Below are 65,678 nucleotides of genomic sequence, written 5' to 3'. Positions count from 1 at the left end.
GATTCCTCAGCACCACATAAGCAAAAAGAAAAAAGCTGGAAGTGGCGCTGTGGCTCAAGTGGTAGAGTGCTAGCCTTGAGCTGAAGAGCTGAGGGGCAGCGCCCACGCCCAGAGTTCAGGCCCCATGACCAGACACCCCTGCCCCACCCCCCAAAAAAAGTCTCACAGACTTGCCTGCCTGAGATGGCTTCAAATTGTGATTTTCAGATCTCAGCCTCCTGAGTAGATAGGATTGCAGGTGTGAGCCATCAGCTCCTGGCTAAGTTTTAGTTCTATAAAAATCAAATACACACATGCACAGACTTTTAAAAGTGCAATACTTCTATAATGATGATGGCTGTAAAAGTTACTACATCGAGCCTGATCCTTCGGGGTAATCATTTGAAATGTTTTAATTAATTCTTGTGGTATTCACCTCCATATGTCTAAATTTAAACTTGAGTTTTGACATCGCTGGAAATGTGCCTCTCCCATCAAGTGTTGAAATTCTAACCCCCAATATGATGGTAAGTGAAAAAAAGCTGGAGATGGCACTGTGGCTCAAGTGGTAGAGCGCTAGCCTTGAGCACAGAGAGGCTCAGGGACAACACCCAGACGCAGAGCTCAAGCCCCAGGACTGGCAAAAGAAATGTGCTAAAAAGGATTCCTGAGAGCTTATATTGTCCTCTTCTAGTACGTAACTACATGGTGGGGATAGCCAACGGAGAGTCAGGAAGCAGGCTTTCCTTACCAGACACTGAATGTACCTGGTGTCTTGATCTTGAACTTGCAATTTCCACAACTGTATGTAATCAACTTCAGTTTGTTTATAAGACACCTACTCTCTGATATTTTGTTGTGGTGACCCAAATCAACCAAGATAGGCATCATCTATGGCTTCTCATTATGAGAGAAAAGAATTAAACTTTTTCATTCCAAACTCAATTCCACAATGACACTCACACACATTTCCCCTCTCCAGTCTTCCCGTGTGGCTATATGCTATTTTTGCCTCTATCGGTGCATGGGAATGTTATTTAATGCTCATATATATATATAATATGTTAGGATGACTTTTCCTTTCCTTTAAGATTGCTTGGGATTTCCTTAGGTTAATAAGTATCCTAGCTAGGCATTTTGTGGTTCATACCTGTAATCCTAGCTACTCAAAGAGGCTAAGATCTGAGGATTTCAGTTTGAAGCCCACCCAGTCAGGAAAGTCTGAGACTCATCTCAAATTAACCACCAAAAGGCCAGAAGTGGAGCTGTAGCTCAAGAGGTAGAGCACTAGCCTTGAGCACAAAAACTCAGGGAACAGCACCCAGGCCTTAAGTTCAAGCCCCAAGATGGGCACCCCCTCAAAAATTAAAGTGTCCTATTTTTCATGTTTGGTTTCTAAAGTACAAATCCTCTGACTTTTGGTTAAGGAGCTCTCCTTTCCTATTCAGACACATCAGGGTTGTTTTTTTTTGTTGGTCATGGGGCTTGAACTTTGGGCCTGGGCGCTGTCCCTCAGCTCTTCAGCTCAAGGCGAGCACTCTACCACTAGAGCCACAGCGCCACTTCCAGTTTTTTTTTGCTTATGTGGTGCTGAGGAATGGAACCCAGGGCCTCATGCATGCAAGGCAAGTGCTCTACCACTGAGCCACCTTCCCAGCCTACACATTAAGATTTTTATTTCATCTTCCTAAGAAGTCTATTGTGGAGCCCCCTTTCTTGCCCCAATCCAGATTTGTTTCTCCAGTCCTGCTCTGTAGTTGCTTGAGATTTCGTTCCCTTTTCTTGTGTTCAGATTCCATTTTTTGGCTCCTGTGTTCATCTTGATTTGTTCATATTCCCATGTTAGTGAAACAATACTCTCCAGTGTTTCCTGAGAAACGCTATGGGGGGGGGGACAATTTCTCTAATCTAGCATGATTGAAAAATGTCCTAGTCTACCTATTTGGCTTATTTGGGGATTCTAGGTAGGGAATTTATATTCCTCTGAATTTTTTTTTGTCAGTTGTGGGGCTTGAACTCAGGGCTGGGCGCTGTCCCTAAGCCTCTTTGTGCTCAAGGCTAGTGTTCTACCACTTGAGCCACAGTGCCACTTCTGGTTTTTGAATAGTTAATTAGAGACAAGAATCTCACAGAGACTTTCTTCCCGGGCTACCTCTGAACCCCAGTCTTTAGATCTCAGCTTCCTGAGTAGCTAGGATTACAGGCGTGAGCTGCCAACACTGGGCTTATTCCTCAGAATTTAGAAAGCATTGCTTTATTATCTTTTAGCTTCTATGTTGCAGTTGAGAAGACTGATCTTGGTCCTTCAGGGAAAAGTGGTTTCTCTTCTCTGAAAATTTATGGGACTATTATTCATTTCTTTGTCCCTAGTACTCTAAAATATTGCAGTGAAATCTTGTAGTTGTGATTTTCTTCTGGGAGACAGTCTAAAATTCAAATTCATCTCTTTGTATTGAAGCTTTAAAACCCAAATTTCTCTAATTATGTATGTACATATATACACATATATAATCATTCTATTATTTTGTAAATGTATTTCATGTGTGTGTGTGTGTGTGTGTGTGTGTGTGTGTGTGTGTATGGGCTTGAACTCAGGGCCTTGGCATTGTCCTTTAGATTTTTTGCTCAAGGCTAGTGCTCTACCATTTAAGTCACAGCTATTTTTAATGGCTTTTTGGAGTTAATTAGAGATAAGAATCTCACAGACTTGCCTGCTCAGTCTGACTTTGAACAATTCTCAGATCTCAGCCTCCTGAGTCACTAGCAGAATGGCATGGCTCTGAACTCTTATTAGTTGCATTTTTGAGGCCTCTACACTTGGTCTATTTTCTCCTGTTTTTTTTTCCTCTCTGCTTGTACCTGTGTCTTTCATGCTCACAACTTTCCTCAGATGTTCAGTGATGGCTTTCTTTTTTTTCCTCTTTTTTTTTTTTTGGTCAGTCATGGGGCTTGAACTCAGGGTCTGGATGCTGTCCCTGAGCTTTTTCCACCCAAGGCTTGTGCTCTACCACTCTGAGCCACAGCACCACTTCTGACTTTCTGGTGGTTTATTGGAGATAAGAGTCTTTGGACTTTCTTTCCCAGGCTGGCTTGGAATTGTGATCCTCAGATCTCAGCCTTCTGAATAGCTAGGATTATAGGTGTGAGCCACCAGCACCTGGTGGACTTTCTATCTTTAAGAATGAGGCCCCAGGGAAGTGGCGCTGTGGCTCAAGCAGTAGAGCGCTCTCCTTGAGCTGAAGAGCTGAGGGACAGCGCCCAAGCCCAGAGTTCAGGCCCTACAACTGACCAAAAAAAAAAAAAAAAAAAGAATGAGGACCCAGGAAACCTAATCAGAGGCTTCATGCAGAGTGAAGCTAATTGCCTGTAGGATGTTCTGTCTGAGCCATTAGTTGTTGAACTTCCTTGCCCTATACTAATTTTTTGAGGGTTTTTTTTTTTGGTCAGTCGTGGGGCTCGAACTCTGGGCCTGCGTGCTGTCCCTGTGCTCTTCAGCTCAAGGAGGCGAGTGCTCTACCACTTGAGCCATCGCACCACTTCTGGTTTTCTGAGTGGTTAATTGGAAAGAAGAGTCTCACGGACTTATGGACTTTCCTGCCTGGGCTGGCTTTGAACCGAGGCCCTCAGATCTCAGCTTCCTGAGTAGCTAGGATTACAAGCATGAGCCACCAGCGCCTGGCTTTTTTTGAAGTTTTTTTCTTTGTTAGACTTTCCCAAGAAGTCACTTCTAAACTTCCAGCACAATGTAACTCTAACTTCCAGCATGATGAGTACCTCAACAGGGCAGAAGGCAAGAGGGTTCAACATTGAGCATGTAAGCTTTTGCTTAATTCCCATTTGGTATTGTACCCTGGTGTATCCTTAGGTGTATCTTTTGTTTTCTAGTCCATGGAAGTATTATTTTGCCCTCTCCATGCAGGGATGTCTAGCCTTATACTTAAATGAAGGAAAGGCAGTTGATTGACTACAAGCAAGGTGTATTAGTTTCCCAGGGCTGCTGTAATTAAATATCCCAAACTAGAGGAGTGAAAACCACAGAAATGTGTATTAGCTCAACAGCTTGAGAGGCTAGAAATTCAAGGTCAAAGTCTGCAAGCTCATGCTCCCTCTGGTGGCTTGCTGGTAGTCTTTGACATCCTTGGTTTATTTAAAAGCCACTTCCATCAGAACCACATGGTGTCCTTTACATGGCTGTCTTCTTCTAAGGACAACAGTCAGACTGGATTGGAGTCCGTTACTCAAATAGGACTTCAGTTGAACTAACTACAGTTGTAATTAGGACCTCAAGCATATTCTTTGGAGGGGAAGATACAGTTCATCTTCCTAATGATGAGGAAAGGATTTGCTATTCTAATTTTTCCTTCTCCTTTGTTGCTGGGGATGGAAGCCAAGGCCTTGCACTTGCTAGGCAAGTGCTCTGCCACTGGGCTGCAGTCTGTGTCCTGTTTCCCTTTCCCTTTAGTTTTTTCTTAAATAGTAACCTTTGTTTTTGGTGGTACTGGGGTTTGGATTCAAGGCCCCAGGCTTGCTAAGCAGCTGCTGTCCGGCTGAGCCCTGCCTTCAGTTCTTCTTCAACAGATTTCCTCCCTGCACCTTTCGTCTTACCTTCTCAAGCAGCACCTTCTTTCTAAATTCTTCAAATTAAATCTCACCTCACAATAAAATCTTTAAGGAGAAGAATCTTTCTAATCTCGCTGTAAGTGAAAAGTGGTGAGAGATGGAGGGAGGGGGAGAGGCAAGGGGAGAAGCCGAGTTGCTGATAAAGCCCATACTGTATTACAGCTCTCTACCTCTGAAGTGGATGAATGATCATCAATTTAGTCCTCAGCGCTCACAGAGAGAATGGCTGAAAGCAATGTGACAATGCATACAGACAGCTATATAGAAAATGGTGGAGACATAAAATTGAACAGAATGAAGTGACAATGGATACTCTGGCTCATGAGAAAATAACAGACTGATCATTCTGAAAGATTATCTTACTTCAAGACTCACAGAACCAGAAAGCAATAAGCAAAAATACAGCAGATTTTATTTTTTAGAGGGGAGTGCCAATCCTAGGGTTTGAATTCAGGGCCTGGGCACTGTCCCTTGAGCTTTTATGCTCAAGGTTAGCACTCTACCACTTGAGCCATAGCTCCACTTTTGGATTTGTTTATCTTTTTTCTTTTTTTCCTGCTGGTTTTGGGACTTGAACTTAGAGCCAGGTACTATCCCTGAGTATTTGTGATCAAGGCTAGCACCCTATTACGTGTGCCATAGCTCCACTTCCAGCTTTTTGGTGGTTAATTGGTGCTAACAGTCAGATGGTGGACTTTCTTGCCCAAACTGGCTTACTGCAATCCTCTGATCTCAGCCTTCTGAGTGGCTAGGATTACAGGCGTGAGCCACCAGCACCCAGCTTATGTCTTTAAATTGTTATACCTATCTAAATTAACAATGCAAAAAAAGTCTTTTATTTTTTTGGGTCTGGTCGTGGGGCCTGAACTCTGGGCCTGGGCGCTGTCCCTCAGCTCTTCAGCTCAAGGCTAGCGCTCTACCACTTGAGCCACAGCGCCACTTCCAGCTTTTTTCTTTTTGCTTATGTGGTGCTGAGGAATCGAACCCAGGGCCTCATGCATGCAAGGCAAGCGCTCTACCACTGAGCCACCTTCCCAGCCCCCAAATCCAGTTATCTTTAATGAGCTGACAAAAATGTTTACAAGTCATGACAGAATTACAATTTTCCCCCCGCTGATTATGTGTGCTTTGATTGATTTCAGTTTGCATGGTCACTGTTATAGTTCCACAGTGCTGTACAAAGTGAGAATGCCAGCCCCGGGTAATGGTGGCACTCTCATACCTATAATCCTAGCTACTCAGGAGGCTGAGCTCTGAGGATCGAAGTTTAAAGCTAGCCTGGCCAGGAAAATCCATGAGACTCTTATCTCCTTAACCACCAAAAAGCTGGAAGTGGAGCTGTGGCTCAAGTAGTAAAGCACTAGCCTTGAGCAAAAGAGCACAGGGGCAGTGCCTAAGCCCTGAGTTCAAGCCCCAGACCAGCACCAAACCAAACCAAACCAAACTAAAACTGAGAATGCTTGTGTAGTTTATTTCTCAGCAGTGCTATAGTAAAATGAGTCAACATCTCAGACCATCAACAACCTGCTTTGCCATTTGTTCACTGTGGGATCATGGGCAAGATTTTGGACATCGTTAAACTTCATTTTTTTCTCATTTGTATAAAGGTTCACATGATTTACAACCTCAAAGATTAATGGAGATAAACTGTGTGTTAAGAGTTAAAAGCAATTTCATCCATGGGCTCCAAAAATACCCATAATCATCTTATCTCTCTTTTCCAAGATGTCTATTTGGAGACATCAGTTCTTGACATATTCACAATCTGCAAGTATGTGACCCTTGTCCTTAGCAAATTGGCCTCCTTAGCACTATTTGTTTTCAGGTCCAATTCCCTAATCCCATAGGTTAAGTGTCTCTAAAAAAGAAAGAAAAGAAAAAGAAAACACTCGAGTCTCTAAAGCACTGCATTAATTTTGTGGGGGTATAATGAAACAATTGAGTTAAAGCTAAGGGCACATATGCCATTATGATAGGCCAGAATTTGGGGATCCCTTGTTTCTTTAGAACTTTCCAAATGAGAGTAATGAGATCGCCTGCCTCTTATGAGAATAAAAGATGTTAGTGTTACAGAAACATTTGTGATTAATACTACCACCACCACCACCACCACCACCACCACTACTATTCCGTTTAAGTGTCCTGATTCAGCACTGTTATCCATCCAGTAATGCAAACCAACAACCTAGGAGCTACAAAAGTCATCTTCCTTTAGTTTCCTTCTTAGTCTGCCACTCAGGCTCATTGCTTTTACTTTATTTATCTTTTGTATCTTCAGACTCACAGCCATAGATCATGCAACCACCAATTCTCCTAAATTCCCAAGAGCCTCCAAACAGGGGGAAGACTTGTGGATTTCATCCATTCTCTATACTGAAGTGAAAGGGACTTCTTTATTCTTTAGATTTAACCTTCCAACCTTCCTTTCCTTCCTTCTTTTCTTCTTTTCTCTTTCTTTCTTTTTCTCTCTCTCTTTTCTTTCTCTTTTTCTCTTTCATTCTCTCTTTCTATTTCAATGCTGGTACTGGGTCTTGAACCAAGGATCTTGGGCTCTCATTTGTATTTTTCTCTCATAACTGGTACTTTACCACTTCAGCCACACCTTCAGGCCAGAATTTTTTGGCTGGGTAACTGGAGGTGGAGTCAAGGGAACAACTCTGTCTGGGCTGGCTTTGAACTACAATTCTCAGATCTCAGCCTCCTGTGTGGCTAGGATTCTAAGAGGGTGCCATCAGTGCCCAGCTTGATTATCTTATTTCTTCAAACACTTCACTACTCTTTGGCTCTCGTATATCTCTTCTAGTAAATGTTTCTATCATCTTTAAAAAAAATGTCACTCGTTTCTCATTGAATGCAGAAAGAAGAAAATGTATCCTTGATTACAGCCCCAAAGCCCTTCGTGATCGCCTATCAGCCTTGTGGCAATCCGGTGTACCCTCAAGCCACAATGACTTGCTGTCAGGCCCTGCTGCCATCTGCTCACCCTCAGACTGATATGCATAATCAATCATGCCCGGCAACCATTTCCCACTTTTCCCTTGCTCCTAGAGTCTTGACTCTTTTTTTTTGTCGGGTACTGAATAACAATACACTCAGGGAAGGAGAGCTCCAGCACATAAATCATGAATGTACTAAATCAATCATGGAAGAAATGCCATTTCTCTTTATCAGTGATTGGTGTGGAGGAGCCTATGATTCAGTTCTAAATAATGTGAACTGAATAGAAATCTGTTGGAGGCTTCTGGGAACTTTTATCTTTCTTGAGCTAGAGAGCAAGATGCAGCTGGGCACCACTGGCTCACACCAGTAGAATCCTAGCTACTCAGGAGACTGAGAACCTGAAGATGGTGGCTCAAAGCCAGCAGCCAATCAGGGCAGGAACGTTCATGAGATCCTCTTTCTTCCAATTAACCACCAAAAGCTAGAAGTGGAGTTATGGCTCAAGTGATGGTGTCAGCCTTGAGTGAAAAAAGCTAAGGGAGAGTGCCCAAGGCCCTGAGTTCAAGCCATAGTACCTCACAAAAACAGACCAGAAAAAAAGATGAAAAACAAAACGAACAAAAAATAAAGAGCAAGATGCTAGAAGTTCCTGTCTTCTTGTCTTTGAATGGAGTTGAGGATGTGATGGTCATCTTGTAGCCATGTGAGAAAAACCAACAAACCTACATAGAAGCTGACTCAGAACACTGTTATCTTAAGCTACCGAATTAGCTAGTCCAGAAACCACCTATTCAGGTAATTCTTTCCTATTTGTTCAAGCCTACTGCAGTTGGACATATTCTGTTACACCAGAAAGCTTTGAAACAATAAGAAAACTTCCTTACTGTGTCAAATCCTTATTATTTTAATCCCACGCAGATTTTTACTTTTATTTTTCCTAGGCTCTGTCACTGAGCTTCTTTACTCAAGGTTAGCACTCTACCACTTTGAGGACTGGCAAAAGAGAGACAGACAGACAGACAGAGACAGAAAGAAAGAGAGAGACAGAGAGAGAAATGTGTGATTTTTTTCTTGGAGGATCAAGTCAGGAAGATTTTTGTCCTTTGTTTCTAAGTATGCAACTTGAAATTACTTACTTGCACATAATCTTTCTGGGTGACAATATCCTTTTGATCAGTTACTTTAAACTTCTGGTAATAACGTTCATCTTCCATAATCTGCTGATAAAATTTCTTTTTCCCCATCATATTGTAAGCACTACACATTCCCTATAAGGAAAATAGGAACACATATTTTACAATGGTGGTATATTTCACTCTTTTGGAAGTATTGGGGTTTGAACTCAGGGCCTCATGTTTTCAAGGTAGGCATTCTATTACTTGAACCATGCTCTCAGCCTTATATTATTTTTTTTCAGGCACTGTCTTATCTTTTTTGCTCAGGCTGGTCTTGGACTGCAAGTCTTCTAGTTAAACTACCTGTGCAGCTTGTATGACAGAAGTGAATCACCACATCTGACTTTTTTTGCGGAGCCTTGCTACTTTTTACCCTAGCTGGCCTTAAACTATAATCCTCCTGATTCCTACCTCCCAAGTAGCTGAGATTACAAATATAAGCCAGTGCACCCAGTCAAAGATAGTAGTATAATACTTTTTCTGATCAGATGTAAAGCACACACTCGATATATCCTTTTTACAAATATACTACTTTTCCCTTTCTCCTGACAGCATGATAGTAGAAAGGCTACATTTATAAAGAAGAGATTATATAGGAAAAAACTGGTGGCATTCGGGTTTGAACTCAAGGCCTTGCACTTGCTAAACAGGCAGTTTGAGCCATTCGTCCAGCCTTTTGTCCTTAATTAAATCTATCTATCTTGTATGTATGTATGTATGTATGTATCTATCTATCTATCTATCTATCTATTTTCATTGTGACAATTCTGGGGATTGAACTCAAGGCCTGGACACTATCTCTGAGCTTTTGTGCTCAAGACTAGCACTCTATCACTTGAACCACAGCTCTACTTCTGGCTTTTTGGTAGTTAATTAGAGAGAAGAGTTTCATGGATTTTTCTTTTTCTTTCTTTTTTTTTGGGTCCAGTCGTGGGGCCTGAACTCTGGGCCTGGGCTCTGTCCGTCAGCTCTTCAGCTCAAGGCTAACGCTCTACCACTTGAGCCTCAGCGCCACTTCTGGCTTTTTTCTTTTTGCTTATGTGGTGCTGATGAATCGAACCCAGGGCCTCATGCATGCAAGGCAAGCGCTCTACCACTGAGCCACCTTCCTAGCCCCTTTCATGGATTTTTCTACTTGGGCTGGCTTTAAACCATGATCCTCAGATCTCAGCCTTCTCAGTATCTAGGATTAAAAGCATGAGCCACCAAAACTTGACTGCTTATTTTTTTTAGCCATACTGAGGTTTGAACTAGAGCTTAGTGTTTTGCTAAGCAGGCATTCTACCATTTGAACCAGCTCTCCAGCTCCTCCTTTGAAAATAACCCTTGTGTTGGTTACTTTCAAGCTAAAGTCTTGATTTATGCTTGGGGCAGCCTAAGCTTTGATCTTACCAGCTCATTCTCAAGTCTGAGGATGACAGCTATGCCAGGGCACCTAGCTATTGTGTTTCCCCTGTGCTGGTATAACAGGTATGTACCACCATACCTAGCCATTGAGTGAAATGGAGTGTCACAAACTTCTATGTCCTGGTTAGCCTCAACCTATGATCTTGCATCACCCCCTAAGTCTCTAAGATGGCAGGCTTGAGCCACTATGGCCAGCAAATTATTTTTCAAATAGGGTTTCACATATATGCCTGGCCTAGCCAGGCCCAGCCTTCTATTTATGATTCCCACATAGCTGAGATAACAGATGTGCGCCACCACATTCAGCTATTTATTGGTTGAGATGGGGTAGGGTGAGTCTCATAAACTTTGTGCCTGTCTTGTTTCAAACTGCAATACTCCTGATCTCAGGATCTTGAGCCAGGATATAGGAGTGAATCACCATATATGGCATAGGGATTTTTATTTATTTTTGTGCAGGTCCTGGGACTTGAACTCGGTACCTGGCCACTGTCCCAGAACTTTTGTGCTCAAGGCTAGCACTCTACCACTTGAGCCACAGCTCCACTTCTGGCTTTTTAGTGGTTAGCGTGTGTTGCAGGCTTTCCTGCCCTAACTGGCTTTGAACCATGATCCTCAGATCTCAGCCTCTTCAGAAGCTAGGATTACAGGTGTGAGCCACCAGCGTCCTGGCACAGGTGGTTTTAACCTACTTACCATTTGTTTCTATAGCTTTAGTTGCACAATTTTAAAATGCAGCTAGAGAATTAGAGTGCACAATCCTCAACAGATCAGTTTTGCTTTTAAAATCAATTTCTCTCCCTTTAAAACGTTCTTTCCCTTTAAAAGATGAAAAAAAAAACCCTATAACCTCATTTGTACTGTCGATGCAAGGAAAACTGATCTGGTGAGTATGCAGGTTGCCCTAGGAGCTGCAGTAATACATAATACTAAGACTGACTCTTTTCTGTGTTAGTACATTGTTCTCAAATGGAAACATGTACGTTTCAAGTTGCTTAGGCCTCCCTCCTCTTCAGACTTCATTCTCAACCAAAGAGAAGCAGATAAAAGATTTTTTTCTTTTCTTCTCAAATGTCAACAGTTTCTATTCAAGGAAAGCATCTGGGAGATCAGAGACCAAAGAATGACAGAAAATAAGGAGGCTCAAATGCTGTCTCGATCTATTAGCACCCAGTCTTAGTTTCCCTATCCTTGTGCTGAGAACTGAACATAGAGTGGGAGAGATTAAGTATTCCCCACATTTATAAGCACATGCTGACTCTTCTAACACATTTATGTTATCTGTTTGTGCTTCTGTCCACAAAGAGTCTGCTTATGTAGAAGGAGGCTGAAATTCAAGAAGAAAACACAAATATCTTTTGGTTCCAATTTCTCTTTCCCCTTGCATCTCAGAATGTGTTATTTGTGAAAGTATGGTGCTTCTGATAGGGAGGAAGTAAAAGAGTGCTTCAAAGATCAAACCCCAGAATTTATGTTCCTTTTACTTAGCACACATCACAATAGTTAGCCTGCACATATTTTCTACTCCAATGTTCACTTTTGTTATCTGGAATCTTCCTGATTATTTATTTTTTTGTGGGGTGTGGGAGAGAGTGGTAAGTGCTGGAGTTTGAACCCAGGACATCTCATTTGCTAAACTTGCTTGGCTTGTATTCTACCACTTGAGTTTCATCCCTAGTGTGACTTTTTGTTTTGTTTTGTTCTGGTCCTGGGGCTTAAACTCAAGGCCTTTGCACTGTTCCTGAGCTTCATTTTGCTCAAGGCTACTGCTTTACTACTTCAGCTATAGCTCTACTTCTGTTTTTTTTTATTACTTTGGTGGGTATAAGAATCTCATGGGCTTTTCTGCCGGGGTTGGCTTTGAACTGCAATCCTCAGATCTCAGGCTCTTGGGTAGCTAGGATTACAGGTGTGAGCCATTGACACTTTAGTTTGACTTTTTGATAGTTAATTGGAGATGGCCTCTCCTATTCTCAGACTTTTCTGCCTGAGGTGGCTTTAGACCATGATCCTCTAGGTCTCAGCTTTCTGAATAGCTATGATTGTAGACATGACCACCAGCAGCTCTTCCTGATTTCATTTTTTCTTTCCAAATTCCAAAGCTGAGAAAACATGTATGGAAAATAAAAAGAGATATGCCAGTGCAATAATCCTAATGTGCTAAATTGAAGGGATAGAAACAGTTTACTGAAAATATGAGAGGGAGCCTTCCTATACGTAGATCATTTTTGCCTTCCAATTCATTTATTTCTTTATATAATAAACATCATAAGGAAATATAATATTGGCAAATCTCTCCATTATGCTTTCTTATAATTGATTTCCTGTGGGTTGCAATTAACCAGCCCTATAGTGACAGCAGTGAAGGTAAAACACAGTTCAGTGTACCCTGGACAGATAAGAAGACGTACTTTAAGACTTTCTTTAGGTGTAACTACATTTTATTTAGCTGAGATTACTTAGAAAAGATCATTATAGTGTGTTACTCCTACTGTCTTCCTCAGCAAACCAACACCCCATACCAAGACCCAGTTTTCTTGTTTGTATATCACCTTAACTGTGATGGCCCGTTCCAGTCCCTTGGCTCAAGAAAACCATGCCCATTTTGAGAGGGTATTGGAAAAAAGTTTTCTGTCAATGCCAAGATGTCCTTTGTCAAAAATCTGCTGTGTATCCTGAGCTTCAGGAAAATAGAAACCAATGAGCAAGAAGAGCGTGGCCTTGGGAGAATAGAATGGGTGAAATCTAAGTGCGAATTCCAGGATACTAGTCAACATGAGAAGGATTCAAGAAGTGGGTTCTGTTCTTAAGGGGATTATTGTCCATGCTGGCCTAAGCCTAAAGCAAGGAAGACTCTGTTTGGGAAAAATAAAAGCAAGGCAAAAGGGGCCTGATGGTGTGGTTCAAGTGTACAGTGCCTGCTTAGCAAGTATAAGAGCTTGAGTTCAAACTCCAGTACCACAAAAATAAAAAAGAACAAAGAAAGTTTAAAAAAATCTATGTGTGGATATATATTTTTTTTTTGTCGGTCGTGGGGCTTGAACTCTGGGCTTGGGCGCTGTCCCTGCACTCTTCAGCTCAAGGCGAGCACTCTACCGCTTGAGCCACAGCGCCACTTCAAGTTTTCTAGTGGTTTATTAGAGATAAGAGTCTCACAGACTTTCCTGCCCGGGCTGGCTTTGAACCACAATCCTCAGATCTCAGCCTCCTGAGTAGCTAGGATTACAGGCGTGAGCCACTGGCGCCCAGTTTATGTGTGGATAATTTTATGGGAAAAATGAGGATATAGAGCAAACCATTACTAATGATTAATCCAAAAGAGTGATAAATCATGACGTATTTTCTTTGTAAATCTCTGGGCAAGTTCCATCATTTTCCAACCGTTCTTTCAGAATTTAAAGAAAAAAAGCCTGTTTCCTGGTCAGGGAACAAAAAAACCCCAACAAAATAAAAATTTTAATGAAGTTATAATACAATATTCTAATGAGTTCAAATGTCCACACAGTGATTTCCTGCCTCTAAGATTCTCAATTTCTCAAGCCTGGACACAGGAGAGGTTGGGCTGGAATTACCCAGGAGAATTTTAGTTCCTGGAAATGCTCCATTATACAACCTCAGGAAAGAAACAACTGATATTTTATAGGGACAACTGTTAGTTTATTCCATAAATGAATGTGGCATGAATTTATCCTTCAAATGTAAGCTAAATTTATACTATCCCATCAATCCACATAATGAAGAAATATTAATGTTTTTGAAGCAGTACATTGCATTATGAAAACATGCAGCTCATTTGATACATGTCCAAACCAGAATTGATTGCTTGAGAACATGGAGCAAAATAGTCCCTTTCCTTTTCTAATACTCTTCGGGGTCGAAATACTGCTATGTTGAATGGGACCAGCTACTGCCAAGCCGTACAATCTTCAGTACTGAACACAGGTCACAACTCATGATTTCACATTGGCCAAACATTTTGTGTAAAATATATCCAGAAGAGGACTTTTTATTTTTTTGCATTACAAGGATTCAACCTATGACCATAAACATGCTAGGCAAGTGCTCTACCACTGAGCTACAACTCCAGACACGGAAAAAACTAACCTTTGCTGTATGGTTTAGTAAATAGGAGAATTTCTACCTTTTAAACTCAAATACAGTTAGGTTAAAGATTAAAGGAATTAAACTTCTGCTAGAACTCCTTGCTACTAAAAGTATGGTTTGGCTGGGTGCCAGTGTCTCATGCCTATAATCCTAGCTACTCAGGAGGCTGAGATCTGAGGATTGTGGTTAGAAGCCAGCCCCATGAGAAAAAAGTATCCCTGTGAGACGCTCATCTCCAATGAACCACTCAAAAACCAGAAGTGGAGCTGTGGCTCAAGTGGTAGAGTGCTAGCCTTGAGCTGAAGAGCTGAGGGACAGCGCCCAGGCCCAGAGTTCAAGCCCCACAACCAACAAAAAAAAGAAGTTGAATTAATATAAAATGTACATCATGGAATATCACCTCATTCGATGCCATTAATACGTTTTTCCCGCTGAAATACTTGCATTTACAGCTATCAGTCTGAAGAAAAATTTTAAACACTATGTAGGGTGGAAAATTTTCACCATTAAATCTGAAATAAAGACAAAAAATAGTTATATGCCGTCAGTTTGGGGGTTTCATTATTTCTTCCCCTTGGACTTTAGGTAGTTCATACCATTTCTCAAATATAGAGCCAAGGCTATATGCCAAGAGCATGTAAAAATACAGTGATGAGCTGGTTTCTGGTGGCTCACACTTGTAATCCTAGCTACTCAGGAAGCTAAGAGCTGAGGATCCTGGTTCAAAGCCAGGCTGAGCAGACAAATCTGAGACACTTTTATCCCCAATTAACCAGCCAAAAGTCAAAAGTGGAGATATAACTCAAGTGGCGTAGTATCAGCATTCAGCAAAAAGGCTAAGAGAGAGTGAGAAGCCCTAAGTTCAAGTTCCAATACTAGCACAAAAATCATAAGTAAAAATGCAGAGTGAAGCCAGGCCTGTGGTGGCTCACACCTGTAATCCTAACTACTCAGTAGGATGAGATCTGATGATTACAATTGAAAGTCAGCCTTGGCAGGAAAGTTCATGAGCTTCTCATCTACAACTAACCACCCAAAAGCCAGAAGCAGAGCTGTGGCTCAAGTGGTAGAGCACTAGCCTTAAACAAAAAAAGCTCAGGGGCATTGCTCAAGACTGAGTTCAAGCCTGGGACCAGAAAAAAAAAACCCACAGGATGAAAAGGCCTACATGCTGGTGTGCTCACAACTATCCTCATACCTATGTCAGACCAGAAGCAGAGTGGGAGATGAGACTTACTCTCATGGCAACTTTAGCTCTTTGTTATTTTTGATGTGGTACTGGGTTTTAAACTCAGTACCTCATACTTACTAGGCAGGCACTCTACCACTTAAGCCATGTTGTCAGTCCCATTTTCCTTTATTGCTTTTGCTTGGATAGAGTATCATACTTTCTTTTGCCAGTCCTGGGTCTGAGGCTAGTCCTCAGGGCCTGGGCATTGTCCCTGAGCTTCTTTTGCTCAAAGCTAGCACTCTACCACTTGAGCCACACTGCCACTTCCAGTTTTTTCTGTGTATGTGGTGCTGAGGAATTGAACCCAGGGCTTCATGCATGCTAGGCAAGCATTCTAACACTAAGCCACCTTCCCAGCCAAGTCTCCTATTACTTTTTGCCTGGGGCAGGCCTCACTCTGTGTGTGTGTGTGTGTGTGTGTGTGTGTGTGTGTGTGTGTGTGTGTGTGTGTAGCTCTCCTTTATAGCTGGCATGGCCTCACTCTGTGTGTGTGTGTGTGTGTGTGTGTGTGTGTGTAGCTCTCCTTTATAGCTGGTATGACCAGTACATTGAGATTGTGTTTTGCTAACTTCCCACCTCCTCTGGGCTGGGGAGGCTGTCATGAAACTGCCAACCTCCCAACCTCCCCTTCTCAAGTAGCTGGCTTGCAAGTGTGCACCATGCCCATTCTCTCATGGCAACTTTTGGCCAGTGTCATGCCTTAGATTCTTCACATAACAGATGTAAATAAAGACAACCCATTTACTTTATAATTATATCCTGAGAAGTTGGGAGGACTTAAAAATAATTTCTAAGACTTCTTATTCACTATGTACTCCTTGGAATAAATAAATCAGCATAGATATATTACCTGAATCTGACTTTATACTTCATGCTAGGATCTTTGACAAGTTGGGCCTCTAAAGGACTCACTTTCTTCAGTATTTCATACGATGCAAAATATTCCTGAAATAGATGATAGAGCTATAAATAGAAAATACTGTCCTAACCAATTTGCTGACATAAGAGAGGATGAGTGTCAAAGTGTTCAGAATACTGTCCTGGGCTTGGAATTCTGAAGAGGTAGTTTCCTATCTTGGCTTTTCCATTTATCATCAGTGCAGGCTTGAATCAGTCAATTAATTTTTTGGGTCCTCAAATTTGAATATCTGTCCACAGGCATTTTTATCTCCCTAGGACAACACTTTACAATCTACCGTAATTACCTACAAACTTGCCCGTGTCTCTACTATAGACTTTAAGCATCATGAAAGTAGGGACAGTTTCTTTCTTCTTTCACTATAGTTCTAATGTCTAGTACAGTGCTTGAAATATACTAGATGCACAACAATCATGTGAGGTTGACTGAATCACTGTAACATGAGGATGGCTACTGTAAGCTACTTGATTTTTCTTTCTGTTTATGTGGTGCTGAGCAATCAAACCCAGGGCCTCATGCATGCAAGGCAAGTACTCTACCACTGAGCCACATTCCCAGCCCTACTAGACTTTTTTTTTGGGTGCTGGTCCAGGGGTTGAACTTGGGGCCTGGGTACTATGCCTGAGAGTTTGTGCTCAACTTTAGCACTCCACCACTTGAGCTATAGTTCCACTTCTGGCATTTTGGTGGTCAATTGGCGATAAAGAGTCTCATGGATTTTCCTACCTGTGATGGCTTTGAACCATGATCCTCAAATCTCAGTCTCCTAAGTAACTAGGATTACAGGTGTGAGCCACTGGTGCCCATCGAGTTACTAGATTTTTAGCACCCTTTAACATTCATAATCTTATTTAATTCTAACAACAGTAATAGTATTAGAATACTGTTACCCATTTTACAAAGGAGAAGGTTGAGGCAGGGTGTTTTTGTAATTTACACATCAGAATGAAGGTAGTAAAAGGGAAACTTAGATATTAGACTCTTGAATGCCCACTCAATGATAGTCAACCTTATGCTCATGATAATCACATAAGATATGTAATAAAAGGCTCTTTATGACTGTGAATGTAGCTTAGTGGTAGAGTGCTTGCCTACCATACATGAAGCCCTGGGTTTGATTCCTAAGAAAAAAGTCAGAAGTGGTGCTGTGGCTCTAATGATAAAGTGCTAGCCTTGAGCAAAAGAAGCTCAAGGACAATGCCTCAGGCCCTGAGTTCAAGGGCCAGGATGGGTAAGAAAAAGACTTTTTAGAAGAGCTACCAGTGCCCAATAAAATTATTTTAATGTGGCTATCATATTAATGTGGTTACTGGAATTCTGAATTATTTTACTAGGGGAATATATAGTACTATATAAGGAAGGTTTCATGTTACGCTGGGATTGCTGGAGTTGTTTTGGAGGGAAGGTATCATATACATTAAAAAAAACTGTGGACATGAAATCCAGAAAGCTCCTTTCTTTTTAAAAATATTTCTTTTTGTTAAGTACCTGTACAAAGGGATTTCAATTCTACAGGTCAGGTTGAATACAATGCATCTTGATTAATGTCACCTTTTTCATAATTCTCCCTATCTTTCTCTATCCCATACCTACCTTCAAGTTGTTTAGTTCAAGTTTTACATAATGTACATTGAATATAATGTCACATTTGCTCACCCTTCTTCCTTAAATTCATGTGGACACCCTTAATGATCCCTTTTGAAGAACATGTTCCAGCTTCCTGGTATTCATGTTGTTAAATGTTAGTTGTTCAAAGGAATTACACTGTTAGACTCCTCCCCTAAGTATAAATCCTTTACATGATTTGTTATTTACTCAACTGGGATCATATTCTTTATGCTGTTCTGACATCTTTATCTCTAACAACCTATCTTGGTTATCTTTCTATTGCAGAGTCACGTTAATTCTGTGAGGTTTAACACTGCCAAACTGCCTTGCCGTAACACTAAAGTTAAAATGAAATTGTATATATTATAGAATACATTCACAGAAATGGGCTTGTTGGCAGAAAGCAAGAGCATTTTTATTTTATTTTTTGTGATTTTTATTTAATTTTGCCAGTTCTGGGGCTTGAACTCAGGACCTGGGCACTATCCCTGAGCTTCTTTTGCTCAAGGCTAGCACTCTACACTTCCGACCTTTTCTATTTATGTGGTACTGAGGAATCAAACCCAGGGCTTCATGCATGCTAGACAAGCACTCTACCACTGAGCCACATTCCCAGCCCACTTATTTTTTTTATTTAATTTTATTTTATTTGTGAACATACTGTACAGAGGGGTTACAATTGCATGGGCAGGATAATGCGTACATTTCTTACCAAGCATTGCAGCCTCCTCTGTTTACCCTTCACATCCCTTCCCAGCCTCCCCCCACTGCCCCAATCCCAATCCTTCTCTTTCCCCCCTCCCCCCCCGCTCCCCCCCCCACCGATGTTGTAAAGCTCGTTTTGGACATGACAACTTGTACTTCTCATTGTTGCAACAGGTCCACCTGTATCCTTAAACAACTGGTTTTTCCCCATCTCCTCTACAAGTTATACTGACAGGGGTTATACTGTGGGGGAGGGACATACAAAGCAACAAAGAGATAATTTTGTAAATGCATTAGAAACACATGCATGAAAGAAAAAAAACATTAAAATACATATCTAAGGGTTCATTTTCCTGACATTACATTATCTGACCTTTTCTGCTTGACTCATACATATACTAGATATTGCAAATAAGGGAAACCATGGGACCTGTGTTTCTTTGGCCAGCCCACTTATTTTAATATACTGTCCTTTTTTCATATTAGCATCAATTAGTTGTACAAGGCAGTTTTGTTTTGACATACCCATATATGCATAAAAGTACTTTTAATTCAGAGGGTTTTTGTTTATGTTTCTAGTGCAGAGGACTGAACCCAGAGCCTCATACATACTTAGCTTACAATGCTACCACTTAGTTACTCCCCCAGCCCCTAATTTAGAGGTTTTTATTGTTGGAAGATCACCATGTCACATCTTCAAGTAAGTAACCAAATTAAAAAACTGAGAAACTAGTCAGTACTGATGGCTCAAGCCTGTAATCCTAGCTACTCAGGAGGCTGAGATCTGAGGATTACCAAAGCCAGTCCATGCAGAAAAGTCCCTGTGAGAGTCTTATTTCCAGTTCACTCCAAAAATAACAAACAAAGAAACAACACTGGAAGTGGAACTGTGCCTCAACATGGTATAGCATTAGCCTTGAGCAAAAGAACTCATGGACAGCAACCAGGCCCTGAGTTCAAGTCCTATGACCAACAAAAAAATATACACGCAGACACAGATACACAGACACAGACACACAGACACAGACACACACACACACACACACACACACACATATACACACACATGCACCAAAAGAAACTGTCAGGTGACAGTGGTTCACGTCTGTAACCCAAACTATTCAGGAGGCTGAGATCTGAGCCAGGCAGGAATGTTCATGACACTTACCTCCAATTAACCATCCAAAAGCTGGAAGCAGAGCTATGGCTCAAGTGGTAGAGTGCTAGCTTTGAGCAAAAAAAGCTCAGAGAGAGCGCTCAGGCCCTGAGTTCACACCCTAGAACCAGCACAATAAAAAATAATATATACATTTCAGAAAAAGAAGCAACAATCATTCATATTAAAAATAAATTCAAAAATATGCATTTAGGCTTAACAAAAGAAGCAATTCCAGAACCTTACACATCATTATGTCTAAATAGCAGAGACAAAGATAGCTTGCTATTCTATCTTTAATGAACAGACCCTTCAGCTTGATTAGCAATTAAATCTGCCAGAGATTAAAGATAATAAAAATATAATTAAAAATAAGTCTTCCAGAGAAAATAAAAAGAAAAATACATACCGCTGCACAGATTGTATGTTTTAGAAGTCGAAATAATGATTTGTCCAAATAAGTGAGCCAATTTCTCTGTATTATTTGAGCTGAAAGTTTTCTAATAATTATGAGAAGAAAAAGTTAGTTAATATTACATACTTATCATTTTTCTAAAATCTTGGAGAACTTTCAATTTCTGCATCCTTCTCTTGTACTTCCCCATCTCCCATGCTCAGACTGACTTAATGAGGAACATTTAGATATGCTAGTTGGAATAGGTCATTTGCAGAATCTAGTCAGAATGAGAATACAAAATACTTAGGACTATTTCCCTTGTATTAATATTTTCTGGCTGAAACTTTATCAAAAAGCATATATATAATGAATGTATCATCAATAGGCAAAATCATTTATGCCTTAAGATGATTTCACTGCAGTTAGTACTTAACACTATCCGGCCTGCTGTTGGTGCCTCATGCCTGTATTCCTAGCTACTCAGGGGTTTGAGTCCAGCCCAGGCAGGAAAGTCTGTGAGATTTTCATCTACAAAACTACAAAAAAAAGTCAGAAGTAGCGCTGTGGCTCAATGGTAGAGCACTAGCCTTGAGCAAAAGAAGCTCGGTGTCAGTGCCCAGTCTCCGAATCCTAGCTGAGGACAGGCACGAAACAAATAATAACAACAAACATCCCCCCAAAGTCAGTGTCTGTCTAGTTCAAATGTAATGAAATACTAGGTGCAATAACCAAAGTTATAAGAGGCCTAGTTTTCTATTGCAAACTGATAAGCATGATGTAGAAGGTAAAACTTCCTTCCTTGGCTGGGTGCCGGTGGCTCACACCTGTAATTCTAGCTACTCAGGAGGCTGAGATCTGAGGACTGTGGTTTGAAGCCAGCCATGTAGGAAAGTCCATAAGCCTTTTATTTCCAATTAACCAAAGTAAAGCTAGAAGTAGAGCTATGGCTCAAGTGCTAGTCTTGAGCACAAAAGCTCAAGAGACAGTGCCCAGGCCCAGAGTTCAAGCCCCAGGACTGGAAAAAGAAATATAAGGCTCATCTCGGTCAGGTCATAGAATTATTCCACTTTGGCTGGGTGCCAGTCTCTAATCCTAATATTCAGGAGGCTGAGAGCCACAGGCTCAAAGTGGCTCAAAGTGCTATCCTTGAGCAAAAAATGCCACTCAAGAGTGCAAAGCCCTGAGCTGAAGCCCCAGTATCAGCATGCAAGGAATAGATAATAATAAAACTGTTCCACACATTGTAGCAGGATCAAATATGTGTGTGTTAGCGTGCTTTGTAAATTATAAAATAGTAAAATTCAAAGTTATTCAACTTGAAGGTTTTTTTGTGACATTGTGAATTGAACTAGGCTTTTGTGCTTTTAAGTAGGCAATCTGCCACTTGACCACATGCCTCCAGCCCCATTTTATCTCATGTGTGTGTGTGTGTGTGTGTGTGTGTGTGTGTGTGTTGGCATTATGACTTGAATGCTGAGCTCTTGCATGACTTGCTTGCTCTACCATGTGAGCTGGCTTTTTTTTTTCTTTTTGGTTAGTTGGATATCGAGTCTCACTGACTTTCTGACCATGTTAACTTCAAACTGCAGGTACTCCTCCAAATCTCAGCTTCCTGAGTAGCTAGGATTACAGACGTGAGCTACTGATATCCAGCTTTGTCTTCTTGGTTACTTTGAGGTGGGGGAATTGCTTTCTGCCCAGGCTGGTCGAGGCTGTTATCCTCCTACTTGTGCTTTTCTGTGTTGTGTGCAGCTACACCCAACCACTGGTTGAAATGTGTGTGTGTGTGTGTGTGTGTGTGTGTGTGTGTGTGTGTGTGTGCGAGCATGCGCGTGTGTCCTAAGGCTTGAACTCAGGGCTTGGGTGCTGTCCTTGAGTGTTCTTTTGTTCAAGGCTAGTGCTCTACTACTTGAACTATAAGTCTACTTCCAACCTTTTTGGTAGTTACTTGTAGAGAAAAGTCCCAAAATAAAGGAGGAGGCTACAATGCTTGATAAGAAATGTACTCATTATCTTGCCCATGTAATTGTAACCCCTCTGTACAATATTTTCACAATAAAAAAAAGTCTCAAAGGCTTTCCTGCTCAGGCTGGCTTTGAACTGCAATCCTCTGATCTGTCTCCTGAGTAGCTAGGATTACAGGTGTGAACCACCAGTGCCTAGTTAAATCTCACTAACTTTTATGCCTGGGCTTGCATTAAATAGAAATCCTATTTTGTCTCTCAAGTAGCTAACAGGCTTAAACCATCACACTCAGCTGAAGGTCATTTTAAAGCACAAACATCTTTCTAAACTTACCCAACAACACATTTTTGAAATTATCTGGGTAGATTTGGGTAAGTTTGGAAATTGTCCAGTTGTAGAAATGACAAAAGGCTAAAATGGGTACTTACTCTTGTTTTGCCTTTGCCTTTTCTAGTTTTGCTGTTTGTTGTTCCTGGCTTTCAGCTTCTGACTTCTGAACAGGAGAACGTGATTCTCTTGAGATTTTCACTTTCGGAGCAGGAGTATGTGATGCTCTTGAACTTTTCATTTTCCCTACAATACAGCAATTTGAAAATATTTAAAGTAATCCATTAAGGTCAGAATCTATATTCTTGCATCATTTGCACTAGGCTCAAATGCTATATGATTACACTGTTAATTTTAGAACCTTTTCAAAAGAAAGGCAGTGTACGTCTAGTTTTCATTTTTGTGCACTAAAAATATTCTGTGGTATGTGGGAAAATCTGTGAGCCTTCCTAAGTTGCCCTCTCTCCAATCACATCCTCTTTTTACCCCTCCTCCATCCTACAGCTAGAATTAACTTTCAAGCAATAATTCAATCTTATTGCTCTCCTCTTATTACTTCAACCAACTTGCTGGAGACATAGAGCCTAGTGGAGGATTTTTAGATTCTTTTTTTTGGTGGGGGGGTCCGGTCGTGGGGCCTGAACTCTGGCCCTGGGCGCTGTCCCTCAGCTCTTCAGCTCAAGGCTAGCATTCTACCACTTGAGCCACAGCCCCACTTCCGGCTTTTTTCTTTTTGTTTATGTGGTGCTGAGGAATCCAACCCAGGGCCTTGAGCATGCAAGGCAAGCGCTCTACCACTGAGCCACCTTCCCAGACCCGGATTTTTATATTCTTATTTGTAAACTTTTCATCCTAGTTTTGTCAAATAGCTCTGAGACTTGGGGCAAATCAATGAACCTCTTGGTGGTTTAATTCCCTTCTTGGAAAAGTAAGAGGCTGTGTGCTAAATTATGTGATTCTACCTCTAATTTTTTTAAGTTATGCTTTAAAGTATTCCTCTAATTTGGATACAGCCTCCCAAATTCTTAGTCATGATATCAAAATATTTTCAAAACAAAATTCTAGTAATATGTCTCCTTTATGCATTTAATAAGAAAGCTAATACATCCTGTATTTTTGAAGTAGTCATGACCACAAATGGTATTTTGAACCACCTCTTATGACTAACACGGCATGAAAAACACCTCTGCTTTCAATTGGTGACAAAGTCACAGGTACTGCTAATGTTACTGTGGTTTGTTGCCTACACTATAATCAAAAGAAATGCTAATATTCAGTTAGAGGTTAGTGAAAATGAAATTGTCATTTTCTTCCCATCTGAGTTTACCCCTGTAAGTATAAAGTACTCCTGCTCAAATTTAGCACTGAGCTTCCCACATTTATATATCTGATGTGAGGCCTTCTAAGACTGCTGTTTCTCCTTGGGAATGGGGATGGATATAGGGATTGGGATGGGGAAGGGGATGGCTTGGAAAACACAATTCTCCTAGGAACTAGAAAAACAGCCCTTAATTGACACCTGGGATTTGGCTTGGCACTTAGCTAGGTCTTAGTGTTTCCACTTCCTACTACCGCTCATACTTCTAACATCACAGCAAAGTTGCTTCCTTGAATTCACTCCCATATACTATGACAAATACAATACTCTTGCTAAAATGCCCTAGTTTCCTTGAAATGTGCATCGTATTTTCCCAGTAAGAAACTCAACCTCTTCTTTTCACACACACACACACACACAAAGAACACAGGAAGAAGAAAAAAGAAGAAACTCAACCTCTTCAGGGACAAATGTGTTCCTACTGGACGTTTTTTGTTTTTGTTTTTTTGCCAGTCCTGGGGCTTGAACTTAGGGCCTGGGCACTGTCCCTAAACTTCTTTTGCTCAAGGTTAGCACTCTACCCCTTGAGCCACAGCACCACTTCCAGCTTTTTCTGTGTATATTGTACTGAGGAATCGAACCCAGGGCTTCATGCATGCTAGGCAAGCACTCTATCACTAAGTTGCATTCCAAGCCCCCTACTGGTCTGGTCTGGGTACCTGTCTAGATTGGGCTTCCATTTTCTATAAGATTATTATTATTATTATTTTTGCCAGTCATGGGGCCTGAACTCTGGGCCTGGGCACTGTCCCTCAGCTCAAGGCTAGCGCTCTACCACTGGAGCCACAGCACCACTTCCAGCTTTTTCTGTTTATGTGGTGCTGAGGAATCGAACCCAGGGCCTCATGCTTGCAAGGCAAGCACTCTACGGCTGAGCTACCTTCCCAGCCCTTCTATAAGATTATTATAGAAATAGACTGGAATATGAAATACACTGTTCTTATGAGACAGCCCAGGAATATTTTAGGCTACAGCACAGATTGCAAAGGGTTTGAATCCTGGCTTCTGACTTCATATAAGTGATTTTTGTGTGTGTGTGCCTGTCTTGGGGCTTGAACTCAAGGCATGGGTGCTGTCCCTGAGCTTTTTGCTCAAGGCTAGTGTTCTATCTCTTGAGCCACAGCTCCACTACTGTAACTTTTGGTTAATAAGTGTCTCTCGGAATTTTATTCATGGGCTGAGATCCTTCGATCTCAGCCTCCTGAGTAGCTAGGATTTCAGGCGTGAACTAGCAGCTCCCAGTCATATTAGTGATTTTTATTCTAGTTAATATCTATTAATTGCCATTCTGATACCATATTAACCAATAAGTGGTTCCTAGTGAAGGACTTACAAGTGAAGAAAAAAAATCTTGTCAAGAGCCTTTCGCGGCTAAAGGACGTGGCAAATTGAAATTCAAGAAATACTCAGTCTGCAGCCAAAGTGAAACGACCTTTTGTGAGGTTAATCCTAACGCTCAGAGCGTGGACTCTGAGAGGCCTTCCAAAGCCTTCCGGGGTCACCCAAGCGCCCTTGCCTGGTCGATTTAGGCGCCCCGGAGTCCCAGCCCGCGCCACTGGGCGTCCAGTAGTACTGGCATCGAAGGCCAAGCCCCAGAGCCGCTGCGCACCTCCCTCCCCTTGTCTCTGCGCGCCGCCGGCGTAGAACGGACGCTTTGTGTTGCCTAGCAACAGCCAGCGAGCGAGGAGGCGAAGCTTCCTGGAGGGCGGGTCTTCCGAACGCCTGGCCACCTGGACGCGACAAATTGCTGCTGCGCGACGCCGCTTTCAGCCTCCTTGGTTTGAAGAAATTCTTCCTTGAATTGAACTGGCAGTACTGCCGTCACAAACACCTCAGCCCGCTTGCGGTCGAGGGAATCACGGCCCTACCGGGCCTCCGTAGTCGCTTTTCTATAGTAGGCGGGGCCGAGGCCGGGGTGACCCTGCCGGAGCCGCCGCTGCCAGCGACATGTTCAAGGTGAGAACGTGGAACGGGGTTACTGCCGTCATCGCCCCCTCCCGGCTGTCTGAAGTCCGTCCTACGCCCTCGTGGGGCTTCTCTGGGGACCAGGTCCGGCTCGCCGCGAGGCTGTTCCCGCCTCCGGGTCGGCGGCGTCCTGGCCCCGTGGTTCAGTCATGAGTCGGTTCGGGGCGAGTGGCTGCCTGGTGGAGGCGTGACCGCCCAGGGGGAGATGGGATAGGTGTTTTGGGGGGCCGTGCTTTTGTGAATAAAACTCTTGGAAAAGTTCAAGTACTTCCCTCCACAGAACCCCCCCCCGCCCCTGGCTGGCCCTTAGGGATCATGGGTAGGGTTAGGGCAGCTTTGGTTGCTTGGCAGGGTCTGGTTTCTAACCTGGATTGGGGGGGGGGGGGAGAAGGGTCATCTTTGGAGGAGCTGCTGCCGGCTTTGAGGGGCGCTGGTCTGGAAATGGCTGAGAAAGGAAGCTGGAGTCTTACTTTGCTTGCCAGTGAACTTTACTAATATGAACAAGTCGACTCCCTTAGGCCTTGAACTCAGGGCCTGGGTGCTGTCCCTGAGCTTTTTTTTTTTTTTTCCCATTCCAGGCTAGCACTCTACGACTTTGAGTCACATCTCCACTTCCTCGTTTAGGTTTTTGTCTTTTTTTTTTTTTTAATTCGTCTCCTTCGAAAGAGATCAACTTTTACAGTGAGGATTATTTCAGTCTTTCAAAAAACTATGGTACCCTAGTGCTAATAAAGTCCCCAAATTGTACCTTTCTCATTTAAAATTCCATCGTCCTTCAATATGGTTTTGGGCGCATTAGGAAATGCTACAGAATCGGATTGTGCCTGTCCATTTCTGGTATTGCCACTTTTTAGTCATGTGGTCTTGTTTAAGTCATTTGCCCTCTACCTGTTTTACTATTGGTGAAATTAGGGTAATAACCTCCACGCCACAGTGTTTTTACAAGTAAGTTTATGTAAAGCCATCAGAAAAGGCCCTGGTATGTTGTCAGTTTTTACTTTAAGTCAGCTAACTCTTTAGTCATCAGTACAGATACCATAAGCAACTTGCCATTCATTTGATATTTGTGTTAAACACCAATTCATGCTAACAGTGCAGCTCGGTTTTAGGGTTACCCTCGGGAAGGCATATATTGTAGCCTGTTTCAGTTACATGGATACCAAGAATGGAGTTTTATAGTAAAAAGGAGATCGTCGATCCTTCAAAGGCTCTAATTAGAGCCCGGGAGGTTTCTAGGGGATTAAAAACTATTTTAGCCAATTACCAGCTGAAATTCAGCATTTTCTTCATTTAACAATGTGGGCAATGGTTTTCAGTTATCTACCAATAACTAAAATGAACCACTGAAAACCTTCAAACAGTAATGTCTTGTACAGTCTGTTAGTTGGCTGGGCAGTTATACTGGGAGTTATATTAGTGTTACCCCAGTGGCTCAATTAAACTGGCTGCTTGGCTGAACAGTGCCCTTACTCCTAGGGAGCATTGTGTTCCATTGTGTCTAGTTTGGTTTCACATGGTTACTGGATTCTAGGAAGGCAGAACTCCATGCCCATTTATCTGCATCCTATTTGTTGATGAAAAGCCACATCCAGAGTTGCTATGGTAGGGGACTATAAAAGGGCATAAATACAAGGAAGAGTGGTTGATTGGGGGCCATTGATTGAACCCCAGTCATATTAGCAGTACTTGCCACTGATAAAAATCACAGCACCAATTCAAAGCAGACATTTTCCCATCACATTACAGTTGTTGCAGATCTCAAAATACCGTTTATGCTCATCGCTGCTTCGAAATTATAGAGGTTCTTAGGGTTTACTATTTTTGCTAGTACTAGAGCTTGAACTCAGGGCCTGCACTTGCTTGGATTTTTTAGTTCAAGGCTGGCACTCTACCATATGAGCCACATCTCTGCTTCTAGCTTTTTGCTGGTTATTGGGAGATAGGAGTCTCTTGGACTTGTCTTCCCTGCCTGGCTTCAAACTACAATCCTCAGATCTTAGCCTCTTGAGTCGCTAGGATTATAGGTGATGTGAGCCTTCAGTGCCTGGCAGATTTTTAAAAATGTGATAGACTAATAAAGAAGCATATATCCTGTATCAGAAGCTTGGGTTAAAAAATCATACATAATTTAATACAATTGTTTTATGTAATTAGAATTATTCTGATTGACCAAAAAGGCACGAAATCCCTGAGGACTTTAGAGGAGGCTTCACAGAAGGAACATTTCAATTTAATTTTGAAAGATAGGTATGAATAAGTCAGCTGAGTAAGCCTAGGGGTGTATGCATCAACAGCGGTCCTTGATTTCAGGAAGTGTTTGTATCTTAGTTTGATCCATTAAGGGAAACCTAAAGTTATGCCTGCTGAATATGTATTTTGAATAGGAAAAGATCACAACAAACCTTAGAGGACACTAAAGTGTAAGGATAAGTGAAGGATGAGGGGAGACCAGGAATGGGGGAACTCTTGAGAGGCAGATGCTTAGAAAAGTTTTTTAAAAAGAAAAATTTAGCCGGGCACTGGTGGCTCATGCCTGCAAGTAATCCTAGCTACTCAGGAGGCTGAGATCTGAGGATCTCAATTTGAAGCCAACCCAGACAGAAAAGTCCCTGTGAGACTCTTATTTCCAATTAACCATTCAAACACTGGAATTGGCACTGTGGCTCAAGTGGTAGACTACTAGCCTTGAGCACAAAAAGGCTCAGGGACAGCGCCCAGGCCCTAAGTTCAAGCCCCACAACCAACCAAAAAAAGAAAGAATTTTTTTAAAGCTCCTGTAATGAGATCAGTATTAGAACACATTGCAAGTGGACTTGGGTTTAGTCCTCATGCACTTTTTTCATTCACTAGAGCAAGAGGAGAGAGGAAAAAATTCCAATCCTTGGACTATGTTCTTCCTTCAGGTCTGATTGGACCACCTTGGCTTAGGTGTCTGCCCCTGATCCAATAGCAAGTGACTGGAGAAAGCCGTTCTCTGATTGGCTTAAGCCAAACACCAGTATTTTACCTTAATCACTTGAAATTCATGAACACCATGTGGTTCTTTTAGGAAGGAAGAGGTGTAGTCTACGGAGTAGATCTGAAACTAATTGTCCTTGTCTGTGAGATAAATTAGATGAGTGTGGACAAGTGTTCATTGATTTGTGCACTTCAGAAAGCACTCATAACTCATATAGGTTTACTGTTTGGAATGAAAGATAAGCATAGATTGAGGAGTAACATAAGTAAATGGACCCACAGTTTACTGGCAAGGGAAGGAAAGAGAAGATTCTAGAGTTGTTTTGTGTTCGTTGGAATATACAGTATTTGGCTATGTTGAGGTCTAGGGAGGAATGTAGTTTTGTTGTTGTTGTTTTTTTTTGTTGTTGTTGTGGGGCTTGCATTCAGGGCCTGGGTGCTGTCTCGGAGCCTCTTTGTGCTCAAGGCTAGCACTCTACCACTTGAGCCACAGCACCACTTCCGGTTTTTGAGTAGTTTATTGGAGGTCAGAGTCTCATAGGTAGTTTTCTGCCTGGGCTGGTTTCAAACTGAGATCCTCAGATCTCAACCTCCTAAGTAGCTAGGGTTACAGGGGTGAGCCACTGGTGCTGGGCTAGAGAAAGGAACTTCCTAAGGTGAGAGAAACTCCTTTTTGTGAGATGGAAAGAAGTATGGGAATGGTTAGAGTTTAGTGGTTCTCAGTTGAATGAAATCACCCCCTTTAGAGTATATTTTGGAAACTCCTCGACTGGTTTTTTTGTCTTTAATTTAGTTGTGTTGAGCATGTATTACATGAGCCATGTATTATACTGAAGAATAATTCTTTTTTTTTCTGGTCCTGGGGCTTGAGCTCTGGGCCACGTCGCTATCCTACAGCTCCACTTCTGGCTTTTTGTGGTTAATTGGAAATAAGAATCTCACAGAATCTCTTTCCTGCCCAGGCTGGCTTAGAACTGTGATCCTTGTAACTCAGCCTCCTGAATAGCTAGGAGTACAGGTATGAACGAGTGCAAAGCTGAAATAGAGTTCTTATAAATCTTTCCTTTTATTACCATCAAATCAGTCTGCTGGTATCTTTTTTCAGGACTTAAGTGTGTATTTATTAGTGAATGAATGATACATTTTATTTCAAAATAGCAAAAGTAGCATTAGATGTTTGTTATATAATGGTGATCTTCAGCCTGTCAAATATTAATGTTTATATGACTCTTGTTAAAATCCAAATACAACTGAGCAGGTCTGGAAATGGTGCCTCAGATTTTTTCTTTTTCAGTGAGTTTCCATATGGTAAGATGTTGCCGGTTCCCTATCACAATTTGACTAGTCAAGACTTGAGTCAAAGAAGTAATGAATGTTTGTTGTGGTTGTTTTTAATTTTTTTTTTTTGGTTGGTCGTGGGGCCTGAACTCTGGGCCTGGGCGCTGTCCCTCAGCTCTTTGGCTGAAGGCTAGCACTCTACTACTTGAGCCACAGTGCACTTCCGGCTTTTTCTGCTTATGTGGTGCTGAGGAATGGAACCCCAGGGCCTGATGCATGCAAGGCAAGCACTCTACCACTGAGCCACCTTCCCAGCCCTATTTTAATTTTTTATATAGGTTATATACAGAGGGGTTACAGTTATATAAGTCAGGTAAAGAATAGATTTCTTGGGGCTGGGAAGGTGGCTCAGTGGTAGAGTGCTTGTCTTGCATGCATGAGGCCCTTGTTTTGACTCCTCAGCACCACATAAGCAGAAAAAGCTAGAAATGGCACTGTGGCTCAAGTGGTAGAGTGCTAGCCTTGAGCTGAAAAGCTGAGGGACAGTGCCCAGGCCCAGAGTTCAGGCCCCACGACTGGCAAAAAAAAAAAAAGATTTATTTTTGGACAGTGTCACCCCCTTCTCTCGTTCTCTTCTAGTTTTTCCCTCCAAGTACATGTTGTATACTTTATTTTCAACATATTGTCTAGTGGGTATCACTGCTGTATTTGTTTACCCTTTGCCACTCCATTTCTGTGCCATCCTCTTACCCTCCTAGAAGTTCTTGTGTTTTTGATGTGGATGATTTTATGATTGTGGTAGGATTCATGACAGAAAAATAGAAGAATAAAAAGGCCCGAGAGCACTGCTACCACACGACTCTTCTGAGTAGACAGAGTAAATGGTAGAATTGATCTAGCTTTGGAATTAACAGCTTGGTGCAACTAGGCCCAGAGGGCAAAGGAATCGATAGTGTAAATGTTGGTGGGAAAGTACAATGTATGTAGCTAATTATATGCATATCTAATTAGAATATTTTAATTAGAAGTTTTGATTTAGCTATTCATCCTGAGGCCAGTAGGGGGCATTTGTGGATTAAAAAAACATTTGAAAAGTTTCCCAGTATTTGCTTTCTGTTGTAGGAGGCAACTTCTGTGCTGCTACTAGAAGTTTGACTATTGAATACATATACCAAGTCCTACTCCACCCCAGATGCAAGTGATTAGATTTTATTCATTTTTCTTATTACTCTTCAACTGTGTGCTAGGCATTATGCTGGGCCTTACTGAGTACAAGTGAAATGTCTAGGTTTTTGTTTAGAAGGTACTTCACCAATCTGCCTATGCATCAGAGTTCTTATTTTGTTTTATTTTACTTTATTTTATTTTGGGTCCGGTCGTGGGGCCTGAACTCTGGGCCTGGGCGCTGTCCCTCAGCTCTTCAGCTCAAGGCTAGCACTCTACCACTTGAGCCACAGTGCCACTTCCGGCTTTTTTTCTTTTTGCTTATGTGGTGCTGAGGAATCGAACCCAGGGCCTCAGGCATGCAAGGCAAGCGCTCTACCACTGAGCCACCTTCCCAGCCCCTGCATCAGAATTCTTTAAGGCCACAAATAGTCCACAAGGCCTTGTGCACATCTTTGATTACCCTTTCTTAGATGAGGTCTAGGAACCTATAGGGTTTTTTTTCTTTTTAACCTAGGAGAATGTGAAACTTGTTTCAGAAGTTCATATGAGGTTATTGGCACAGATGTAATAAAAGCATTTCAGTGCAGTGAATCTCAACCTTGACTTCATGTTAGAGTTACCTGGGAAGCTTTAGAATATCTCCATGTCCTGCCAGGATCCCAGATAAATAACATACGAATCTCTAACGGTGGAATTTAGGCATGAAGTTTTTGGAGCAGTCATCCAAGCTTGAGAAATACCGATTTATAGGGAAGTGTACCAGCAGGGGGCGTCAGAAGTCCTTAAAGAGAACATCATTGCACTGACTTTGAAGCTAGGAGCCAAGGTTAAAAGGATCTTTCAAGCAGAGAAGAAAAACTCAAGCAAAGACACAGAAGAGGATTTAGTACAAGGTCAAGGCCTTGTTAATGAAAGAAAAATACTAATAAAATTTTCTTTATCTGCTGCCACAAGAGTCATACTAACTTCAAATTGTTGTGTAGATTAAATTCATTCAGATCCCAAATTTAGAACAGTGTTTGGCACAAAGTAAGTGTTCAGGACATGTTAGCTGTTTTTAGTTGCCACCTTATAGGAGGCTGATAAAGTTGTGTTATGGTAGTGACTTAAAAACTTGTGCTGGGTGCTGGCGGCTCATGCCTGTAATCCTAGCAATTTAGGAGACTCAGATCTGAGGATTGTGGTTCAAAACCAGCCCACGCAGTAAAGTCTGTGAGACTCAGAAGTGGAGCTATGGCTCAAGTGGTAGAGCGCTGGACTAAAGAAAGAAAAAAATAAACCTGAGGGATACCACCCAGTCCCTGAGTTCAAGCCCCAGGACGCCACAAGACAAAACCCAAACATAATAGTTGATTGGAGGTGGTGGAGGAGGATTCAAGGTTTTTGTCTTAAAACAATTGGATGATTGTTAAGTCTATCCATCCAGATTAAAAAAAGAAGTGTAAAGAAACTGTGGTTGTGGAAGGTAATAATTTGCTTATTGGGGTCATCAACAGTTGGTTATCAGTTGATAGATCCCAAAACTCCAGATGGTCATTGTGGGCTTGTGATTTGGGAATCAGCCCAAGTTCTGTTAACTGAGAGGCATCTGGGTTGAGAAGATAGTTTAGTGAAAGCTTGTGTGAGTCACTTCCTTCCTAAAGGGCAACCATGTGACCTGTGCTCTAAGCTCACCACACCATGTTGCTGGAGTGAACGTCGTTAGGTGTAAGTCATTATTACCTCACAAATTCTTTGTGGCGTGATTGGATGCCTGTATTTCTTGTCTTCCTGAAACTCATTTTCTTACCATGTTATTGGTATGTTACTAGTACAAAATAAGGGGAGAATTACAATGTTAAGTGGAAAGAGAAGTTATTTTCCAATTTAAGAAAGAACATGCTAATGTCTGTAGTTGAATATTATTTTAAGGGCTACATATTTTTTTTTGTCAGTTGTGACGCTTGAACTCAGGGCCTGGGCTCTGTCCCTAAGCTTTTTTGCTCAAGTCTAGCGCTCTACCACTTTGAGCCAAAGCCACTTCTGGTTTTCTGGTAGTTAATTGGAGATAAGAGTCTCAGAGACTTTTCCTGCCCAGGCTGGCTTTGAACCACAATCCGCAGATGTTAGTCTTGTGAGTAGCTGGTGTGAGAAAATGGTGCCTGGTTAGGACTACATACCTTGAAAGATGATTTTAGAGACTTTTATTTTCCTTACAATATCAGCCTCTTGGGGGAGGTCTTGGAAAAATAGTGAATACAATTTTACTTGCATAAATCCCTTTTTATGGGCAGAATTGATTTTTTTCTATTGTACTCTATGAGGAAGTTGAATATAGATCATAAAGAAAAAAAATCTAACTTTAAGTGCTGGCCACAGTCTGAAAGCACAGGTTCAGATTTTGGTTGTGTTTTTGCTGACTTCTGACTGAACAACTTTGATGAAGTTTTTTTTTTTTCCTCTTCGAGTACTGGGATTGAACCCAGGACCATGAGTATAAGTAAGCACTTTACCACCCAGCCCTTTTATTTTTACTTTTCGAGATGGAGTCTCTCTAACTTTACCCTGCTTCTGCCTTCTTAATTGCTGGGATTATAAGAGTGAGCTAGCCTATCAAGCTTTTAATTTTTAGTGCTGGTACTGAGGCTTGATCTCTGGGCCTCACTATTGTTTATGGCTGAAGTTCTGCCTTTTTGCTAGTTAACTATAGATAAGAGTCTTGGAGCCAGGCACTGGTGGATCACTCCTGTAATCCTAGTTTCTCAGGAGACTGAGATCTAAAGAACGGGATTGAAGCCAGCCCGGGCAGAAAAGTCCATGAGACTTTTATCTTCAATAATCTACTCAGACAAAGCTAGAAATAGTGCTGTGGCTCAAGTGGTAGAGCACTAGCCTTGAGCAAAAGAAGCTCAGGGACAGCACCCAGGACCGCAAAAAAAAAAAAAAGTCTCAGATTTGTCTGCCTGAGCTGGCTCTGAACTTGGATCCTAAGATGTTGGCTTTTAAGTAGCTAGGATTAAAGGAGTCAGCCATCAGTCTCCAGTTCATACTTGTAATAAGGTTTCGTAAAGTCACCGCTGTACTGTGAGTATAATAATTTGCCCCTCTATATCTCCCAGGGTTGTTGGGAGATTCAAATGGGATGGCATGTGTGGAAAGAATGGTGAACTACAAAGTATTTGTGATGTAAAGTATCTCCCCTTTCTCTTGCATCATATCCATCCATGAAGTGATTTATGGTTGCAAGTTAGTGCTTTGGACATAGGATGGCAAAATGTGGCTTAAACATGGATAAATCCACACATTACTTGGAGGTAAATTCTTCTTGGGACACTATTATTCTTCCATCTACCTCTAAAATTCAACTAGCCTTCCTGTTGCAACTTACATTGGAGAAGAAGGAAGTTGATGAAAGATGCCTCAACAGAATTGGGGTGATCAGCAGATTTTAAGAAGAATTTTTTTTAAAAAAGAAGAGACAAAATGAACAAAAGGAATGGGGAAAGTAGAAATAAAATGGAAAAGTAAATCATTTGCTAGCTATTTACAAGAGACTTGTTGATGTTTGTGGACTTGAGACAATCTGTGTATATATATATATATATATATATATAATATATGTTCTATATCCATGTCCTTTCCAGGCTAAATTGGTACTTCTTAGAGTCTAAGAAATGAACTTTGATATTTGTGTGGTATATTTAAATTTACTGTAAGTAGTTGTATTCACAATAGCCAATTTAAGAATCAGGCTAGGTGCCCATCAGGGAAATATGGTACAAATGTACAATGGAGGAGAATTCAGCCAGAAAGAAAAATTAAATTATTATTTGAAGGAAAATAGAGGGAAGTTGAAACTATCAGGTAAAGCCAAATAAGCTAGACTAAAAGATAAATGTTGAGTGGTTTTTTTAAAAAAATACATGCATGGAAATATGATAATGAAACCTAGTATATTGTATAATTGATATATGCTAATACAATTAAAAACAATAAAAGTATTATAAGCATTTAGATGTATAAGACATCTCTAAAGCTGGGTGTTGGTGGCTTACCCCTATAATCCTAGGAACTCAGGAGCCTGAGATCCAAGGATTGTGGTTCGAAGCTAGCCTAAGCAGGAAAGTCCATGGGACTCTTATCTTCTATAAACTAAGAAAAAAAGCCAGAAATGGAAACTGTTGCTCAAGTGGTAGAGCACTAGACTTGAGCAAAAGAAAGAACATGGACAGTGCCTAGGACTTGAGTTCAAGACCTAGAACTGGAACCAAAAGTCAAAAAAAAATAAAGCAAATCTCTATAGCAAAATACCTGTTTCAGGAAGTTAAGGTTGACTTCATAATATGACAGAAAATTCATGCATATTTGTATATACATGTGTGTGTGTGTTTGTGTGTGTATGTGTGTGTATTGCCAGTCCAGGGGGTCTGGACACTGCCCCTGTGTCTTTGCCCAAGGCTAGCACTCAACCACTTGAGTCACAGCTTCATTTCCAGCCTTTTAGTGGTTAATTGGGGAGATAAGAGTCTCATGGATTCTCCTGCCTGGGCTGACTTTGAAGCATGATCCTAAGTTCTCTGAGTAGCTAGAATTACAGATATGAGCCACACTGGCTTCTGGCTGAAAAAAGTATTTTTAAATAGGAATTGATGTTTGTCTCAGTTGATTTTCCTCAGTAGTACTTGAATGGAATTTTACAGTTAGTTAATACAATACGAAACTTTATGTAGTTTTTTTTTTTTTATGGTACCTGTCCTGGGGCTTGAACTCAGGGCCTGGGCACTGTCCCTGAGCTTTTTGCTACCATACTACCACTTGAGCCATAGCTCTACTTTAGGCTTTTTCAGGTGGTTACTTGGAGATAAAAGAAGTCTCATAGATTTTCCTGCCTGGGATGGCTCTGAACCTCATTCCTCAATCTCAGCTTCCTGAGTAACTAGGATTATAGGTATGAACCACTGGCACCTGGTTTATTCCTTGTTTTTAGAGAGATTTCCACTATAAGTATACATTATCTTCAGCTGGATTGTCTTGTGCATAAAGGTTCTTTTGTCCAGAATTTGCAGCTTGCTTGCTTTCCTTCTTCCTTCCTTCCTTCCTTCCTTCCTTCCTTCCTTCCTTCCTTCCTTCCTTCCTTCCTTCCTTCTTTCTTTCTCTCCCTCTCTCCCTCCCTCCCTCCCTCCCTCCCCCTCTTCCTCTCCCTCTCTCTCTCTCTTTCTCTCTCTCTTTCTTTCTCTTTCTCTCTCTCTCTCTTTCGTTCTTTCTTGTTGATTGTGGGCTTTGAATTCTGGGCCTGGGTGCTGTCTCAGCTCAAGGCTAGTGCTCTACCACTTAAACCACAGCGCCACTTCTGGTTTTCTGGTGGTTGATTGGAGATGAGAGTCTCACAGAGTTTCCTACCTGGGCTGGCTTTGAACCTCTATCCTCAGGTCTCAGCCTCCTGAGTAGCTAGGATTACAGGTGAGAGCCACCATCTCCAGCTTTGCAGTTTTCTTCAAAGAACAAAAAGCATAGGAATAACCAAAATGAGTTTTAAGGCATTTTCTTCAGAGTTCAGAGTTCTCTGTGTAGGTTGTCTTTTTAAAATGAAACCTGGGTTGAAATAAATAATACATTGATAAGGTAGTTCTTATTAAATGATGTACCTTTTCTAGTTGCTTGAAAATACAAAGCTTGAAAATTTGCAAAGCAAGGCTTGAAGTAAATGTTCCCCTACATTTTTTTTCTTTCTGTATTCCTTTAACTCAGAAAGATTTAGTGGGTCTTAGGATTCCATTTGAAGAGACAGAATATATATATATATATATATATATATATATATATATATATATAGTATAATACTATATACTATAATAAATGTTATTTATATTATGTTATAGTATATATAATATATAAATAGAATTTAGGCACCCAGCAATCTATTTTTTTGTGAATGAGGAAGTTAACAAATTTAGGGCCTGGTAAATTATGAATCCTCTGTGTTCCAAGTCTGGGAAACCAGTTCAGTCACACTGGATGACTCAAAACCTGCCTAAATGAGCAATTGTCTCATTCTTTGGCCCTAAGGTTTCTTTCCTGTTTTTAACAGGAGTTTGTTATTTTTCCACATAAATTTTACAAAACTTGATAGAAAGTAAAAGCTTGAAGTGAGATATATTTTCTTTGCTTCATTGGCCTCAATGTTCTCCAAAGATTAAATAGAACTTAGTTTTCTGAGAGGGAAAAAAAGATGATTGTTATTCTTTAAAAAATAGCCTTTTTTTTCTTTGCTTATCTTTTTAGATCATAGTTTGTTACTGTATAAGGAAGAACTTGGAAATATCAAGTACTCTATAACAAAAGTACAGAACTGAATGTTTTCACAGAATAGTTCTATGTTTATTATATTGGGAAGACAGATTTTTCCCCTTGTCTAAAGTATTAATTATTGTACAATACTGGATTTGTATGTATGGCATCTGAGACAGGAAAATTGCAAATTTGATTCCATCTTGTGGTTTCTGTTATTGTTGATAAATGAGCACTCCCAAATTTACACATGCAAATCAGTGCCATCAAAAGTCATTCAGATATTTAATTTTAAATTTTGCTTCAGAATTGAATTATTAGTATAAATTTGTGTTATAAAGGGATTTTATTGTGGCATTTCTTTACATATGCACATTGTACATTTTGAGAATACTCATAGATTCGGTTATAAACTTGTCACTGATGAATCTGTCAGAATATCACTGATCAAAAATTTGTACTCTCTTTATTTGGAATAATCTTCATACTTCGTGGCAAATTCTTTTTTGTTGTAATGATGATGGAGTTTGAACTCAGGCTTGCTAGGCAAGTCTTCTACTACTCGAGTCACATGCTCCACTGGCCCCTTTTTCGATTGTTTTTTGCCGGGACTGGTCTTGAATCACAGTCCTCCTATGTATGCATTTCAGGTAGCTCTGATACCAGTGCTTGCCATCCTGCTTAGCTTGTTTATAGAGATGGGGTCTCACTAACATTTTTCCTGGGCTGGTCTTGCATTATGGTCTTCCTAATCTGTACTATTTGACCTGAGATCTTTGTGGCAATTTTTAAAAAATATTTTCAGGAGCCAGCTATTTTTACTCTTTGCATATTAAAACACAAATCTTTATTGTAAAAGCTTAAGAAATTATGTATAATAATAATCACCTCTAATACTATCACTCATATACAACACTAATAACATGTTTTTGGTTTCTGAGCATACTTAAATATATCTTTCACGTGTATGACATTTAAAAACTCAGTGGAATTGCACCATAAATCTTCGTCTTCCCTTTTTAAAATAAATGATTTGTGTGTGTGCTGGTGCTGGTGCTTGAACTTGGGGCCTGGCGCTCTCTTGAGTTTTTTTTTTTTTATCATTTGTCTTTTTTTTTTTTTTGTGAAAATACCATACAGAGGAGTTACAATTACATGGGCAAGATAATGAATACATTTCTTATCAAGCATTGTTGCCTCCTCCTTTGTTTCCCCTTCCTATCCCTTCCCATCCCTGCCCCCGCCCCCCCACATCCCCCCTCCCCCTGCCAAAGTTGTAAAGTTAGTTTTTTCTACATAATGACTTATATATCTCATTGTTGCAATGGGTCTACCTGTATTTTGTGCTGAAAGCTAGTGCTCTACCACTTTGAGCTTTACTTCCAGCTTTTTGCTGGTTAATTGGAGATTAGTCTTATGGACATTCCTGCCTGTCCTGGCTTCAAACTATGATCCTCAGATCTCAGCCTTCTGAGTAGCTAGGATTACAGGCATTAGCAACCAGTGCCCAGCTACAAATGCCACTTTCTAATATGCTTTCTCTTCCTTATGTTAAGTATACTGAGACTGATACTTTGAATTTAATATTTGATGTGAAGTCATTTAGAAATGGAAGCCATAATTATATCTTAAAAGTCAGAGGAGGGGCTGGGAAGGTGGCTTGGTGGTAGAGCGCTTGCCTTGCATGCATGAGGCCCTGGGTTCGATTCTTCAGCACCACATAAGCAGAAAAAAAGCTGGAAGTGGTGCTGTGGCTCAAGTGGTAGAGTGCTAGCCTTGAGCTGAAGAGCTGAGGGACAGCACCCAGGCCTAGAGTTCAGGCCTCACGACCGGACCCCCCCCCTCAAAAAAAAGTCAGAGGAAATAACCAGGCAACTACTACGTTTTTGTGAAAAATATGGATGGCTATCACTGAAATAAGTGGGGGAAAAATCCATTACCTTTGTCATCTTTAGAGGATGTCTTGCTGTCTTTAGATTCCTTTGAAGCACTAGAGACAAATCATTAGAAGAAAATTGAAGGGAACCCCCCCAAAAAAATCAAACAGTTTGATGTTGACTATATTGCAAACTAGAAGGCAGGGGCCACATTCGCTTAGTGTGCCTGACATGAAGTGAGGTATGCAACAAATATTTGTTTTTGAAATGAAATTCTAGTTGACCTCTTCTAAGTGCTATGTCATATGTAATCCTGCTTAGCTGGCCAGATTTGTTTTTGTAGTCATCAGCCTTTGGCAAGCTTCAGTGAGAAAGAGAGAGCAAGTTGATTTTTTTTTTTTTTTTTTGCCTGTACTGGGGCTTGGAACTATGGGCTGGGGTACTGTCCCTGAGCTTTTGCTCAAGGCTAGCACTCTGCCACTTGAGCCACTTTTGTCTTTCTCTGTGTTTAATTGGAGATAAGAATCTCACAGGCTTCCTGTCCAGGCTGGCTTTGAACTGAGATCCTCAGATCTCAGCTTCCTAAGTAGCTAGGATTACAGATGTGAGCCACCAGTCCCACTAAATTAATGCCTTTAATATATGGCAGCTTATATCTTTACATCACTTGCTAGTGCCCCATCTGACCAAGTATAGCCCAGTTTCTCAGCTTCCATTCTCTCTGTGGGCTGTGTGAAAAAAAGTTGATAATGTCCCATGGTATGATGATGTCTTACTGGGGAGTTGAATCACACCACAAAGCAAAATTTAGCCACCATAGGCCAGAGAACTCAGTGACACTGCTCTTGAAGTTTGCAAAGGCTGAGGGTCTCCAGTTCACCTTTTTTTGAGCCAAATTTTAGTTTTCCCTGCCACATGAGCTTTCAGCTGTACTCAAACTGCAGACAAATCAACACATTAGGGTCATCTAGTAACTGAAGAGCATAGTCCCAGAAGGGCGGACTTTGAAAAAAAAAACAAAAAACAGCCCTTAGATTTGGTCTGTAATTTAGCAGTCATTGATGATGCAGCTCTTAACAGAGGAAGAATTGACTTTGAACTAGCAAACCAGACTCACATAATCCCACATACAGCATATATAATCAATTCTTGGAAAGGTGCATGTGCAATTACTTTTCTATGCCAAATTTGTCCTGCGTGGTAGAGTGAGCCCTAGCAACTAAGGATTCTCAAGGACTGTCACTTGAGACAGGGAGCACTCAACCTAGAGATTCGAGTCTTCCACAAAGGTCCAGAAGAGATTTCACTTTTCACGACATATATTCAGAGGAGGCAGATCTGTGTTCATGTGTTTCAAGGCAGCCCCACAGGAGTACTGAGGAAAGGAAAGCTGGTCAAAAGCAAGACTTTGTAATTATGCCCCATGTCTTAGGAGTTAGTGAAGCCCCTCCATCCTCCTTTCCCCTCTCCCCCTTCCATTACTTCCTCCCTCCTTTGATAAATGGAACTGAGCCCAGAGCTCCGTGTATGCAAAGCAAATGCTCTACTACTTGATCCACCCATACTCCACTCCTCCCATCTGCTCCCCTTTCCTCCCCCCTTTCCTTTCTTTCCTTTCTTTTCCATCTTTCTTCCTTTCTGGTCCTGGGGCTTGGGCTTAAGGCTAGTGCTCTACCACTTGAGCCACAGCTCTTTGTGGCTTTTGGAGGTTAATTGGAGATAAGAGCCTCATGAAATTTTCTGTCTGGGCTGGCTTTGAACCAAGATCCTCAACTCTCAGCTTCCTGAGTAGCTAGTATTATGGACATGAGACGTGTGTGTGTGTGTGTGTGTGTGTGTGTGTGTGTGTGTGGACATGAGACGTGTGTGTGTGTGTGTGTGTGTGTGTGTGTGTGTGTGTGTGTGTTTATACCAAGATTTGAATTCAGGGCCTTTTGTTTGCTAAGTGGGTGCTCTAGCACTTGAGCCATTCTGCCAGCACCTGTGTGCTTTGTTTCTGAGACAGGGTCTTGCTAAATTTGCCAGGTCTGGCCTTGAACTATTTCTTCTGTAGTAGTTTGTCTTTCTTCAAGTTACCAGACTTTCAGTATTGTCCTTAGTTTTCTTTTTCTTTAGATTTTTCTTTGCCTTCCTTTTATGCTTTCCCACTTTCCAAGGGTGATTTCTGCCCATTTTAACAGCCTCTCTCTCCTGAAATTCTGTTTTTTTCTTATTGTGAAAATATTGTACAGAGGGGTTACAATTACATGAGCAAGATAATGAGTACATTTCTTATCAAGCATTGTAGCCTCCTCCTTTGTTTCCCCTTCCCATCCCTTCCCATCCTACCCCTGCCCTCCCCAATCCACCCCCCCCCCGCACCAATAACAACTTGTACATCTCATTGTTGCAATGGGTCCACCTGTATCCCTGTCTCCTGAAATTCTATTATTTAATGGGTTGGCTTAAGTAAAGACAGGGCACACCATGAACCCAAGCTCTGTGGACACTAGAGGTTTCAAATGTAAGGAGGGGATACCAGCTTGAGCAGATAAGAGAGGTATCAGAAACAAGGTCCTGGCGAGTGTCAGCTTGGCCTGGTGGAAAGTCCCCAGAAGGACAGAGAGCAGTGAGCTCACATGCTTCCACTGGGGTTCAGGGATGGGACTCCGTGGGAACTGTCTGGGTCACTCAAGTTTCCAACGGGATGGTTTCTTTTTTAAAAGAGCCAGAGTGGTTGGGGAAGAGCTGTGTGCTAAGTTGTGGGTTTAAAACCCAGAGCCCTCTGAAGGTTGGAGCAGTTTTCTAGGAGGGATGTTGATCTCTTTAGTTATGGATACAAAACCCTTAGTGACCAGTGTCAGCTGTAGTTGGCTAAGTATTATTGCCTTGAAATTTAAGATGTTTCAGTATGGACATTTAATACTTCAGAGGCTATTACTTATTTTTAAACCAGTTAAAATGATAAAGCCACTGTGTGTGTGTGTGTGTGTGTGTGTGTGTGTGTGTGTGTGTGTCTGTGTCTGTGTCTGTGTCTGTCTGTCCATCTGTGTGCCTGCTTGTCTGTGCATATGTGTGTGGGGCTCGTATGCACACCGGTTCCAGGACTTGAACTCAGGACTTGTACACTGTCGCTAAGCTGCTTTCCTCAAGGCTAGCACTCTACCACCTGAACCACAGCTCCATTCCCCACTTTTTGGTGGTTAATTAGATAGGAGTCTCATAGACTTCCTGCCTAGGCTAGCTTCAGACTGCCATCCTCAGATCTCAGCTTCCTGAGTAGCTAGGATTACAGGCATGAGTCACTGGCACCCAGCAATAAAGCCACTTCTTGAAAAATAGATTTCAAGCTGGGTGCTGCTGTGCTGTTTATGCCTATAATCCTAGCTACCAGGAGGCTGAGATCTCAGGATCCTGGTTCAAAGCCAGCCAAGTCAGGAAAACCCGTGAGACCCTTATCTCCAATTAACTACCAAAATAGCTAGAAATTGAGCTATGACTCAAGGGGTAGAGCCCTAGCCTTGAGCACAAAAGCTCAGGGACAGTGTTCAGGCCTTAAGTTCAAGCCCCAGGACTGGCACAAAAAGAAATTATTTTCAGTTCAATTCGAATTTTCTTTTGTGTGTGCTTCGAGACATTTTTGTTATATTTTATCTAATATTGTATGTTTTATATTACAGAATAGATTAGTCTTTTGCATTACAGAAATAACAATTCTCAAAATACGATTTTCATAATACTTAATCATGCCTGACTAGACACAACAAGGTCAACCACTCTTCATTTGTCCCCTTTTCCATCCCATACCTATGTCTTATTGGAGCATCTCTTCTGTGCCAGGCTTTGCTATAGCAGTAGGGATAGGAGTAAGACACTTCATCCCCAAATGGACTCTAATCTGATAGGGAGAACTTGATAGATGCAAACAAAAGGTTGAATTCTCCCTGCTCTTGGAAGTGGTGCTGTGGCTCAAGCGGTAGAGCGCTGGCCTTGAACTGAAGAGCACAGGGATAGCGCCCAAGCCCAGAGTTCAAGCCCCACGACCAACCAAAAAACCCCCCCAAAAACCTGGAAGTGGAGCTATGGCTGAAGTGGTAGAGTACTAGCCTTAGCAAAAAGGCGCAGGAACCTTTAAGCCCAAGGACAAACACACACAAAAATCAAGCAAGGATAGAATATAATCAAGATTGTAGTTTAGAAAGATCATTCTTTTTCATGGTGTTTTGAATCTTTAGCAGACCAGAATACTGGTTAAGTTGCTGCTAAACAATTCAGGAAAGAAGTGAAAATCCAAGGAAAGATTACACAGGAAAGTATAAAGAAGAGAAAGTAGAACTGAAGTCATTTAATAGGCAGAACTAGCGGGCTTAGTGACCAATAGGATGAGGAAGGGCTCTAAAGATGACCTCAGTTTCTTTTTATTATTACTAATTAATTAATTGTAAGTGGTCAAATAAAAGTCGTACATACTTCTTGTGTATAAACAGGACGTCTTAAAACATATATCCATTGTGGAATGCCTGAGTCAAGCTAATTAACTTGTACATTACCTCACATATTTACATTTCTTTGTGGTAACTAAAAGTGTTGAACTCATAGAAGCAGATAGTAGAGTGAGGAGCTGGGAGGTGGAGGAGAGAGTTGCAGAGATGTTGGTCCAAGTATATAAAAGTCATATTAGTTCTATATAAAACTTAAACAGGAGGCGGAAGGTTGAGAAGTCTGTTGTGTACTATAGTGACTCTAGTTGATAAAAATAGATACTATATCCTGGAAAATTGTCGACTAGTTGGCAGGTGACCTTGAAGTTTCTGATGAGATTTTCATCGTTCCTGAGACTGCAAGTAGAGAAAGAAGGCTGGTCTGAGGGCCAGATGATGAGTTGGTTTTGGACTTGTTCCAAAGATTAAATGGACAGATACTACATATAGATTGATAATCTAGTTGTCTAGGTATAATTTTTTTTTGGGGGGGTCCGGTCGTGGGCCTGAACTTTGGGCCTGGGCACTGTCCCTCAGCTGTTCAGCTCAAGGTTAGCGCTCTACCACTTGAGCTACAGCACCACTTCGGGCTTTTTTTTTTCGAACCCCAGGCCTCATGCATGCAAGGCAAGCGCTCTACCACTGAGCCACCTTCCCAGCCCCTGGCTTGAAATTTTAAGTCTGTGAGAACATACATTTTATGTTCTGACTTCCTCAGTACTTCGGGCATGCACTTATTTCTCATAAAATGCAATATGCCTTTCAGGGCAGAAGTGAATGAAATTATGAATATGTTCCTGTTATTACTTCATAACTTGGGGAGAAGGCTTATAATGGCTTCTGTGTTTCAGGTAATTCAAAGGTCCATGGTGCCAGCCAGCCTAAGCCTGCTTACCTTCAAAGTCTATGCAGCAGCACCAACACCAAAAAAGGATTTGCTTCACAAAAATTCCATGAAGATCGATGAGGTAACACCTTTTGAATGTCTGATTTTAGTTACTGTAAGAGTTTTTACAGGTTATAAATCAGTAGGACAGAAGATTTTGGTGTTTTTATTGGTGAAGTTCTGGAGATTAAATCCAGCACCTTGCAGATTCTAGCCAAGCACCCTATTCTTGAGCCCTCCCTTTAACCCAGATATGGTATATTTAAAAGGAAGAAATGTGTTTTCTTACACTTTGTTTTCTGTGTCCAGGCGTTGTGGCATAAGAGAGTGCGACTACAGAGTCCCACTTACTTGGGAAGCTCAAGTAGGAGGGCTGAAAGTTTGAGGACAATCGAGCCTGCATAGTGAAGCCCTGTCTCAAAATAAAATTTAAGAAGGGTAGGGGGTATAGCTCAGCACACTTGGCTAGTATGAGCAGTACTCTATTATTACAAAAAGGTTACCATTTCATAAGTCAGATGAACACGTACAATGTCACCCTGTTTTTAGCTTCCCCTCCACAGTATCCTCTGTAGTCTAATCTTACTGTTGCCAAGAAAATTATGAAGCTGATCCAGGCACCGGTGGCTCACACCTGTTAATCCTAGTTACTCAGGAGGCTGAGATCTGAGGATCACATTCGAAGTCAGCCCAGTCCTCAAGAGACTCTTATCTCCAATTAACCATTCAAAACTCAGAAGTGGCGCTGTGGCTCAAAGTGGTAGAGCACTAGCCTTGAGTAAAAGAACTCATGAACAACACTCAGGCCCTGAGTTCAAGATAATTACTAAGCTATGTCCTTATCAGCAGATGAACTTTAATAATACTTAACTGGGGGCATAATTAAGGAATATTTTATAGATTTTTTTTTTTTGGTGTTGGTCCCGGGGCTTGAACTCAAGGCCTGGCCACTGTCCCTGAGCTCTTTTTTGCTCAAGGCTAGCACTCCACCACTTGGGCCATAGCTCTACTTCCAGCTGTTTTTGTGGTTAATTGGAGATAGAGTCTCAGGGACTTTCCTGCCTGGGTTGGCTTTGAACCATCATCCTCAAATTTCAGCTTCTTGAGTAGCCAGGATTACAGGTGTGAACCACCAGTGCCCAGCCTTTTACAGATTTTTCTTTTTAGTGTGGAACCTGCCATTATCACATTAGCTGATAAGCAAGACTCACTTTTCTAAGTAGCCTGACTGATTCTGGACCAATTATCAAAGCAAGAAAACATTCACATTCACCAAGAAACTAGAAACATGAATCCTTTCTGCTTCTTGTCTTTGAATTTGGCTATGGACAAAGCTACCTTCAGTCTCCCCTTTGGAGTTACTTGAATGATGTTTATATAAAGCTAATTAGCTTATCTTTTGCACTTTACTCTCTTCTCAAGCCTTGGGAACAGTGGTTCAAATGACAGGGGTCAGAAGTCAGCCAGCAGTGGCTTTGAGAAGTTTCTACTCTGAGGGGGAACAAACTGTCTCTCCTACTTTCATGAGTCCACACTGTTCATTCTCACTGACTAACCAGTTATTCATTTACTTTCACATGTTTTTTTAAACCTCCATATACCCTTTAGAGTAGGAATAAGGAACCTATTTTTCTGCCAAGAGCCATTTGAATGTTGATAATAACATTTGAGGGCCATTACAAAATTTCCAATATAGGCAAGAGGCTGTGAGCAGCAGATATTTCCTACCCTTGCATTAGAGTTATAGAATCATTTTTCCAAATGAAGTCTGAGGTACAATGCCACATAACAGAATTAAAAAGAGTTGGCTGGGAAGGTGGCTCAGTGGTAGAGCGCGTGCCTTGCATGCCTGAGGCCCTAGGTTCGATTCCTCAGCACCACATAAGCAAAAAGAAAAAAGCCGGAAGTGGTGCTGTGGCTCAAGTGGTAGAGCGCTAGCCTTGAGCTGAAGAGCTGAGGGACAGCGCCCAGGTCTAGATTTCAGGCCCACGACCGGACCCAAAAAAAAAAAAGAGTTAAGGGTGTAGTTCATGCTAGAGTGCTTGCCTTTTGTGCTTGAGGCCCTGCATTCAGTCCACAATACCACCAAAAAATACAACAAAAACAGATAGAAGGGAGCTGTTATGCTTCCTAGCAATGGATTTGGAGGGCATAGGACATTTTGGAGGCCTGCTCCCTTTTCCTTGTCCTTATCAAAGCAAGGTACAACGATCATCTGAAGTCAAGTTATAGATTTCATATAACTCTTATGGTCACTGAAATTTATGGATTAACAGAAATATTATAGTATTTCTAATATTTGTAGGTATACCTACAAATGTGATGGCTTATTATATGATCTCATTAATGGATATGATGTTTTGATTTTGTTTTAATATCTGCAGCTTTCACTCTACTCAACTCCTGAGACTCACTTTAAATATGTGGAGAAACCAAGAACCCAACTTGAAGAAAACATCTCAGAGCTTCGACAGCAGTTTGAACCATATACAAGTTGGTGTCAGGTATGGCTTTTTACAGTCAGTAGTGAAAGTCTGCACTGAGAAGAGTCTTAAGTTGACTACATGTTTTTGGAAAATAGCATAATAGAGCTGGGCATCAGTGGCTCATGCTTGTATTCCTAGCTCAAATCTCAATATCATGGTTTAAAGCCAGCCTGGGCAAGAAAGTCCATGAGATTCATTTCCCATTAACTGTAAAATCTGGAAGTGGATCTGTGGTTCAAGTGGTAGAGTTCTAGCCTTGAGCACAAAAGCTTAGGGATAGCACTCAGACCCAGAGTTTAAGCCCCAGGACTGGCACAAAAAATGGCACAATAGAAGGCCCAAATTAAGGGTTCCCAACTTGCCAGGCACTGGTAGCTCATGCTTGTAGTCCTAAGATTATAAGAAGCTAAGATCTGAAGATCACAGTTCAAAGCCAGCCTGGGCAGGAAAGCCTGTGAGACTCTTATCTCCAATTAACCATCAAAATGCTGGAAATAGAGCTGGGCAAAGTGGTGTATAGCCTTGACCAAAAAAGCTTAGGAACAGTGCCCAGGCACAGAATTTAAGCCCTAGGACTGACACGTAGACAGACAAAGAAAGAAAGAAAGAAAGTTAAAGAAAGAAAGAAAACCTACAAGTTATTTTCTCTTATGTCACATTATAGTTGTTTATTCCTGCTTCAAGTGAGTACGTTCCAATTGTAGGCCCCCAAATGGGTAGAGAGCCTTTTCTCCTAAGGGCCATTTGAATATTTATAACAGAATTATCAGACTATATAAAGCTATCAATATCGGGAGATGGGTTATAGGTAGCCAGTGAGAGCCAGCCAGAAGTGTACATGTCTGTCCTGCAATGTAACAAAAGGTTTTACAGACCTTATATGGCCCTTGGGCTGGACGTTCTCCCCCTTCCTCCCCATGCAATGACAAATTAGGAAATAGAGTTAGTAACAAAGACAGATTTAATCTCCTAGGGACAGAATTCGCTCTGTAATTATCAAGAGGATTGATTTTTCTGTTTCCTTCCGTTTTTTTTTATTTTTATTTTTTTGGTTAGTCATGAGGTTTGAACTCAGGGTCTAGGCTCTGTCACTAAGCAGTCTATCACGTCTGGTTTTCTGGTGATTAATTGGAGATCAGAATCTTTCAGACTTTCTGCTCAAGCTGGCTCTCAAGTGCCATCTTCAGATCTCAGCCTCCTGAGTAATAGATGACAGGCATGAGCTACCAATGTTCCGCTGTTTCCTTCAGCTTTTTGTTTTTTTTGGGGGGGGGATCTGGTCGTGGGGCCTGAACTCTAGGCCTAAGCGCTGTCCCTCAGCTCTTCAGCTCAAGGCTAGCACTCTACCACTTGAGCCACAGCGCCACTTCTGGCTTTTTTTCTTTTTGCTTATGTGGTGCTGAGGAATCGAACCCAGGGCTTCAGGCATGCAAGGCAAGCGCTCTACCACTGAACCACCTTCCCAGCCCCTTCCTTCCATTTTAAGAGTGAGAAGTCTGGCGGTGAGAAGGCTAATGAAGAGAGTGAATAGGATAAACCTCGTTGAAGTTCTTTATATACATATGGATGAAAATAGAACAACAAAAGCTGTTGAAATTATTTTAAGAAGGGAGAAAGTGATAGATTGAGATTGATGGAGTGCATTGTATACATGTGTGGAAATGTCACCATGAAATCCCTCTCAGAATGAGAAGTTTAAAAGTTGTCAGAACCACCATCTTGGGCATCTTTGCTCCCTATGGTAATAGTAAGCCATTCTTCCAAAGTAGTTTGTAGTGAATAGGACATTGCAAAAGAAAAAAAAAACCCAGAAAACAAGAAAATAGGTTTCTGTTCAAAAGCTGTTAATAACTGATGCTAGAACTTGATGGTAGAGTGCATGAATAGCCTGCCTGAGGCCCTGGGTTTATCTCCAGCACCAAGAAAATGTCAACACTTTAATAATATATTCAGTAAAGGCAAGTATTTGTATTTGTGCCAGTCCTGGGGCTTGAACTGTCAGGGCCTGGGCTACCGCTCTACCACTTGAGCCACAGCCCTACTGCTGGCTTTTTTTGGTGGTTAAATAGAGATAAGGGTTGCACAAACTTTTCTGCTCAAGCTAGCTTCAAACCTCAATCCTCAGATCTCAGCCTCCTGAGTAGCTAAGGTTAGAGGTGTGAGCTATGGCACTGGGCTAAGACAGGTATATTTATTCTGTTACTTTCTAATCAGCCTAGCCTACTTACTCCATTTCTTTTTATCTTCTTAGGATAGATACTGTGAAACTAAGCCCAAGGTGCTGCGTATGATTCAATGGGGGTTAGGTAAGTTGACTTTTAGTTAGACATAATGAGTTACTCCATTAACATTGAACTGTTTAACTGGTGTTCCACGAATGGGCTGTGGAAATTGTATGAAGAATTTTAGAGGAATGTGATTTTTTTTCTGGAAAGATCAATTATTCTCAGATTACAGAGGACTAAGATCATCTAAATGGCTTCTGCATTATTAGGATTGTTGGGCTGGCAAGTACTGATACACTAGATTTTTTTTTTAAAAAATGAGACCAGAAGTAGTGGCTCATATCTGTAATCCCACCTACTTGGAAGGTGGAGAATGAGAGGTTTATGGTGTAAGGCTAGTCCCCACAAGAAGTTAATGAGACTCCCATCTCAACAAACAAGTGGGATATGGTAACTCATGAAGTCTAAGCTATGAGGGAGTCATTGGTGGGAGGATGACAGTCTAAGACTGCCCTGGGGGAAAAAAGCACAAGATCCTACCTGAAAAATATCCCACAAAAACAACACCCACAAATATCCCACAAAACACAACAGTTTCCAAGTACAATGTACACACACTAAATCATTGGTATATTTTCATCATCACAGTAGTTCATTTGCTCTACTGTTGTCACATGCTATAGAAGTTTAGAGGCAGAAAGGAAATGCCATGGGATCCTGGGAAATATCTTATTGCATAATGAGAAGTGTGCTTACATGTTTTTCCATTTGGTTTTCATTGCTCTTGATGGGTTCTCACTTATGGGCCACTTATTACATGCACTCATAAACTGAGTTTATAGTCTATGTTCTGAGCTCAGTCAGAACTAGTAAATTAATAGAGATAGTGATACTATTTCATTCCTCTTGCTAGGCATCTCAGCAAATCAAAACCTTGTTTGTATAAGGTTTTGTGTGTGTGTGTGTGTGTGTGTGTGTGCATGTGCGTGTGTGCGCGTGAGCACGCACATGTGCATGCCAGTACTGCAGCTTGACCTCAAGACCTTGTACTTTTACTTGGCTTTTTCACTCAAGACTGGTGCTCTACAACTTAAGCCATACCTCTGCTTCCATTTTGCGGGATTTGAACTGAGAGTCTCTCAGATCTCAGCCTCCTGAATAGCTAGGATTACAGGCATGAGCTGTCAGCACTGGTAAGATTTTAATCGTTTCTTGATGGAACAAAACAAATGTGTGACTAAGGTCTCTTCCTTGTCACTTGTCATTTTCCATTGATTCATTGTAGTAGACATTGTTTATAATATTTTGTCTTTTTTTTCCTTCTCTTGGATTCTTTTTTTAAAGATTTTTATTAGCATTTATTAGTTGTATAAAAGAGGTTCATTGTGTCAGGCACTAATGGCTCATACCTATGATCCTAGCTATTCAGGAGACTGAAATCTGAGGATCGTGATTCAAAGCCAGCCTGGGCAGGAAAGTCCATGAGACTCTTATTTCCAACTAACCCCAAAAAACTTGAAGTGGAGCTATAGCTCAAATGGTAGAGTGTTACAGTGCTGCCCTGAACAAAAGATGCTAAGGACAGAGCCCAGGCTCTTGAGTTCAAGTCCTAGGATCACCCAAAGCAGTTTCAATGAGATATTTCCATATATGTTTACAATGTGCCCCATCAAACTCACTGCCTTCATCACTCTTCCTCATCCCGTCCTCTCCCCCTTCTTAAAACAATTTTACTAGATTTCATTGCTCTATTTTCATGCACACAAAGACTCTTAAAGAAACATTTTATTATGAGTGGTGGTGTATGCCAGTATAGCCAGTCCATTTTCCAGCAGTCATAGCTAAGTTATGTTACCAGAAGCCAGGCTTTCGCTTCAATCCTTTCTTCCCCAGTCTTTGTGATTTACCCACTTTGGCCCAGCTTGCCAAAGCCAATCTGGGTATCCTCCTATCAGCTGCTCTCTGTGCATGCTCAGAGTTCAGTAACACTTAACTAGTAAGAATAAAAGGAAGTAGGAAATTGCTTCAAAAGACCTAGACAAGAAGAATGAAAATTCAAAGTAGGTTAAAGGGCAAACAATTGAAAAAAACAGATGGGAATAATGCATGCAGAGCATAAAGTCCTATAATAGTATTTAAAATAATTGCCACACTTCTCAAAGAACCTAGGGGAAAGAAAATTGCCATGTATCTGGGTTATGTGAGGGAAAGGATTACTATTCTAGTTATTAGTTCAGTTCAGCTTACATTTGTTAAGTCTCCATTGTGCCAGCCATTAAAGATCAAAGCCAAGCACCTATTATTCTAACACTTGGGAGGCTGAGGCAGGAGAAGCACCGTTCTAGGCCAGCCTTAGCAAGATCCTATCTCAAAAAGTTATTTAATTATTTTAGTGTTGACCTTGGGACTTGGACTTAAGTCCTGGTTGCTACCCTTTAGCTTTTTTGCTCAAGGCTAGCACTCTATCACTTGAGCCACAGTGCCACTTCTGGCTTTTTTTCTGACTAATTGGAGATAAGACTCTCATGGATTTTCCTCCCAGGATGGCTTTGAACAGCCATCCTCAGATCTCAGCCACCTGTGCCTGGCTTCAAAAAAAATGTTGAAAAGACAGCAGTCAATCATGGATATCGATGTACTCAATCATTCTCAAGATATAGAGGAAGGAGACTAGTTGAGTAAAAATTGGGGAGACAAGCTGTTAGGGAAGGATTTCTGAGGTGAGTCCTCAAAGAACAGTGTTAGCCACATCAGGGCTGTGAAGATGGGACACTGGGTATCAGTCTACACAGCCATCAAGGTGGGAGTTAGCACAGAATTTTCCAGAAGGAGGTGTAAGCAGATAAGCAGTGCTGAAGATGAGGTTGAGGAAGAGACATGACGGTTTTCTGCATCAGGACCTGGCTGATTTCATTTGTTAAGCCATCAGCTCTTAGAAGTGATTGTAATAGGTATCTGTTGGATAATTATCCACTATTACCACTGGGAGGAGATATGCGTAGGTCTATGCAATCTACCATTAAGGAGCTTATGTTCTCTGTGAGAGGCACAGAACATACACGTGAATAATTAAATGTGAGGTACCAAATATGAGTTGCTGAATATAATTAAATATGAGGTACTAAAGTCAACTGGGATTTTAGAGGAGGAGGAGGAGAGGCTGATGAGGAGATAAGGGCCCACACTGGCTCTTATTTGGTGAGATTGGTCCAGAGGAGAGAAGAGGAAAGGAGGCATCATGCAAATTATCCTAAGGTATGCTTAGGCACAGTAAGAGGCTCACATGTTGTATTTTCTTTTATTTATTACTTATGCTGTTATCACCAACAGTGGCTACTTCCTACATGAACTTGTACACCATAAGGATACTGATTTCTCCAAGTTTAATGTATTTGGTTCCTGAAAGAATATGTTGAAGAATTTGAGCAGATCTAGGCATGATAGCACATGCCTGTAATCCTTACACTCAGGAGGTAGAGGCAAAAGTGTTGTGAGTTTGAGGCCAGCCTGGGCCGCATAATGAGCCCCTGTCAGAAACAACACCAACAATGACCAAAAAAAGTCTATTAGCAGAAAGCAAAGAATGTATGGTTTGCATCCATTAGATACGGTATATACTAGCTATATGTAAGACTTTTTGTTTTGTTTTTTAATGAGCAATTTGTGGAATTATTTCCTGATCTGCTTCTGTTGTAGATAGCTATAATTTTCTCCAAAACGCACCTCCTGGATTTTTTCCAAGACTTGGTGTTATTGGTTTTGCCGGATTTGTTGGATTCCTCTTTACTAGAGGTAGGTGAAGTTTTGTCTTTATTTATTTTTTATTTTTTTAGCTGTTCATGTGGGAGGGAAGATAAACATTTAGTTCTTCTCTTTTCATTTTAAGATACTGAGTTGATTCCTGAATATGGCCTTCGTAATATATAATTAATATGGTTGTTAGCAATCATTATTTGACTTTATATTTGACTTTAAGCATACATATATAAATTGCATACTCTTGGTAAAAAAAAAATTATTCTTAAATATCCCATTTACTTGCTTCAATTCCTATTGCTCTTTAGTATAGTTTTTCATGCCTAACCAAAAAGCTTTTTGAGTACTTCACCAACCAAGCTACCAATCACAATAAATTTTTTCTTAAATACAAGTATATTATTATTAAGGTGTTGTACAGAGGGGTTACCATTCATGAGTCAGCTAATGACCAAGTCAGACATATTTCTATTTGGACAATGTCACCCCTTCTTCGCTTTCCCTTACTTTCCCCCCTCCCACAATAAATTTATTACTGAGAGTTTATTAACTTGATGTGTCATGTTTATAGTCAGTGTTGATGTAACAACTTTAAACTGCTTACAATTAAAAATTAATGAATTAGCAAGTTAAAAATACTACTCTGGGAGCTTGAGGGTTGGGAAGAGTTCAGTGGCAGTGTACTTGCCTAGTGAGTGCTGGATTCAATCCCAAGCACCAAAAATTATTACTACTTTCCATTGCTTGATTACAGAATAAAATTAGAAATAAAGGCTGGTAAAAGGCTTTTCTCTGATGAAATTAGTTTTTATGAACTGTTTAGTTTCACTGATTGTAAGATATATTGACAATTTAAATTTGATTGTAAAATATATTGATATATTGATAATATAAAACTTAGATGTTGCAAAAGTGCCTTATAGAGCTATCCCAATACAGAGAATGCTGTAATCGAAACCCCATGAAAGAGAACCATATTTTGATACGTCTCAGTTTAGAACTCTTCCTCTTTAGGCATTATGTTTATTTTCAAGTCTGGAGGGCAGGTGTACTGTCGCTGCTCACAGTTTCCCTATAATATGAACATGTGTTATAGTCTCCAGGCCGTCCTCCTATCTTGAAAGTAGTAACTAATAATAATAATAATAGGAATAGTGCTAGACACTGGTGGGTCACGCCTGTAATCCTAGCTACTCAGGAGGCTGAGATCTGAGGATGGCAGTTTGAAGACAGCCTGGGCAGAAAAGTCCCAGTGAGGCTCTTATCTTCAAATAACCACTCAAAAGCCAGAAGTGGAGCTGTGGCTCAAAGTGGTAGAGTGCTAGCCTTGAGCAAAAAGAGCACAAGGACAATGCCAAGGCCCTGAGTTCAAGCCTCACAACTGACTAAATAATAGTCATAGTAATAATAATATTTCCAGATCAGTTTTAGTAGTCACCTTCCAGCCAACATTTTTTTCACAAACTTCTTCCTCTTTCTTGCAAAGCTATTCAGAAAAAAGGTTCCCTTTTCATTTAGACAATGTTTGGGATTGATAGGCATCCCACGGCCAGGGTGCTAGTATAGAAGGGCCTGAGATGATTAGCATCAGAGGAGGTCACCAAGCAAGGGGACCACGGTGATAAGTATGCCTTTGGATGGCCAGAGCAGGTGCCTTCAGGGAAGTTGGTACCTTAAGCTGGCAGTTGCAGTATGAGCTCAGGGGTCCCTCCTGATAAGGTTCCTTGAGTGCATCTGCTAAGTTATGTGAGTAGCATGCCCATGACTTTGGCAGCAACCGGAGGCTCACAGAGAGATGGATGACTTCCCTACACCTCTCACTGGCTTTGTGGGAGGAATGAGGATGAAGATTGGGGAGAGGAATATGCTCATACCTCCTTTCTGAGGTTCTGGGAGGGCCCTCCCGTCCAGCTCATTGAGAGGTCTGGCAAAAGTTTGTGGTCTAAGACTTACCACTTGTAGGGGGCTGGGAAGGTGGCTCAGTGGTAGAGTGCTTGCCTTGTATGCCTGAGGCCCTGGGTTCAATTCCTCAGCACCACATAAGCAAAAAGAAAAAGAAAAAAAAAGCTGGAAGTGGTGCTGTGGCTCAAGTGGTAGAGCGCTAGCCTTGAGCTGAAGAGCTGAGGGACAGCGCCCAGACCCAGAGTTCAAGCCCCACTCCCGGACCCCCCCCCCAAAAAAAAGAGCTACCACTTGTTACCTTTCCCAAGGGAGGTGAAAAGGGCTCCTAGATGGTACCCATTTGAACTACCCAGGTGCTCAAGTGGACATGAGAGACCCCAGGGTAACAGGATTTTCTTTTCTAGGATAATCATATACTTTCAATACAGGCAATAAGACTTGCAGAAAAATATTTAACTTGCTGGGCATCAGTGGCTCACCCCAGTAATCTTAGCTATTCAGGAAGCTGAGATCTGAGGATCATAGTTCCAAGCCAGCTGGGGCAAGAAAGTCCATGAGACTCTTTATCTCCAATTAATCACAGAAAAAGCCAAAAGTGGCCCGGTAGAATGCTAGCCTTGAGCAAAAGGAGTCCAGGGACCGGGCCCACTTCCAGAGTTCAAGCTCCAAGACTGGAAAAAAAATCAAGTTTAAAACCAATTTCCACCACTTCTATTATTATGTGTATAGGCCCATTCAGTGGAGACTATTTCTTGGATCAAGTTCATATGCCTTCTGTTTTACCCCTTATCAATTGTTTTTCCCCCTGATTCTCAGGTTTCTCTAAACTCATCATCCTGCTGAGTATTTTCACCTCTTCTCCATCTGCTCCTCGGCTCTATCTCCTCCTGCAGCTGGCTTGAGATCTCAACACAGCTGTTTTTCCTTGAGCCCCCTTTTTTCATTTGAGCCCCCCTTTTCCTGGATTTCTGTGTTGTCTTCCCTTCATTTATCCTGCCATGTTCTTAAGCTGCATGCTTAAATCATTTGCAAAAAAGGTCTGTTGGAGACCAATTTCCCAAGACCTTGAGTGTCTGCCCTCATACCAAGGGACCGCTGGGATAGTGATGGAAATTGTTTTCCATTGAAACTTTGAAAGATGTACCTTCTAGCATCTGGTCGTTGCCAATGGAAATGTAGATTACTAGTCTGGATGCTTGCTGCTTCTGAAGTGACTTTGTTTTCCTTCCTAGAAGCTTTGAGGGTCTTATTTTAATATCTGAATGTTCTGAGATTCCATGTTGCCATAAGTCGATGTGGATGTTTTCATTCCTTGGTTGGACATTTTGGTAGTTCGTAGCCTTCAGCTGGAGGATGATATCTGCCTGGTCTTTGACAATGCACTCTCTTTTTCCTTCCTGAGCTCATTAACTAGCACATTGATTTTTTTGTTGTTGTTTTGTTGTTTTTTTTTTCTTGTCGGTCATGGGGCCTGAACTCTGGGCCTGGGTTCTGTCCCTCAGCTCTTTAGCTCAAGGCTAGCACTCTACTACTTGAGCCACAGCACCACTTCTGGCTTTTTCTGCTTATGTGGTGCTAAAGAATAGAACTCAGGGCCTCATGCATGCAAGGCAAGCTCTCTACTACTGAGCCACCTTCCCAGCCCCAAATTGGGTTATTTTTTAATGACCTTAAATGTCTCCTATATTTCATAATTATTTTATTTTATTCATTTTGAATATTTAACTTTTTCATTTTCATGAGCTTTTCCTTGTTCTCTGAATGTCTCATGTTTTTCATAGAATTCTTTTTTTCTTTTAATGTAGTAGCTTCTTGAATTTATTTGATCATATTTAATAACAGGTTTAGTTTTGTTTTGAAGTTCTATTTCCTGTAGGGTAAGGTTTTTGGTTTGTTTTTTTTTAATTCTTGCTTGTTTCTGTCTTTCTCTTTTATGTTGTAGGCTGTCCTCCAAAGTCTTGGTTGTCTGGTCATGTTTCAGAATGAGGCAGCTGAAACACTAGTAAGAAGTCTTTTTGCATAGATGGGGCTTGCTAGCAGGGCAGGTTCTAACCTTAGATGAGGTTGCCTGGATCCAGGGCCACCAGTGAGAGGAACACTTTGCTAACAGGCACCCACACAGTCTCAACTTCTGCCGAAGGCTGACACTCTACCACTGGAGCCACAGCTCTGGTTCTGGGTTTGTGTTGGTTAATTGGAGATCGGAGTCTCACAGATTTGTTTTTGAACTTGCTCTGAACCCTGATCCTTAGATCTCAGCCTCTTGAGTAGCTAGGATTATAGACATGAGCTACTGTGCCCAGCCCTATCCTGTTTTAAAAATTGGGCCTAGCTAGAAGCACTTTGGCACTGAGATGGCATGTGAAAAGGAATGGGTCAACTTGGCCCTGCATAGGACTTGGACTTGTCCTGTTGTCTTGATCCCTGGTTGCCATCACTACTCCTTGCAGTAGTACCTGCCAGCTCTGTGTAGGGAAGCTCTGCTCCTTCTTTGGCTGCAACCCCTCCTTAGCATTGCCTGCTCTCTTATTCCTATTCACTCCCTAATTTATGAAAATTTGTTAACACTTAACTTGCTGGTCTTGGGGCATGAACTTAGGGTCTGGGCACTGTCACTGAGCTTTTTTGCTCAAGAATATCACCCTCCCACTTGAGCCACAGCTCTGCTTCTGGCTTTTTGGTGGACATAAGCATCTCATGGATTTTCCTGTCTAGGCTACCTTTGAACCATGATCCTCATATCTTCATTTCCTTTGTAGTGAAGATTACATGTGTGAGCCACCAGTGCCTGGCTAACACTTTTTTTATGGTACTGGAGAATGAGCCCAGGGCTTTGTACTTGTTATATAATCATTCTACCTATGAGCTATACCCTCAGCTGATTAGCATTCACTCTCTGCCAATGCCACTCTAGCCGTTTCCTCTTCGCTATGGGCTCATTGCTCTGTGTTTTATTCTTTACTATTTATTTTAATGGAATTTCAGAAAGGAGAGGAATAGGACAAGGAAGGTAATTTACTTTAAAACCTCTAGGAACTAAAATACTGGCACTTGAAAGTTTTTCAAAAGTTTTTTATCTGCTTCCTTAGAAATGATTGTTCTTTGTTTTCCTTTAAAACTTTTTTGAATTGTTATCATTAAGGTGATGTATAGGGGTTTACAGCTAGATAAGTCAGGCAAAGAGTACATTTATTTGTGGACAGTGTCACTCCTTCCTTCACTCTCTTCCAGTTTTTTTCACTCCCATCCTCAAATGATAGTTCTTTTTTGGGGGGGTAGGTCCGGTCTTGGGGCCTGAACTCTGGGCCTGGGCGCTGTCCCTCAGCTCTTCAGCTCAAGGCTAGCACTCTACCACTTGAGCCACAGCGCCACTTCCGGCTTTTTTCTTTTTGCTTATGTGGTGCTGAGGAATCGAACCCAGGGCCTCATGCATGCAAGGCAAGCGCTCTACCACTGAGCCACCTTCCCAGCCCCCACATGATAGTTCTTAAGCCAGGTGTGGTGGCACATGCCTGTAATCCCAGCATTTGAAGTACTTGGGAGGCTGAGGCAGGGGGATCATGATCTCAAGTGTAAATAGTGAGTTAAAAACTAGTCTGGATGACATAAAAGAGACTGTTAAAATAATCAAAAAAGAAATAGTGGTTCTCTTGAGAACATCTGTTGAGTTAGAGATGTCAGTCATGAAAGGCCACACATTATATGATATGTTCACAGTAGGCAAATCAATAGAGATAGAATGCAGATGGTTTTGGTTGAAGGGTTGGAAGAGGGAATTGGGGAGTGACTATTAATGAGTGTCCCTCCCTCACTCATCCTTCCCTCTCTCCTTCCTCCTTATCTGTCTATCTGTTGCCAGTCTTGGGGCTTGAACTCAAGGCCTGGGCACTGTCTCTTAGCCTCTTTGTGCACTCTACCTCTTGAGCCACAGCGCTATTTCCGGCTTTTGCTGAGTAATTCATTGGAGTCTCATGGACTTTCCTGCCCAGGCTGGCTTTGAACTATGATCCTCAATCTCAGCTTCCTGTGTAGCTAGTATTATGGGCGTGAGCCACTGGCACCTAGCCCTCCTCCTTATTTTTCTTCCTCTTCCTCTTCTCTCTCTTTCTTACTCAGGGCCTTATGAATGCTAAGCACATGAGCTACACCAGCCTATAGGTAGGGGTTTCTTTTGCGGATGATAAAATTGGTTTTGATGATGGTTATACAACTCTGTGAATATACTAAAAGTCCTTGAATTCTATACTTTAAACAGGAAGATTATATGAAGGATATCTCAAAACAAATTTGGTGTACATACTGTTATTAAATATATATTAAATATATATTAAATATATCCTCTCAACTTAGGGCCAAAGAAATCTTACTCAATATTAAATGTTTAAAGGAGATTGTGATGTTGATTATAACAATCACCTAATGGTGTGTGCCACCTTTTATTTATTAGGCTCAAAAATAAAGAAGATAGTATATCCGCCTACTTTCATGGGATTCGCTGCCTCTATCTATTACCCACAACAAGCCATTGCGTTTGCCCAGGTAAGTTACTACTCAGTCGGCTATAGTGTTCTTCATTCTTGTTTGTGTGCAACTTGTGGGTTTGCTGCTTAATTTTGTTTTATTTTGTAGGGTTTTTTTGGAGGGGGCATTCTTGGGGCTTTAACTCAAGGCCTGGGCACAATCCCTGAGCTTTTGTGCTCAAGGCCAGCTGCCACTTGTGCCACAACTCAAGCCTTAGCTTTCCTGCCAGGGTTGGCTTCGAACCAGTCTTCAGATCTCAGTCTCCTGAATAGCTAGGATTATAGGAGTGAGCCACCAGTTCTGGCTAGTTTTCCTTCTTATTCTGTCATTTTTGCTATCCTTTTTATATGTGTTTTGGTTTTTATTTGCTCTCTTCATTTTTTTCCCAGTCCTGGGGCTTGAACTCAGTGTCTGGGCACTGCCCCTGAGCTTCTCTGTGCTCAAGGCTAGCACTCTACCACGTGAGCCACAGCACCATTTTTGGCTTTTTCTGTTTATGTGGTGCTGAAGAATCGAGCCCAGGGCCTCATGCATGCAAGGCAAGCACTCTACCACTGAACCACATTCCCAGCCTCTTTTCAGTTTTCACTTTTTCTTTTTCTCTTTCTTGTCTTTTTTTTGTCTGTTGTGGGGCTTGAACTTAGAGCCTGGGCACTAAGGTTTTTCACTCAAGGCTAGTGCTCTACCACTTGAGCCATAGTGCCACTTCCAGCCTTTTCTGAATAGTTTATTGAGATGATAGTCTCACAGACTTTCTTGCCTGGGCTGGTATTGAACCATGATCCTCAGATCTCAGTCTTCTGAGTAGCTAGGATTACAGGCATGAGCACCAGCACCTGGCTCTTGCTATCTTTTTACTTGCTTATGTTTCACTGATTTTTTTTTTCTGTACCAATCCTGGAGCTTGAACTCAGGGCCTAGGTGATATCCCTGAGGTTTTTTTTTTTTTTATTTTGCTGGCACTCTAGCATTTGAGCCACAGTTCAATTTCCAGATTTTTGGTGGTTAATTAGCAATAAGAGTCTCCTGGACTTTCCTCTCTGGGCTGGCTTTGAACCACGATCCACAGATCCTAGCCTCCTGAGTAGGTAAGATTACAGATGTGATCCACTGTTGCCCAACTCATTGTTACACAGACATCCTATAGTAGTCATTTCCCTTAGAAATAGGAAAAAAGAAAGCTGAATATTCTCTTCTTTACCAGTCACATATGGAATAGTAGCAGATGCTTTCTATTTTGTTTCTAGGTCACTGGGGAAAAGCTGTATGACTGGGGTTTACGAGGATACATAGTTGCAGAAGATTTGTGGAAGGAACACTTTCATAAGGTAAAAAATAATCATTTTCATTATCTTCCATTTGGTTTAAATGTGTAGTTTTTCTAGATGTGTAAGGTGTTGGATAACCCTATTGCTTCAGTTGCCCTTTTTTGTCTGTTTTTATTTTTAGCTTTTTCTGTTTGTTTTTGTTCTAAGTTTCTAACTTAGAATTTTCTAGTAGTGTTTATTATCAGCTGGGTCAAATAAGTGTTGACTGTCCAAGGCATTTCACCTCAGCCTTAGACCCTAATTTCTACTCTATTTATAGTTTGCTCCAAGTATAGCATATTATGTAAAAACTTTTATCAGGGGCTGGGAAGGTGTCTCACTGGTAGAGCGCTTGCCTTGCATGCATGAGGCCCTGGGTTCCATTCCTCAGCACCACATAAGTGGAAAAAGCTGGAAGTGGCACTGTAGCTTAAGTGATAGAACGCTAGCCTTGAGCTGAAGAATTGAGAGACAGTGACTAGGCCCAGAGGTCAGGCCCCACGACTGACCAATAAAAACAAAACAAAAACAACAACAACAAAACTTTTAGCAAAAGTGGATTCAAAGGGGAATATACTCTGCTCCCTTAGGGGTGGGGAGACATCATTGAGATACCCCTCTTCTTATTACCATAATCTTGGTTAGTTCCTTGAGCAATAATGAATCTGTTTATTGCCCAGCTGAGGGCAGGAGCCATGGTGTGTTGAGAAGCAGCTACCTGCCACAGGCCATATTCTTTGTGCCATGAGCAACGGAGGGAGGAGCTTGTGTAATCATAAGGATGTGTCACCTTTCATCTTTTCTCCCAGCCACATGGCCGACTATGGCCATGAGTGCTGGGATGTCCTCTTTCTCCTGAAAAGATAGAATGTATATGGAACAGAGATCCTATTCTCTACACATTCAGAGGCAAAGGCAGCTAAGGGAAAAGCAGGGTTCTTATATTCATAGACCTTCTACATTATAGACTGAGGGAAGTTCATTTTAACTCTGGTTGTTTTACTCAGAAATACTCTTTTCAGAAATATATAAATCAAACTGATAGCTCATGCCTATAATCCTAGCAACTTCGGAAGGCTGAGAAATAAGGATTGAGGTTCAAAGCTAGCCTAGGTAGACAAACCGGAGAGAGACATATCTCTAATTCACCAGCAAAAAGCCAGGAGTTGAGGCATGGCTCATGTGGTAGAGGACCAGACTTAATAAGAAAGCTAAGTAAGTGCTCAAGTGTGAGTCCAAGCCCCAGTACCAGCACAAAAGAAAAAAAAGAAATATATAAATTAAAGGGTTGAGCCAGGCACTGGTGGCTCATGCCTCTAATTGTAGCTACTCAGATGGTTGAGATCTGAGGATCATGGTTCAAAGTCAGCCGGGGCAGGAAAGTCTGTGTGACTCTTATCTCCAATTAAATCACAGAAAAAGCCAGAAGTAGAGCTATGGCTCAAGCGGTAGTGTATTAGTCCTGAGCAAAATGAACTCAAGGACAGCGCCCAAGCCTAGAGTTCAAGCCTTAGGACTGCAAAATTTTTTTTAAAAAATGAAGCCAGTCACTGGTGGCTCACACTTGTAATCCTAGCTACTCAGGAGGCTGAGATCTGAGGATCACAGTTCAAAGCCAGCCCAGCCAGAAAAGTCTGTGAGACTCTTGTCTCCAATAAACCACTCAGAAAACTGGAAGTGGCGCTGTGACTCAAGTGGTAGAGTGCATGCCTTGAGCTGAAGAGCTGAGGGACAGCGCCCAGGCCCAGAGTTCAAGCTCCACTACTGACAATAAAAAAAAAAGAAAGAATGGGGTAGAGATATATAGCACAGTGATAAAAGTGTGTGTTTAGCATATACAGGAGCTTGGATTGGATCCTGAGTACTCTCCAAAAACTAGCTCAAAATAGCTGTAATTTTGAAGAATTCAGAACTAACAAAATAAAATATGATCCCTTCTCAATGTATATATAATCTTCCAGTGAAATCTGATTTTTGTACTGATGGTTTCCAAAGGAATTAGTCACTCTTGGGTCCTTTTAAACTAACTCTTGAGTGGGAAGTTCTGGACCACTGTCACGTGTCCCCTGGCAATCCTTTTTAAAGAATAAACAGTTTTATTTTCACTTCTCTGACATTTTCTTTGGAAGCCTTCTTTCCTGTTTCAAAAATGCTTTTAACAAGTCCTCACAAAATTTTTATTTGGGAAAGGAAATAGAAATGTCAGGAAAATAGTATACAGCCTAGAAAGAAGCACAGAAAATGAACCTGAATCAGCCTCCTCCAGAGCACTGTCTCTGTGTAATCACACAGCAAAGCCAGAGAGGGTTCCTGACAGGGCTGTGGTGTCTGCAGACAGGCATACACACTAAAGCCAAAGTGGGGCATTGACTTCTCGAAGTGTTCAGTCTGGGCCGGGTGCCAGTAGCTCACACCTTTAATCCTACCTATTCAGATTGAGATCTGAGGAACATGGTTCAAAACCAGCCAGGGCAGAAACGAGAGACCTTTATCTTCAATTAAATATCAAAAAGGGGCTGGGAAGGTGGCTCAGTGGTAGAGCGCTTGCCTTGCATGCATGAGGCCCTGGGTTCAATTCCTCAGCACCACATAAGCAAAAAGAAAAAAGCCGGAAGTGGCACTGTGGCTCAAATGGTAGAGTGCTAGCCTTGAGCTGAAGAGCTGAGGGACAGCGCCCAGGCCCAGAGTTCAGGCCCACAACCGGACCCCCCAAAAATAATAATAAATAAATAAAATAAATATCAGAAAGCTGGAAATGGAGTTGTGGCTTAAGTGGTAGAATACTAACCTTGAGCAAAATAGCTCAGGGATAAAACACTCAGGCCCTGAATTCAAGCCCTAGGAGTGATGCCCGTACAGACAGACAAGACAGACAGACAGACAGACACACACACACACACACACACACACACACATCTGGTACAGGGCTGTGGTTGTAACACAAATTAGAAAGGCCAGTATTTGGTAGTGATTTGTTAACCCTTTTAAAACTACTGAGAGGGCTGGGAAGGTGGCTCAGTGGTAGACTTCTTGCCTTGCATGCATGAGGCCCTGGGTTCGATTCCTCAGCACCACATAAGCAAAAAAAAAGCCGGAAGTGGTGCTGTGGCTCAAGTGGTAGAGCTGAAGAGCTGAGGGACAGTGCCCAGGCCCAGAGTTCAGACCCCATGGCCAGACCAAAAAAAAAAATCTACTGAGATTTAAATGTGAGTCCTTTGGGAATAGAATGGTTAAGATTTCTAATTAGTTGGTGATTGGTTTGCATTTCTTTCTGTGCTACACCTTTCCCCTGCTCAAAGTCAATAAGGACTTAAAATGTTCTCCCATTTGTTTACCCTGCCAGCTGTGTGTTCTCAATAGAAGGCAGTAAAATTGATTTGCGAACATTAAACATTTACTACCAGTTTTAAATGAAAAAGTAGCAGACGGCTCTTTTAACATTTGGTTGGTATGGATTTTAGAAATTATTTGATATTGAAGGGCCTTTGGTTTTCTATCTCCTACCCCCCCACACCTGACCCTAAAACAGGAATTTTTGGGGGCCCCTGATGCTGAGTATGTGGGAGTGGGGAAACGATGATGTTCTACATCTGGCATTTCACTCATTAGCTGTAGTATTCCAATAAGGAATATCTTATCCTCTACTTTTCCTCGTTTACTATTTAGTTACCCAGTCATAGCTATTATACAAAAAGCAGAATAAATGTTTTATCTTTTTGTGCATTTATTTCAATATTTTTGTCAATTGGAATTGTTCTTTTTAAAATCTTTTTATTTTCTTGAAGTAGTTGGACAGAGGTGTTGCCATTCAACAAAACAGTTTATGACTACAATGACCAGTGCCACCCCTTCAGCGTTCTCCTCCATTCCTCCCCTAACCACCCCTTCCCTCCCCTATCCACCCCTCCCTCACTGTTCTTAATTTTGTAGGATACGCATTGATTTTTTTTTACTGCATTCTCCCTCTTTCTTCTCTTCATTGGTAAATATCAGTATGAATTAAAATATTTGCTCTATTTGAATATTTTATCATGCTTGTCCTTATTTGCAGTTCAGAGTGTTCCATTTTGTTAGTAGAAGCTGACTCTGGACATTTATTCGTTTTTTTTTTCTTTTTTCTTGTTTTGGTCTGAGACTGGGACTCCAACTTGGTACGTGATGCCTTTGCTCATTGGCTAGCACTTTACTAACCGAGGCAAGCATCCATCCTCAACATTTATTGGTTTCTTATTGAAATGTCTGTTTTAAGTCTTTGACCATTTTTGTATATAGATCACTATCTTTTTCTTACTGATTATAAGTAGTATTTTTCCTATATATTAATATTTTGACTCCAAGTTTTTAATTGTCTTCTTAATTTAGGGCTTGTGTTTTCAATTTTTAGCTTTATTTTGGAGGGGAGGGTAGTTTGAAACAAGGTCTTACTATGTAGCGCAGGCTTGCTTTGAACTCAAGATCCTTCTGCTTCTGCTTTGTGCTGGGATTATAAGTGTCGACCACTGTGCTCAGCTCAGGTTTCTTCTTTTGATAAACAAAAGTTTTCATGTCGTTGGCTTAATGAATTTCACTGTTTTACTCCACGAGCTTAATAAAAGCATGAAATGTTTATTGATTATTTATTGCTCATCTGAAACCCTTTCAGAATAGTTGCAATGTAAGATCTGAATATCAGAGATGGAGGCTATAATGGAGGTTTGGCTCAAGTGGTAGAG

At 41.3% G+C, this 65,678-nt stretch overlaps 2 protein-coding genes across 2 annotated transcripts in view; one reads left to right on the top strand and one right to left on the bottom strand.

Moving 5' to 3' along the window:
• Window positions 1-20,355, bottom strand: part of LOC105993260 (chromosome unknown open reading frame, human CXorf58) — a gene marked incomplete at its 5' end in the record, with an annotated part of 25,051 nt that extends 4,696 nt beyond the window's left edge. Inside the window, 4 exons of the mRNA XM_013026464.1 lie at window positions 8,676-8,807; window positions 14,626-14,737; window positions 16,307-16,401; window positions 20,254-20,355. Of these exons, the coding sequence (XP_012881918.1) occupies window positions 8,676-8,807; window positions 14,626-14,737; window positions 16,307-16,401; window positions 20,254-20,355 (441 nt within the window). The remainder of the gene's footprint in view (window positions 1-8,675; window positions 8,808-14,625; window positions 14,738-16,306; window positions 16,402-20,253) is intronic.
• Window positions 20,356-25,640: 5,285 nt separating this feature from the next.
• Window positions 25,641-61,035, top strand: Apoo (apolipoprotein O). Its single transcript, XM_013026462.1, has 7 exons — window positions 25,641-25,867; window positions 44,735-44,851; window positions 47,154-47,273; window positions 49,507-49,561; window positions 53,177-53,272; window positions 59,586-59,677; window positions 60,907-61,035. The coding sequence occupies exons 1-7, from the start codon at window positions 25,859-25,861 to the stop codon at window positions 61,033-61,035; spliced, it is 618 nt and encodes a 205-aa protein (XP_012881916.1). The 5' UTR covers window positions 25,641-25,858.
• Window positions 61,036-65,678: the final 4,643 nt, after the last annotated feature.

This window comes from Dipodomys ordii, unplaced genomic scaffold (assembly GCF_000151885.1).
Source record: "Dipodomys ordii isolate 6190 unplaced genomic scaffold, Dord_2.0 Scaffold94, whole genome shotgun sequence".
NCBI classification, from domain to species: domain Eukaryota; kingdom Metazoa; phylum Chordata; class Mammalia; order Rodentia; family Heteromyidae; genus Dipodomys; species Dipodomys ordii.
The sequence above is the reverse complement of the archived record's forward strand: the minus strand, read 5'-3'. Positions and strand labels throughout refer to the sequence as shown.

Excerpts from the sequence above, each read along its gene's own strand:
- Apoo (XM_013026462.1), top strand. Across the intron at positions 44,852-47,153 it reads ATTCCATGAAGATCGATGAG|CTTTCACTCTACTCAACTCC; the intron begins GTAACACCTTTT and ends TAATATCTGCAG. Across the intron at positions 53,273-59,585 it reads TGGATTCCTCTTTACTAGAG|GCTCAAAAATAAAGAAGATA; the intron begins GTAGGTGAAGTT and ends TTTATTTATTAG.